General features: G+C 42.7%; 1 protein-coding gene across 1 annotated transcript; it reads left to right on the top strand.

Moving 5' to 3' along the window:
- Window positions 1-5,052: 5,052 nt before the first annotated feature.
- LOC311128311 (leucine-rich repeat-containing protein 75B-like) lies at window positions 5,053-59,660 on the top strand (the record flags this gene model as incomplete). The annotated part of the gene is made up of 4 exons (XM_084160401.1): window positions 5,053-5,391; window positions 34,485-34,613; window positions 43,656-43,768; window positions 59,045-59,660. The coding sequence occupies exons 1-4, from the start codon at window positions 5,098-5,100 to the stop codon at window positions 59,658-59,660; spliced, it is 1,152 nt and encodes a 383-aa protein (XP_084016527.1). The 5' UTR covers window positions 5,053-5,097.
- Between the last annotated feature and the right edge of the window lie 3,067 nt (window positions 59,661-62,727).

The following is a 62,727-nucleotide window of genomic DNA, read 5'->3' as shown; positions in this document are numbered from 1 at the left end:
TAACGTGACAGTTCACGGTCTAACACAAACCAACTCGAAACAAGATCCCACAAACTCTGTGGGGAAACAGGCTGCTAAAGTATGGTTCTCAATCAGAGACAACAAGCAACAGCTGAATCACGTTGCCTCTGATTGAGAACCACACTGGCCAACATAGACAAACAATACTAGAATGTGAAACCTAGAACAAAACACATATACTTTACACACCCTGGCTCAACATATTAGAGTCCCCAGAGCCAGGGCGTGACAACAATCACCCGACCTCAACCCAATTGAGATGGTTTGGGATGAGATGGACCGCAGAGTGAAGGAAAAGTAGCTAACAAGTGCTCAGCATATGTGGGAACTCCTTCAAGACTGTTTGGAAAAGCATTCCAGGTGAAGCTGGTTGAGAGAATACCAAGAGTGTGCAGAGCTGTCATCAAGGCAAAGGGTGGCTACTTTGAAGAATATAAAATGTAATATATGATTTGTTTAACAATTTTTTGGTTAGTAGATGATTCCATATGTGTTATTTCATAGTTTTGATGTCTTCACTATTGTTCTACAATGTAGAAAATAAAGTAAAACCCTTGAATGTGTCCAAACTTTTGACTGGTACTGTAATACTCGAAATACTCAGATAGCTAAAGAAAAAGGTTGGTGAGAAAGAGAGAAAGAGAGAGAGAGAGAGAGAGAGAGAGAGAGAGAGAGAGAGAGAGAGAGAGAGAGAGAGAGAGAGAGAGAGAGAGAGAGAGAGAGAGAGAGAGAGAGAGAGAGAGAGAGAGAGAGAGAGAGAAAGAGAGAGAGAGAGAGAGAGAGAGAGAGAGAGAGAGAGAGAGAGAGAGAGAGAGAGAGAGAGAGAGAGAGAGAGAATCTGAAAAATATCTGCATTGTAGGTCTGTAAGACAATGTATAAAAAACGGAGAACAAATTTATGTTGTTCGCTGTAACATATGTACAATAAAGTGGTATTGTATGTTTTGTATGTATTGTTGTGCTGTATAAACAAATCAAAATGTTCTACATTGATTAGCCTATGTGATAATATGGATTATGATAATTAATATCACAATTTACATTCCTGCAAATTGGGTTATTTGGTAACCCAGCGCTGGGTAAATATTGGACAGAACACACACTGGGTTATTTTTGCGTGTTGGTTTGCTTGGATTACCCAAACAGGTTAATTTAACCATCAGTTAATTTTTTTTAACAATCAGTTGGGTTGACCCAGCAGCTAGGTCTTTTTTAATGAAATCAATAGGTTTTCTTCAGGAGGCGTGGCCTATTAGGGGCGTGGCTTTAACCTAATTATTTCTGGCCACCCGTAAGAGTAAATGTCATTCCTGTTCATCATGTTAAAGGTGCTACACCTAGAATTTCTCAGAATTTCTCCCCTATGTGGAAGCCAGGTGAATTGCAACAGCACTAGGCTACTTTCAAAACAAATCTCCTCCTCATCCGATTTCTCCATAACATGGCGGAAACACCAGCTTCAAACAGCTGTTTAAATGATATTTGTTGTTATGGAAAATATATTTCACAGCGATTTAGATGATACAATGATTCCCTACACTATTCAGTGCTCAACTGGAAATGGAAATGACAGAGCGATTTCTACATTGGCCGCTCGACCTGATTTCCACTGGATAACACAGCCACAAAGTCAAAACAGCTTTCCCATTTTGACAACAGATGCCACTCCGGTGGGAGAAATCAATAGGCAAATATTACACCCAATCACAACACTAGCAGGTAAGTAATACTGTGAAACACTATCATTCCACTGTTACTGCAGATATATTATGGACATTTTCTTAAATTACAATGCGACATTTCATATGTGTAGCACCTTTAAGTTACACTGCAAATTTCAATTTCCTTGAATATTTTTGCACATTACATATTCTAATATACCATTCATAACATTATTATTTACATATCCCAACATTGGGATATGCATAGGCTCTTGGGGCCCGATTCAGACTAAAGAAATGTATGTATTTCCTATGCACGCCTTTCCTTTGCACTTCTCAGTAGTTGGTATTCAGACTTACCTTATGCAGGTGCGTAATGGGCTTTGCAGACATGGTTCCCTTGCGTGCGATGAATAAACCCTCCCACTTGCTGGCCAACAGATTTTTTTGTGGAGTTTTCATTCAATAGGGTTTTCACTACATTTATCTAAAGCCATCCCTTTAAAGTTGGTGTACCTTTAATTAGAATTTTCTCGACAGACTAACTAGAATATATGGAGAGAACGGTTCAGAATACAAGGATCAATTAAAGCAAGCCATCTAAATATACGCATATTCTTCTCCGTTTCAGCACCAACTAGTAGATTTAGAAATACTCTGATCTTGTAGATTATATGGGCAAATTTTAGGGTTAGGAAAGTATGAATCATAAAAAACTGGTTTGGAGAGCCTTCACGCATGAAATATATTGATGAATCAAATATACAGTGTTTTGATTAATCTTGAAAGTTGCCATATTCAAGTTCAATCCATGAAATATTGTAAGGTGGAAAAAAAGTGTACAATAGGGGTTTAACCATAGTCCTATAAATCTGGTGTCCTGTGTGATCTTAGGTATGCTCCCTCTAATTTTCCCATCTCTCTCTCGCTCTCTCTCTCTCTCTCGCTCCCCTCCCGGAGGACCTGAGCCCTAGGACCATGCCTCAGGACTACCTGGCCTGACGACTCTTGGCTGTCCCCGTCCCCAGTCCACCTGGTCGTGCTGCTTTCTGCTTTTAGAAACCTGCTCTTTCGACCCTCTCTCTCTCTCTCTCTCTCTCTCTCTCTCTCTACTCCCCCGCACCTGCTGTCTCGACCTATGAATGCTCAGCTATGAAAAGCCAACTGACATTTATTCCTGAGGTGCTGCCCTGTTGCACCTTCTATAAGCACTGTGATTATTATTTGACCCTGCTGGTCATCTATGAACGTTTGAGCATCTTGAAGAACAGTCTGGCCTTAATGGCCATGTACTCTTATAATCTCCATCCGGCACAGCCAGAAGAGGACTGACAAGTACCTAAACCCCAGAAAGCATGAGAGCAAGCAATGCAGATGTAGAAGCACGGTGGCTAGGAAAAAGTCCCTAGAAAGGCAGGAACCGAGGAAGAAACGTAAAGAGGAATCAGGCTCTGAAGTCACCCCTCAGGGCCTGGTTCCGCTCTAGGTTTCTCCCTAAGTTCCTGCCTTTCTAGGGAGTTTTTCCTAGCCACCGTGCTTCTACATCTGCATTGCTTGCTCTCTGGGGTTTTAGGCTTGGTTTCTGTTTAAGCACTTTGTAACAACTGCTGATGTAAAAAGAGCTTTATAAATAAATTGGATTGATTGATTGAGGACCCCCTACCCGCGAAATAGTCATGATTCTACAAGCCTCTCGTTCACATGTCATTCACCATAAAGGGCTTATTGGATCTGTCATTTGTGATTGAGACTTGTAAAACGTGCTTTAAACAATGTACATTTGTTGATTGTTAGGCAAATATGATTATGTATCTGACTAGATTGTGAATGACTCTTGGCGGAATGCATTGCTTAACTGCTGTGAGGGTGATAAGCACAATATTGTTCGTGAACTGCAGCACCCCAAACGATTTGTTCTCGAGTTCAAGTTTGTTGAGCAAAGGCTGTGTAGGTTTTGGTTCTACAAGGTTGTGTCCATCATAACATTCAATAATCAATTAATTGCATTCATTCTTGCACCATGCAAACAATTATCAGTTCTAAACAGTCCCCTGTAGCTCAGTTGGTAGAGCATGGTGCTTGCAACGCCAGGGTTGTGGGTTTATTTCCCACGGGGGGCCAGTATGACAATGTATGCACTAACTGTAAGTCGCTCTGGATAAGAGCGTCTGCTAAATGACTAAAATAAAAGGTATTGAACAATCCAGGTGTGAAGTTAGAGATTTACCCAGAAAGACTCACAGCTGTAATCGCTGCCAAAGGTGATTCTAACATGTATTGACTCAGGGGTGTGAATACTTATGCAAATTAGATATTTCTGTATTTCATTTTCAATACATTTGCAAAAATGTCTAAAAACATGTTTTCACTTTGTGATTTTGGGGTATTGTGTGTAGATGGGTGAGAAAAAAATATGTAATCCATTTTTAAATCAGGCTGTAACACAACAAAATATGGAATAAGTCAAGGGGTATGAATACGTTCTGAAGGCACTGTATATGACAAGACAGTTGTTGGTCGGAGTACGTCTCCGGACAGAGGAGCGTGTATAGACATAGACGGGTTAGCTGACAACATCACGAAAATGATGAGTGCGCTTCAATGGGTGTTGTTGTCATTCTGGATGGCCAGATAGCTAGCAACAATGACAACAATCTGCCATGCGGGGAATCGTAGGAGGCTCGTTTCAGCAAGTTTTATCTTGTCTTGATACCATGTCTTATTTTGATGTGTTTTGACTGATGTCATGTATATGCTATCGTTCACGACCTACACATCACTACTCAATAACCCAGCATCAATAACCCAGCACCCAGCATCAATAACCCAGCAGTTTTTAAAGAAAACAGCCCAACTATGTGACCCATAGCCTGCAACCCAGCAGTTGGGTCAACCAAACAACCAAGTGTGTGTACAAAATGTAAAAGCATTGAGTCAGCTCTCTCAAATCGAGTTAGTCCATCTTGAGCTAAACAACAAAATTAGCCTTGGACCAGTATGAAGAGAGAGTAATAGCACGACTCTGATCTGGGCAGCGCGGGTTCTGATTGGACGCAAGGACCACGAGCTCGGTGTGATGTTGTATTACAGGGACTGCACGAGCGCTGCTGTGGCAGTGCGTGGTTATTACGGCCAGACGGTGAAAACTATTTGAAGACGAATTACGAAAAGAAAGCTATGCAATACTGACGGTGTGATGCTCTATATTTAATATAATAGAGAAATAGTAATTTATCAACCTCTGCTCATATCTTCTCCCTTTGTTTTCATACTGTAAAGATAAAAGTACATGCGTGCGTTGCTCAATTTACAAGTTTAGGCTACTATGTAACTGTTATGGCTACATTCTGCCAAACGTTAATGTTACATAGTGTCAAGGAGCTGTTGTTCAAGTGAAACATTATTCTGTGAAGTAATGGGTTCTAAATTTACGAGGCAGAGTAGTCTGGACCAAATAGAAACCACATTTTCCAAGAAGAGACGCCAGCGGCATGGCAGCTCCAGAGAAGCCGGGAGGAGTGGAGGCAAGGGAGGCGGGGAGTTCTTGTTTACATCCCTGATGCTAAAGTCCGACAAGCTTCCAGGGATGCTGCGAAAAACCAACCACAGCCCCTACGTGAGACGGGTGGCATGGATCCGAGATATACAGAAGCTTCTCCGAGAACAGAAACAAGAACAAGCAGTCGAAGTGCTCAAATTGCTAAGAAAGGTAAGAGATAATGTTTAACATTGAATATTAACGTCTCCTCAACTTCATAAGACGTGCCCGTCCGTAAGTCACCTGCTACACCTACAGAATGTGATGCTGTTTGTTCAGCAGTATCCACAGGTTGTCACTCAAGTCATTGCCTGATCAATAATTACAAATGTACTGGTAAAAATGCTGCATCTATTATTAGTATTAGATTATACTGTAGGTTTGTTTTTACATTAGGCTGGGTTCCTAATAATTTTGGGGTTTCCCGTTTAAAATTATTTACTGTATGTCTTGAAATGTTTTGGGTTTTTTCATTGTCAACCTTTAAGTGTCTTAGCTTTATAGTTAACTTTGCTCCAGGATACAATTATTCAGTGGCTTGGCCCTTATATCATCTCTCAGCAAAGGTGTAACTGCGGTGTTGGATTGCCATTTAGCAGATGCTCTTATTCACACCCCTTGACTTTTTCCACATTTTAGATTTTTGGTCACTGGCCTAAACACAATACCACATAATGTCAAAGTGGAATTATGTTTTTCGGAATGTTTACTAATTAATAAAAAATGAAAAGCTGAAATGTCTTGAGTCAATGAGTATTCAACCCCTTTGTTATGGCAAGCCTAAATACGTTCAGGAGAAGAAATGTGCTTAACAAGTCACATAATAAGTTGCATGGACTCACTCTGTGTGCAATAGTGTTTAACATGATTTCTGAATGACTACTTAATCTCTGTACCCCACCCATACACATCTGTAAGGTCCTTCAGTCGAGCAGTGAATTTCAAACACAGATTCAACCACAAAGACCAAGGAGGTTGCAAGAAGGGCACCTTTTGGTAGATGGGTAAAAAATAAAAAATAGACGTTGAATATCACTTTGAGCATGGTCAAGCTATTAATTACACTTTGGATGGTGTATCAATACACCCACTCACTACAAAGATACAGGCGTCCTTCCTAACTCAGTTGCCGGAGTGGAAGGAAACTGCTCAGGGATTTCACCATGAGGTCAATGGTGACTTTAAAAACAGTTACAGAATTTAATGGCTGTGATAGGAGAAAACTGAGGATGGATCAAGAACATTGTAGTTCCTCCACAATACTAACCTAATCGACAGAGTGAAAAGGAGGAAGCGCGTACAGAATACTTTTTTTTCTCCAAAACATGCATCCTGTTTGCAACAAGGCACTAAAGTAATACTGCAAAAAATGTGGCAAAGCAATTCACTTTTTGTCCTGAATACAAAGTGTTATGTTTGTGGCAAATCCAATACAACACATTACTGAGTACGACTCTCCATACAGTGGGGAAAAAAAGTATTTAGTCAGCCACCAATTGTGCAAGTTCTCCCACTTAAAAAGATGAAAGAGGCCTGTAATTTTCATCATAGGTACACGTCAACTATGACAGACAAAATTAGAAGAAAAAAATCCAGAAAATCACATTGTAGGATTTTTAATGAATTTATTTGCAAATTATGGTGGAAAATAAGTATTTGGTCAATAACAAAAGTTTCTCAATACTTTGTTATATACCCTTTGTTGGCAATGACACAGGTCAAACGTTTTCTGTAAGTCTTCACAAGGTTTTCACACACTGTTGCTGGTATTTTGGCCCATTCCTCCATGCAGATCTCCTCTAGAGCAGTGATGTTTTGGGGCTGTCGCTGGGCAACACGGACTTTCAACTCCCTCCAAAGATTTTCTATGGGGTTGAGATCTGGAGACTGGCTAGGCCACTCCAGGACCTTGAAATGCTTCTTACGAAGCCACTCCTTCGTTGCCCGGGCGGTGTGTTTGGGATCATTGTCATGCTGAAAGACCCAGCCACGTTTCATCTTCAATGCCCTTGCTGATTGAAGGAGGTTTTCACTCAAAATCTCACGATACATGGCCCCATTCATTCTTTCCTTTACACGGATCAGTCGTCCTGGTCCCTTTGCAGAAAAACAGCCCCAAAGCATGATGTTTCCACCCCCATGCTTCACAGTAGGTATGGTGTTCTTTGGATGCAACTCAGCATTCTTTGTCCTCCAAACACGACGAGTTGAGTTTTTACCAAAAAGTTATATTTTGGTTTCATCTGACCATATGACATTCTCCCAATCCTCTTCTGGATCATCCAAATGCACTCTAGCAAACTTCAGACGGGCCTGGACATGTACTGGCTTAAGCAGGGGGACACATCTGGCACTGCAGGATTTGAGTCCCTGGCGGCGTAGTGTGTTACTGATGGTAGGCTTTGTTACTTTGGTCCCAGCTCTCTGCAGGTCATTCACTAGGTCCCCCCGTGTGGTTCTGGGATTTTTGCTCACCGTTCTTGTGATCATTTTGACCCCACGGGGTGAGATCTTGCGTGGAGCCCCAGATAGAGGGAGATTATCAGTGGTCTTGTATGTCTTCCATTTCCTAATAATTGCTCCCACAGTTGATTTCTTCAAACCAAGCTGCTTACCTATTGCAGATTCAGTCTTCCCAGCCTGGTGCAGGTCTACAATTTTGTTTCTGGTGTCCTTTGACAGCTCTTTGGTCTTGGCCATAGTGGAGTTTGGAGTGTGACTGTTTGAGGTTGTGGACAGGTGTCTTTTATACTGATAACAAGTTCAAACAGGTGCCATTAATACAGGTAACGAGTGGAGGACACTGGCTATAAGGTGAATGCACCTATTTGTAAGTCGCTCTGGATAAGAGCGTCTGCTAAATGACGTAAATGTAAATGTAAATGTGAGGACAGAGGAGCCTCTTAAAGAAGAAGTTACAGGTCTGTGAGAGCCAGAAATCTTGCTTGTTTGTAGGTGACCAAATACTTATTTTCCACCATAATTTGCAAATAAATTCATAAAAAATCCTACAATGTGATTTTCTGGATTTTCTTTTCTCATTTTGTCTGTCATAGTTGACGTGTACCTATGATGAAAATTACAGGCCTCTCTCAGCTTTTTAAGTGGGAGAACTTGCACAATTGGTGGCTGACTAAATACTTTTTTCCCCCACTGTATTTTCAAGCATACTGGTGGCTGCATCATGTTATCCGTATACTTGTAATAGTTAACTTAGGCGAGTTTCAGGATTATAAAGAAATGTAATGGAGCTAAGCACAGGCAAAAACCTAGAGGAAAACCTGGTTCAGTGTAACGTCGACGCAGGGATTCAGGAAGCAGGTGCAGTTAGTGAGTTTAATATGAACGAACTTAGAACAATACAAAACAAGCGACACGTCTGACAAGGAAACATAACCAATAACGCCTGATGGGAAATAACAATGCAGTGCTATATATAGGGGGAGTAATTACGGGAAGTGATAAGGTCCAGTTGTGCCTGATGATGAGGCACAGGTGTGCGTAATGAAGGGTTGCCAGGACCGGTGGTTAGTAAACCGGTGACGTCGAACGCCGGAGGGGAGGAGCAGGAGTAGACTTGACATTCAGTCTGCTTTCCACCAGACACTCGGAGATGAATTCACCTTTCAGCAGGACAATAACCTAAAACACAAGGCCAAATCTACACTGGAGTTGCTTACCAAGAAGACAGTGAATGTTCCTGAGTGGCCGAGTTACAGCTTTGATTTAAATCTGCTTGAAAATATATGGCAAGACCTGAAAATGGTTGTCTAGCAATGATCAACAACCAATTTGACAGAGCTTGAAGAATTTTGAAAATAATAATAGGCAAATGTTGCACAATCCAGGTGTGGAAAGCTCTTAGAGACTTACCAAGAAAGCACAAGAGGTTGGTGGCATCTTAATTGGGGAGGACAGGCTTGTGGTAATGGCTGGTGCGGAATGAGTGGAATGGTATCAAATACATCAAACACATGTAAACCATGTGTTTGATGCCATTCCATTTTCATTCGCTCTGTTCCAGCCACTATTATGAGCCGTCCTCCCCTCAGCATTCTCCTGTGCCAGAAGACTCACAGCTGTTATTGCTGCCAAAGGTGCTTCTACAAAGGATTGACTCATGGGTGTGAATGCTTATGTAAATGAGATATTTCTGTATTTCATTTTCTTAACATTTGAAAAAAAAATCTAAAAACACAGTCAATGGACCTAGATTCATACAGTTTCTGGACTGTCCAGCTTGCTAATAATCATTGACTAGACAGTCAGGGCGCATCGAAAATGTAAAAAATGATGGATAGAACCCTATATTTTGCCAATTCTGAAGAGATGGAAATATAACCAATATTCAGTGCGGCCCTCCGGACCTTGTTGGAGACCGAATGCGGCCCTAGGACAAAATGAGTTTGACACCCCTGGACCACTTCACTGCAGGCAACCACTGCATATGTTAAACCAGTGGTCACCAGCCTTTTCTGAGTCAAGATCAGTTTTGCACTCAAAAAGCAAGCCGATCTACCTCTTAAAACATTTAAACATTAACCTAATAAAAACAGTTCTGTAGGAATGAGGTTTGTACAGTAGGCCTAATACATTATCACAGCATATTTACTATATTCCTGGCCTGCCAAAATTGTTATTCTCAGACCATAATATATTTCAAAACTCCAGCTTTGATAACAAATGAGATCAGTTGGTGTAGCACTTGCAAGGCACAGCTGAGCATAAATTGAAATAATTTGCAAATAATTTGCTTTTTTATTTTACTGGACTGATGGTACCTGCATCTGATGGTCATTGTGCTTTCAAGACATCTGGGAATTCTGAAAAAAAACTAGGTCAAATCATGACGTCAGTGATCTTCAGGTCGGAAAGTCGGAGCTCTAGAAAGATGCCAGAGTTTCCGACTTGGAATTGGATGACTGTTCTATTTTTCCCAGCCGGATCTAGTTTTTTTCCCAGTTGTCTTGAACGCACTGAAGTCGGAAGTCTGAGATTTCCGAGTTCCCAGATGTTTTGAACATTAGCATTAGACTCATCTGAGGGAGGGAGAGAGCAGCAGAGGGTCCGTCTCATGGTCCCTGCTCTCTCCTTCCTTTCCTCCTGTGAGACTGACCAGAGAGAGGGGACACCGTCTTCCACCTGATGGCGAAACTCAAGTCACACCGCATGTGCCTCATGCACAAATTCATGTTATTCCTATGACCAGAGAAAGTGAAATATTCCTTGATATTAAATAGAAAATACAATCTGCTAATAATAATACAAATGTAGGCAGACTTTGTCTTTTCAGACAAATTAAATGGTTCAAAATGGGAACACTTTGCCTACCCGGTGCGCAGGGCTTCTGAATCAAGTGCACTTAAAAAATGGAGCACAAGCCTTTATAATTGGCATTTCTACAGAAATGTTTGCTGATCGACTAGGAATGCCTTGAAGATCGACCAGTCAATCGCCATCGACCGGTTGGTGACCACTGTGTTAAACCAAAGGCCAATTTTCTATTACTTAGATATCATTCTCGGGGACAAAAAATGCTGTTTTTCTACATTCTACAGTTCTTCTCAGTGTTCTTTACAGATGCACTATGCAGATATCACTCCGCCATTTCCTGGTTGCTAAAATTCTAATAGTTCGCCTAATTTCAGTTTATGTGACATAACAAGCAAGTATAGTGTAGAGAATCATTGTACCATCTAATCCGTGTGAAATACATTTTCCATAACCAAAAATATTGTATTTTCAGCTGTTTGAAGCTGGTGTACAAAACCAAAAGTAAAAGACGCAAAAACTAAGAACGGGAAGCATAGAAATAGAGCACATAGAATATATCTACCGCTTCTTATACTTGCTTTCAATGAGAATGACAGATCTATAACACACATTTCAATGTGAATTTGGTCGGGTCACCCAAAAAGTTACATATTGTAACTAAGTTATCTACAGGGTACACAGAAATGTGTCCATCTATGATTGTGTTCAGGGGTTGTAACCGGTTCAGGGAACAGAACAGAAAACCAGATTTTTTATTTGAGGAACAGAAACAGAACCAGTAATGAAAGTGATCTATACTGTTCCGGAACAGAACAGTTATTTTAAAAGCAGGGGAACCGGATAATAACGTTATTTTACATTGCTGGCATTTTTTTACAGTCCCACAAAAAATGCAACAAAGTGCCTATGCAAAGCCCTCACTCTCACTCCAACCTGGTCTCAGAGCATTTTGTATTATTCTGTATGTAAATCCGAGAAATACATTTAGTATGATATGTTACATTTGGTATGGTTACAGAAGACAGATAGTTACTAAAGGCAAAAACAAAAAGAGGGTGGTTGGTCGGTTGGGTGTATAACGCGAATGTCTAGCAACCCAAAGGTTGCGAGTTCAAATCTCATCACGGACAACTTTAGCTAATTAGCAACTTTTCAACTACTTACAACTTTTTAGCTACTTTGCAGCTACTTACCATGTTAGCTAACCCTTCCCCTAACCCTTAACCCTTTTAGCTAAGCTTTCTAGGCTTGGGCGGTATACCGTATACCGGGGTATTTGGAAATAGCCACAGGATGGTTTTTAAATACCGTCAATACCGTTGAAACAATTTATTTAACGTTTTTTTGTCCATTTTAATATTTGTAGCAATTTTTTTAGGAAATACCTGCAGTTAACTTGTGCAATGCGTTAGGAGATAAAGCAGATTGCGTTCTTATTTCACCTGTCACATTATTTTACATTATGAAGCTTACTTAGTTCCCCAGCACAGTTGAGCGAGTCACGTGTTTGTTTGTAAATAGCACAACAGGAGAAAGTGGGAGCATTTGAGTCCAGCAGTGTATTGACAGGGGTTGCGTTTTATATTGAAAGTCAACAATGTTTTCTTTTGCTTTAATAGAGTGATCAGAGATGTGCAACTATAGTTTTCCTTAACAGAAAATACATTAGTGCGACACATTCTGCATAAAATAGCTTAATTTTCATCAGATGACAACAGAAGTGCAATGCTATTTGGTTGGCAGCCACACAAGTAAATGAGCTTACAATGAAAAAGCAAAAACGATGCATGGCCCTCATATTTCTAATGTTTAGGCCTATCATAGAAAGAATGTAGCCAGCTACATTTCCTAATGTTTTGCTTAAAGTTAATCTTGCATTTTACCAGAGAAATACAGGCTGGCTACACCGAGAAAATGTTTGAAGAAAAGTAGCTACACAATAGTCAGAGCGCTGTCTGCTGATAAAATGACCTTTCATGAATTCTCATCCGAGTTTAGAAGTGCAAATGAAACACAACATTTGTCTGACGCTGAGCAGAAATTACAATAAGAAGCATTTTAGGTCTGTGTTTACAAATGCAGCAAGATATTTTGTATGCGTTTTATCTTTTTTTCCTGCGTGAAAAACGCAGAATTATGTGTTAACACGACCCCTAGTTTAACTTGCTATCTAAGCAAGTGGCTGAATAAATAAGGTAACGGGTTATCATATTGTGTTAGTTTTCTGCCGTGCTTGAGAAGGCAAAAGCCCTTCGGATGAGTTATTTGACCAGCTGCCACTGTTATCTTGATTTCCTTGCGTTTTTTTCTCCTCTCTGTTCTCGGCCCGTCTGCTCCTCCCCCTTCTTCTCCAAGCAGAGCAGGCAGGCCCATTGCCCTAGCGACTCAGACTGCACACAGACACAGCATGTAGACATGCTGCTGGAGAGCCAGTACTGCATGCGTCAAAACTTTGTTCATTTGCAAAATGTCTCTCGTTCACATTCGCTTGTAAATGTCCAAACTGACCAAAAATGACATTTGGTAGCTCCTACCTATATATGTATAACTTTAGGAGCTGGATTGCCTGTCTTCGCAATTCATCGATTTTCTTTTGCGCTGGTTAGCATATTTAGCTACCAGCCTCTATGTAAATGTGCTATTACTTGTGCTAATTTTGTTAGCATTCTAGTAATAGACGCCCAATGGCGTCACTTCCTGTTGAACGCGGAATGAGGAAGAGCTCGGATTTGTTGTTTTGAAAAGTTTGTTGTTTTGAAAGTGTATTGGGAAGTTTTTAGTAGCTAGCTAACTTTTTAGTTTGGATCCCGCGACACAGTTGGCATCAGTTGCTGGGATTGCTAGTCTCTGTCCAGTGATCCTGCCGACCAAGGACGGGTCTGAGGAGCTATTTGGCGTTGCAGCTAGCCTAGCTGCTAGCTAGCAGCATATCAAGCTGGCAGGGTTTTCTTGAGGGCTTGAACGTAGCCCGTGACGGGGTTAGCCATTGTGGCTGGGACCGCGGATTGTCCCGGGTTTGTGGCTGTCTAGATCCCTGCTGTTTGTTGTTTTCAATCTTCCCTGTGACTTGCCCTGTCTGGAACTGCGAGGAGTCACAGCGTAACCTACGTTGCTAGCTACCATGACAAAGACCAAAGCCGGCGGGAGTACCGTTGTCAAGGACAGTGGTGTCTCTCTATCACACGTGAAGGATCTTTTAAACGAACAAAAAGAGTTCTACAAGCAGTTGTTACAACAAGAAAATTGCTTCAAGTGCTTTGTCCAAATACTGGTGGATTCAACTAATAAAAGAATGGACGACCTGACCAGAGAGGTCCAGGACCTAAAGAACAGTTTGCAGTTCTCCCAGGGTCAGCTCGATGAGTTGAAACAGGAGAACGGCAAGATGACAGCAATCTGTAAGTCATTGAGGGAGGACATCAGTTCTGTGTGTGAATCCATGATAACAATGACGGATAAATCAGACTATCTCGAGTCTGAGGACAAAGTGAGGGAAATGATCTCTGAGAAATTGAAGATGGACCACAGGAAGATTGAGGTGGAGCGCACCCACAGGACTGGAAAACCCACCACCAGCCCAGGTAACAGGCCCAGGCCGATAGTGGTCAAGATCCTGAGGTTCAAGGACAAGGTAGCTGTTCTGGAAAGAGCCAAGAACTTGAGAATAACGTATATCTTTCTCAACGAGGACTATCCTGAAGCTGTGCGCAAGAAGAGGAAAGAACTTATCCCAGCCATGAAAGCTGCCAGAGCGCATGGGGACATTGCTTACATCCGCTATGACAGGCTCATTGTCCACCCTCCCTCCCAGAAGCCTGGAAGGGATGAGAGAGCCAAGCCTATGGGTTCGTAGCTTCAACCCTGCAGCACACATACACACACCAATTGATTAATGGACTGCTGAATGTATTTTTTTTTCTCTTGCTTTGTTTGCTCTTTTCAGTATTATGTCTATCTCTGATAAGCTACCCAGGAAAGGGCTGAAAATAGCCCATATTAATATATGTAGCCTTAGAAATAAGGTTCATGAAATCAATAACTTGCTAACATCAGAAAACATTAATATATTAGCCATTTCTGAGACTCACTTAGATAATTCATTTGATGATACAGCAGTAGCAATACAAGAATATAACATAAATAGAAGAGACAGAAATGCTTATGGGGAGGTGTTGCTGTATATATTCAGAGCCATATCCCTGTAATGCTTAGAGAAGATCTTATGTCAAGTGTTATTGAAGTGTTGTGGTTGCAGGTTCACTTGCCACATCTAAAGCCTTTTCTTTTGGGGTGTTGCTATAGGCCACCAAGTGCGAACAGTCAGTATCTAAATAATATGTGTGAAATGCTTGATAGTGTAAGTGATGTAAATAGAGAGGTCTACTTTCTTGGGGCCCTGAATATTGACTGGTTTTCATAAGCTGTCCGCTTAAGAGGAAGCTTCTTACTGTAACCAGTGCCTGTAATCTGGTTCAGGTTATTAATCAACCTACCAGGGTGTTTACAAACACTACAGGAACAAGATCATCCACATGTATCGATCACAGTTTTACTAATACTGTAGAACTTTGTTCTAAAGCTGTATCCATACCCATTGGATGCAGTGATCACAATATAGTGGCTATATCCAGGAAAGCCAAAGTTCCAACATATGGGCCTAAAATAGTGTATAAGAGATCATACAAAAGATTTTGCTGTGACTCATATGTGGAACAAAAAATATTTGTTGGTCTGATGTGATTAATAAGGAGCATCCAGACGCTGCACTTGATGCATTTATGAAATTGCTTCTTCCAATTATTGATAAACATGCACCTGTTAGGAAACTGACTGTTAGAACTGTAAAGGCTCCATGGATTGATGAGGAATTTAAAAACTGTATGGTTGAAAGAGATGGGGCAAAAGGAGTGGCTAATAAGTCTGGCTGCACATCTGACTGGTTGACTTACTGCAAGTTGATGTGAGGAGGTGATTTTGAAGGAGTCAGGCGCAGGAGGGTAAATCACATAATAACAGGATTTATTCTGAACCACAGAGTTACGCAGAAATGCGTAAAAACACTCCAGCATGCAAAACAGGCGCACTAGAAAATACAAGGCACACAGGGAATATTCCCGGCGATACAAAATACATGGAGCTCCACCGAGCTTTTCTCTCCTCCACAATAAATAATCACACACAAAGACAAGTGGGCAGAGGGAACACTTATACAGGTACTGATGAGGGGATATGAACCAGGTGTGTGTAATAAACAAGACAAAACAAATGGAATGATGAGATGAGCGGCAGTGGCTAGAAGGCCGGTGACGACGAACTCCGGAGAAAGAGGAGGCAGCCTCGGAGAAAGTCGTGACAATTGAGAAATTATGTGACTAAACTCAACAACAAAAAATAAGAAACTGTATTATGAAGCCAAGATCAATGATATAAAGAATGATGGAAAAAAACTTTGGAGAACTTTAAATGAAATTATGGGCAGAAAGACAAATTCAACTCCATCTTTCATCGAATCAGATGGCTTATTCATTACAAAACCATTTGATGTTTGCCAATTAATTTAATGATTACTTCATTGGCAAAGTGGGCAAATTTAGGCAGGAAATGCCAACAATGAACAGTGAGCCATCGTATTCATGCATAAAAAAATAAAATAATGAAAGAAAAGCATTGCAAGTTAGAATTTTGTAATGTTAGTGTGGGAATTTTGTAATGTTAGTGTGTTATCGATCAATAATGACAAACCTCCTGGCATTGACAACTTAGATGAAAAGCTACTGAGGATGGTAGCTGACTCTATAGCCACTCCTATCTGTCATATCTTTAATCTGAGCCTAGAGGAAAGTCTTTGTCCTCAGGCCTGGAGGGAAGCCAAAGTAATTCCGCTACCCAAGAATGTTAAAGCGGCCTTTACTGGTTCTAACAGCAGACCTATAAGTTTGCTGCCAGCTCTTAGCAAGCTGTTGGAAAAAATTGTTTGACCAAATACAATGCTATTTCTCTGTAAACAAATTAACAACATACTTTCAGCATGCTTATAGGGAAGGGCACTCAACATGTACTGCACTGACACAAATGACTGATGATTGGTTGAAAGAAATTGATAATAAGAAGATTGTGGGAGCTGTGCTGTTAGACTTCAGTACAGCCTTTGATATTATTGAACATAACCTGTTGTTGAAAAAACGTATGTGTTATGGCTTTTCAACCTCTGCCATATCGTGGATTCAGAGCTATCTATTTAATAGAACTCAAAGGGTTTTCTTTAATGGAAGCTTCTCTAATGTCAAACATGGAATGTGTGGTGTACCACAGGGCAGCTCTCTAGGCCCTAGTTTTACCAATGACCTGCCACTGGCATTAAACAAAGCATGTGTGTCCATGTATGCTGATGATTCAACCATATACGCATCAGCAACCACAGCTAATGAAGTCACTGAAACCCTTAACAAAGAGTTGCAGTCTGTTTAGGAAAGGGTGGCCACTAATAAACTGGTCCTGAACATCTCTAAAACTAAGAGCGTTGTATTTGGTACAAATCATTCCCTATGTTCTAGACCTCAGCTGAATCTGGTAATGAATGGTGTGGCTGTTGAACATGTTGAGGATACTAAATTACTTGCTGTTACCTTAGATTGTAAACTATCATGGTCAAAACATATATATTCAGTGGTTGTAAAGATGGGGAGAGGTCTGTCCGTAGTAAAGTTATGCTCTGCTCTTTTGACACCACACTCCAAAAAGCAAGTTCTGCAGGCTCTAGTTTAGTCTAATCTTGATTATTGTCCAGTCGTGGTGTCCAGTGCTGCAAGGAAAGACGTAGTTAAGCTGCAGCTGGCCCAAAACATAGCGGCACGTCTTGCTCTTTATTGTAATCAGAGGGCTGATATAAATACTATGCATGCCAGTCTGTCTTGGCTAAGAGTTGAGGAGAGACTGACTGCATCACTTCTTCTTTTTATAAGAAACATTAATGTGTTGAAAATCCCAAATTGTTTGCATAGTAGGCATACACACAGCTCTGACACACACACTTACCCCCCCAACAGACATGCCACCAGGGGTCTTTTCACAGTCCCCAAATCCAGAACAAATTCAAGAAAGCGTACAGTATTATATAGAGCCATTATTGCATGGAACTCTGTTCCATCTCATATTGCTCAAATTAACAGCAAACCTGGTTTAAAAAAAACAGATAAAGCAACACCTCACAGCACAACGCCTCTCCCCTATTTAACCTAGATAGTTTGTGTGTATGTATTGATATGTAGGCTACATGTGCCTTTAAAATTTTTTTATGTAGTTCTGTCCTTGAGCTGTTCTTGTCTATTAATGTTCCGTATTATGTCATGTTTCATGTTTTGTGTGTACCCCAGGAAGAGTAGCTGCTGCTTTTGCAACAGCTAATGGGGATCCTAATAAAATACCAAATACCAAATACCAAATGGGCTTTTTTGTGGGTTTTTTGGAGCCCCCTTGTGTACTAAACTGGTAATACCATATATCCCAGGTTGAGAGAAGGACGGTATGATGATATGAAATAGTGGATACTGCCCAACCCTAAACCCTTCCCCTAACCTTTACCCTTTAACCAAACTCCTACACTTAACCCAAGCTAACGTTAGCCACCTAGCAACCTATCTAGAATTCGTAACATATCATACGTTTTGCAAATTTGTAACATAATATACTTTTGCATATTCGTAATATATTGTACATTTTGTAAATTCGTAACATATACTGTAATACGAATTGTAATTCGGGACATATCATACGAAATGGGTGATGAACATCCAGAAATTCATACCATACTAAATGGAGAGGTGTGTGTTTACGTACAGAATAATACGAAATGCTCTGAGACCATGTTGGTCACTCAGAAACTTCTTCCAGTGTCTGCCATCCAGCTGAAAATATTTGCCAGTGTGTGTGCATGTGTAGGCTACCTGCCCCTCGTACTCTCTCCACCCGCTAAATTTAAGTAGCATCTCACGCCCTACACTTGTTTGACCATCACGTATTTAAACAACTAGCTTGCATGCTCCATACAAGCTGCTCTATCTGCACTGATTGGTGAAGTAATTTAATGAGCTCAATGTAAAAAAACTGTTGATTTCACAGGTTTAAAAGGAACAGAAAGGAACGATATAAACCAGTCCTTTATTGGGGTTCAAACCAGTTCAGAACTTTATTTTGCTGGTCGTAACAGTGGAACGGAACGGAATAATTGTGGTTCTGTTCAGAACGAAACGATTGGAAAATCATTTAGGTTCCAACCACTGATTGTGTTGCCATGCAGGATGGGGCATGTTAATTGCACAAGTTAGTTAACTATATCTGAGCCACGTGCCATACATCAAACCTTAGCAGCAGCAAAAAGCATAACCTTGTCTAAAGGACGTCACGCTATTCGCTGACACTTAAAGCTGAGTAATTTTCACACACCCCCTGTGCTACATTCACCCCTCAAACTTAACAGTGACCCCAGTGGCACCAGTGTAAAGGATGTCACGCTGCTTGCTCAGCGAGTACCACTTCCTCCTAATTCGGCTCACACTGAGGCTCAAACCTTGGACCTCTGCCTTGCTAGCACACGAGACCGCCCTCCTAAAGCATCTTACCAGTCAGCGAGACACTTCAAGCTGAGTTTCACACAACTTGCGAAGATCTGCTTCATGGTTGGAAGAAGTTGCTCTCGGAGGATGTGTTGGTACCATTCTTTATTCATGGCTGTGTTGTTAGGCAAAATTGTGAGTGAGCCCACTCCCTTGGCTGAGAAGCAACCCCACACATGAATGGTCTCAGGATGCTTTACTGTTGGCATGACACAGGACTGATGGCAGCGCTCACCTTATCTACTCCAGACAAGGTGATTTCCGGATGCCCCAAACGATTGGAAAGGGGATTCATCAGAGAAAATGACTTTACCCTAGTCCTCAGCAGTCCAATCCCTGTACCTTTTGCAGAATATCAGTCTGTCCCTGATGTTTTTCCTGGAGAGAAGTGGCTTCTTTGCTGCCCTTCTTGACACAAGGCCATCCTCCAAAAGTCTTCGCCTCACTGTGCGTGCAGATGTACTCACACCTGCCTGCTGCCATTCCTGAGCAAGCTCTGCACTGGTGGTGCCCCGATCCCGCAGCTGAATCAACTTTAGGAGACGGTCCTGGCGCTTGCTGGACTTTCTTGGGTGCCCTGACACCTTCTTCACAACAATTGAACCTCCCTCCTTGAAGTTCTTGATGATCCGATAAATGGTTGATTTAGGTGCAATCTTACTAGCAGCAATATCCTTGCCTGTGAAGCCCGACGGCACGTGTTTCCTTGCAGGTAACCATGGTTAACAGAGGAAGAGCAATGATTTCAAGCACCACCCTCCTTTTAAAGGGTAAAGTCATCATCCAGGCTCTGTCGTAGCCGGCCGCAACCGGGAGACCCACGGGGCGGCGCACAATTGGCCCAGCGTCGTCCGGGGTAGGGGAGGGAATGGCTGGCAGGGATGTAGCTCAGTTGGTAGAGCATGGCGTTTGCAACGCCAGGGTTGTGGGTTCGAAACCCACGGGGGGCCAGCATAAAAAAAAGTTATATTAAAAAATAATCATAATAATATTACGGTCAAAAATATTAAATAAAAAAATACATGTATGCACTCACTAACTGTAAGTCGCTCTGGATAAGAGCGTCTGCTAAATGACGTAAATGTAAAGCTTCCAGTCTGTTATTCTAACTCAATCAGCATGACAGAGTGATCTCCAGCCTTGACAACACTCTCACCTGTGTTAACGAGAGAGTCACTGACATGATGGCAGCTGGTCCTTTTGTGGCAGGGCTGAAATGCAGTGGAAATGTTTTTGGGGGATTAAGTTCATTTTCATGGCAAAGAGGGACTTTGCAATTAATTGCAATTCATCTGATCACTCTTCCTGACATTCTGGAGTATATGCAAATTGCCATCATCAAAACTGAGGCAGCAGACTTTGTGAAAATTAGTATTTGTGTCATTCTCAAAACTTTTGACCACGACTGTATATCATGAAAATCAATACATTATAGCATGTTTTTTGGCTCATTCAGTAGTTTATACCTAAGTAGGTGGATTCATGTTGAAAGATTATCTTAAAATAATAATTTATATTCCTAAAACTGAAGTTGAAAATGATACTGTTGCTGCTTCCTGTTTTCATGAATTTGAGATTTATTGCCCTGTGTCAAAACACCGGTTTTAGATGTCCAAATTCATAATCGATATGCTGAAATAAGCTGTGATATATTGAAGACAAGAAAAATTACTCCCTACACACACGTCACACTTGTAAATTTGTACCTTATAAACTGCTCTCGCACCAATATTTACCAGGCAGTCACTCTAGATTGGAATTGATTAGCTTGTTCTACTGTAATCAATAGCGTGCACATATTAATCAGTAACATCAATATTTGTATTAAAGTCAATGAAACTGGTACAAAAACTGCGTTGACATGTACCGCTTGCGCTCTTCTAACAGACAAAACTCAATGAACTTGGGTATACTACATATATTAACTCATATCTCTGTGAGAAAATGTTTACGGCAGACAGCCAATACGAAGAAGGGATCACAACACTCACTTTTTGACTGAACAATTTCAACGGATCACCACCTCACATCGGTTTCTAAATAGCAACAGAGGTTGGCTTTCATTTGAATGATAGCCCTCAAATCCACAAATTCATGTGAGGCCAGAGATGTTTATATATAATTTTTTCTTGCTGCTATGGTCTGAAAGTCCCACTACAGACAGAAACACTGGTACTAAACCAAATATATTGATTTGTTTCAAGCAATCGAATTTGTAAGATTGTGATCACTTATTTTTTACTTTTATTTAACTAGGCAAGTCAGTTAAGAACAAATTGTTATTTACAATGACAGCCTACCCCGGCCAAACTCTCCTCTAACCCGGACGACGCTGGGCCAATTGTGCGCCACCCTACGGGACTCCTGATCATGGCCGGTTGTGATACAGCCTGGGATTTTTTATTTTTTTTTATTTTTTTAATGCCATTTAGCAGACACTTTTATCCAAAGCGACTTACAGTCATGTGTGCATACATTTTTACGTATGGGTGGTCCCGGGGATCGAACCCACTACCCTGGCGTTACAAGCGCCATGCTCTACCAATTGAGCTACAGAGGACCACAACTTCCTGACTGATGTCTTGAGATGTTGCTTCAATATATCCACATAATTTTCCTTCCTCATGATGCCATCTATTTTGTGAAGTGCACCAGTCCCTCCTGCAGCAAAGCACCCCCACAACATGATGCTGCCACCCCCGTGCTTCACGGTTGGGATGGTGTTCTTCGGCTTGCAAGTCACCCCCTTTTTCCTCCAAACATAACGATGGTCATTATGGCCAAACAGTTCTATTTTTGTTTCATCAGACCAGAGGACATTTCTCCAAAAGGTACGATCTTTGTCCCCATGTGCAGTTGCAAACCGTAGTCTGGCTTTTTTATGGCGGTTTTGGAGCAGTGGCTTCTTCCTTGCTGAGCGGCCTTTCAGGTTATGTCGATATAGGACTCGTTTTACTGTGGATATAGATACTTTTGTACCTGTTTCCTCCAGCATCTTCACAAGGTAATTTGCTGTTGTTCTGGGATTGATTTGCACTTTTCGCACCAAAGTACGTTCATCTCTAGGAGACAGAACGCGTCTCCTTCCTGAGCGGTATGACGGCTGCGTTGTCCCATGGTGTTTATACTTGCATACTATTGTTTGTACAGATGAACGTGGTAACTTCAGGCATTTGGAAATTGCTCCCAAGGATGAATCAGACTTGTGGAGGCCTACAATTATTTTTCTGAGGTCTTGGCTGATTTCTTTAGATTTTCCAATGATGTCAAGCAAAGATGCACTGAATTTGAAGGTAGGCCTTGCAATATATCCACAGGTACACATCCAATTGACTCAAATGATGTCAATTAGCCTATCAGAAGCTTCTAAAGCCATGACATCATTTTCTGGAATTTTCCAAGCTGTTTAAAGGCACCGTCAACTTAGTGTATGCAAACTTCTGACCCACTGGAATTGTGATACAGTGAATTATAAGTGAAATAATCTGTCGGTAAACAATTGTTGGAAAATTTACTTGTGTCATGCACGAAGTAGATGTACTAACCGACTTGCCAAAACAATAGTTTGTTAACAAGAAATTTGTGGAGTGGTTGAAAAACAAGTTTTAATGACTCCAACCTAAGTGTATTTAAACTTCTGACTTCAATTGTATATATATATATATATATACATACATACAGTGGGGGAAAAAAGTATTTAGTCAGCCACCAATTGTGCAAGTTCTCCCACTTAAAAAGATAAGAGATGCCTGTATTTTTCATCATAGGTACACGTCAACTATGACAGACAAATTGAGAATTTTTTTCCCAGAAAATCACATTGTAGGATTTTTAATGAATTTATTTGCAAATTATGGTGGAAAATAAGTATTTGGTCACCTACAAACAAGCAAGATTTCTGGCTCTCACAGACCTGTAACTTCTTCTTTAAGAGGCTCCTCTGTCCTCCACTCGTTACCTGTATTAATGGCACCTGTTTGAACTTGTTATCAGTATAAAAGACACCTGTCCACAACCTCAAACAGTCACACTCCAAACTCCACTATGGCCAAGACCAAAGAGATGTCAAAGGACACCAGAAACAAAATTGTAGACCTGCACCAGGCTGGGAAGACTGAATCTGCAATAGGTAAGCAGCTTGGTTTGAAGAAATCAACTGTGGGAGCAATTATTAGGAAATGGAAGACATACAAGACCACTGATAATCTCCCTCGATCTGGGGCTCCACGCAAGATCTCACCCCGTGGGGTCAAAATGATCACAAGAACGGTGAGCAAAAATCCGTGTTGCCCAGCGACAGCCCCAAAACATCACTGCTCTAGAGGAGATCTGCATGGAGGAATGGGCCAAAATACCAGGAACAGTGTGTGAAAACCTTGTGAAGACTTACAGAAAACGTTTGACCTGTGTCATTACCAACAAAGGGTATATAACAAAGTATTGAGAAACTTTTGTTATTGACCAAATACTTATTTTCCACCATAATTTGCAAATAAATTCATTAAAAATCCTACAATGTGATTTTATGGATTTTTTTTCCTCAATTTGTCTGTCATAGTTGACGTGTACCTATGATGAAAATTACAGGCCTCTCATCTTTTTAAGTGGGAGAACTTGCACAATTGGTGGCTGACTAAATACTTTTTTTCCCCCACTGTATACATATATATCTATATATATATATATATACATACATACATACATACATATACATACATATCCTTTTTTAAAATATATTTCCCTTTATTACATTTCAACCCCACCACCCCTTCCCTAATTGGAGTAAACTAGTGAACAACAATGCTTAGGCCTCTACTTCCAGCTTATACATACTATATACATTTTATGGACACAGTCAATTTTACAATAATTATATTTTGTTTGTTTTTACTCCTGAACTTCCTCTACCCTCAACCGCTCTGATCATTTTCATAATGTCCATCCGGTTTGCTTCTATATGCCATATCTTTCTAACTGTGCTCTTTCACAAAAGCTCTCAACCTATATACTTATTATGCTTACATTTTTTGTTATCTTGTTGTTATTAGTTGTTGTTAGTTGTTATTAGTCCCATCATTCAACTCCGTTCAACACCACCCGTCTATATCTTAACACCATCCATATTGGATTTCTATTTGCCATATATTTTTCAACTGTACTGTGATGTTTTAGAAAAGTTCTGAACCTTTCTATTCTCATTGTTTCTACAGATATTAAATTGAAAATAAATATTTTTGCTAAAAGTATTATTATATTATTGATCGATTGACTATGACTTTTCAGTTCACCCAGTAATGCTATCTGCAGGGTTAGCTCCAGGTAAATATTGCAATCCTTTAGCCATTCCTAGACCTGTGTCCAAAAACAAGCTACAAATGGACAGTACCAAAACAAATGATCTAATGATTCTGTCTCTTCGCAGCAAAATCTGCAGAGCTGGGAAGATTGTATCCCCCATATAAATAACATTCTATTGGTAGCAAGAATTTTATATAATAATTTAAATTGAAAAATTCTAAGTTTTGAATCCGGCGTCGTTTTGCGTATCAGTTCATAAACACTATGCCATGGGATCGGTACGTCAAAAATCTCTTCCCAACTATTTTGCAATCTATATGGGACGGCTGTCAATCCTTTGGTTCTTAAATTAAACTGGTATACTTTTTTATTTATAACAGTTTTCTTTAACCAATTATGTTCTTTAATGCAAGGCCGACAGAAAAGTTCCTTACCTTTTCCTCCTTCCACTTTCCTCTTCCATTTTTGCGGTAAGGCTGCAATTATTTGGTTGTAATTTTGGGTAGAGGAGACATTTCCATATGTTTTTGTTAGCTACATGTGCGATATAACTCCACCAGTCCTATCGATGATATCATTTACGAAGATTATACCTTTTTTAAACATTTTGTCAAAAAAAAGGTTTTTTATCAATTAGAATATTTGAGTTTAACCACAATATTTGTTGCATTATTTGTTCTGTCATTTCTGGAGGATTCAATTGAAATTGCAAGCAACTTTCTATGGCTTGTTTTAGAAATAGTGATATTTGGGAAATTATTTCCTTTTCAAATAACTGAAAGTGAGAGGTTGTAATCTGAATAAAGGGAAAAAGGCCATTCTTGAACATTGGATGAAACAATCTTACTAATTTGCTAGAGAACCAGTTCGGATTTAAGTATAATTTTTTTATGACTGAAGCTTTTAGTGATAGGTCTAATGCTTTAATATTTAATAATTTATGTCCTGCAAATTCATATTCAATATATAAATAGGCCCGTTTAATTTTGTCTGGCTTGCCGTTCTAAATAAAATTGAATATTTTTTTCTCATATAATTTTAAAAACTGTTTGATAGGCGTAGGCAAGATCATAACCAAATAGGTAAACTGGGATAATACTAAAGAGTTAATCAGGGTGATTTTTCCACAAATTGACAGGTATTTACCTTTCCATGGTAGCAAGATCTTATCTATTTTTGCAAACTTTCTATTAAAATGTATTGGAGTGAGATCATTTATGTCATTTGGAATATGTATTCCGAGTATATCCACATCACCATCAGACCATTGTATTGGTAAACTACATGGTAATGTAAAAATTGTATTTTTTAGTGATCCAATACGTAATATAGTACATTTGTCATAATTTGGTTGTAATCCAGAGAGGTTAGAACATTTATCTAGATCCTCTATGAGGCTGTGGAGGGATTCAAGTTGTGGATTTAAAAGAAACATGAATCATCAGCGTACAATACCACCTTTGTTTTTAAGCCCTGGATTTCTAATCCCTTGATATTATTGTTGGATCTGATTTTAATAGCAATAATAAATAGATATACCGATAGTGGACAACTTTGTTTCACTCCTCTTGACAGTTAAACATTTTCTGAGAAATAGCCATTATTTACTATTTTACACCTAGGGTTACTATACACGATTTTAACCCATTTTATAAGAGATTCTCCAAAATTGAAATGCTCCAGGCATTTATATATAAACCCCAGTCGTACTTTATCAAATGCCTTTTCGAAGTCTGCTATGAATAGCAGGCCTGATTACCCAGATTTTTCATAGTGTTCTATTGTTTCCAGTACTTGCCTTATATTATCTCCAATGTATCGTCCATGTACAAAACCTGTCTGATTCGAATGAATAATGTCCGACAATACCTTTTTAATTCTATGCACTATACATTTTGCTAGAATTTTTTCATCACAACACTGAAGTGTATGGGGCCTCCAATTTTTTAAATGGACTGGATCTTTATATTTCCCACTTGTATCCTGTTTCAGTAATAATGAAATCAGACCTTCTTCTTGAGTGTCTGATAATCTAACATTTACATAGGAGTGGTTAAACATGCTAATAACGGTCCTCTGAGTATATCAAAAAAGGTTTGGTATACCTCGACTGGTATGCCATCCAACCCTGGAGTTTTCCCAGACTTAAAGTCTTTAATTGCATCCAGATGTTCCTCCTCTGTAATTTCACCTTCACATGAGTCTTTCTGTATGGCTGTTAATTTTACATTGTCAATAGAAAAAAATCTCTACAATTAGCTTCAGTTAGAGAAGATGGAGGCGACTGAAACGAAAACATATGCTTAAAGTACTTTGTTTCCTCCTTCAAAATATCATTTGGTGAGTCATGGGTGACTCCGTCATTTGTAACCAGATTCAGTAAATTATCTTTGGTAGCATTCCTATGTTGAAAATGTAAAAATAATTTTGTGCATTTTTCCCCACATTCCATCGAGTTTCTTTATTTTTATAATATATTACACTTGATCTTTCTTGAATAAGTTTCTCCATTTATTTTAGTTTTTCCTCTAATTTATTCTGAGCCTCTATGTTACAATTTTTATTGCTATCTATCTGTTCTGTTAGACCTTCTATTTCCTTTGTTAGTATGGACTCTTTTGACCTAAATTGCTTTTGTTTTCGAGATGAGTACTGAATTGCATGGCCTCTAAAGGCACAATTAAAGGTGTCCCATACAATAAGGGGATTGGCTGTACCTATGTTATGTCGGAAAAAAACAGTTATAAATTCCTCTCTCCTAGTTAAAAACAAGTTATCATCCAATAGGCTTAGATTAAATTTCCAATATCCTCGCCCACGTGGAATTTCAGTAATAGTAATGTATATGGTCCGACCGCATTCTGTCCCCTATCAACACTTTTAAAACTTTTGGTGCCAACGAGAATGACATAGGAAAGAAGTCAAGACGACTAGCTTGATTGAGTCTCCGCCATGTATATCTCACTAGAGCAGGATATTTAAGCCTCCATATAGAGTGGGGAGAACAAGTATTTGATACACTGCCGATTTTGCAGGTTTTCCTACTTACAAAGCATGTGGAGGTCTGTAATTTTTATCATACGTACACTTCAACTGTGAGAGACGGAATCTAAAACAAAAATCCAGAAAATCACATTGTATGATTTTTAAGTAATGAATTTGCATTTTATTGCATGACATAAGTATTTGATCACCTACCAACCAGTAAGAATTCCGGCTCTCACAGACCTGTTAGTTTTTGTTTAAGAAGCCCTCCTGTTCTCCACTCATTACCTGTATTAACTGACCTGTTTGAATTCATTACCTGTATAAAAGACACCTGTCCACACACTCAATCAAACAGACTCCAACCTCTCCACAATGGCCAAGACCAGAGAGCTGTGTAAGGACATCAGGGATAAAATTGTAGACCTGCACAAGGCTGGGATGGGCTACAGGACAATAGGCAAGCAGCTTGGCGCAATTATTAGAAAATGGAAGAAGATGACGGTCAATCAACCTCGGTCTGGGGCTCCATGCAAGTTCTCACCTCGTGGGGCATCAATGATCATGAGGAAGGTGAGGGATCAGCCCAGAACTACACGGCAGGACCTGGTCACAGTCTCAAAGAATACCATTAGTAACACACTACGCCGTCATGGATTAAAATCCTGCAGCGCACGCAAGGTCCCTCTGCTCAAGCCAGCGCATGTCCAGTCCCATCTGAAGTTTGCCAATGACTATCTGGATGATCCAGAGGAGGAATGGGAAAAGGTAATGTGGTCTGATGAGACAAAAATAGAGCTTTTTGGTCTAAACTCCATGCCGTGTTTGGAGGAAGAAGAAGGATGAGTACAACCCCAAGAACACCATCCCAACCATGAAGCATGGAGGTGGAAACATCATTCCTTGGGGATGCTTTTCTGCAAAGGGGACAGGACGACTGCACCGTATTGAGGGGAGGATGGATGGGGCCATGTATCGCGAGATCTTGGCCAACAACCTCCTTCCCTCAGTAAGAGCATTGAAGATGGGTTGTGGCTGGGTCTTCCAGCATGACAACGACCCGAAACACACAGCCAGGGCAACTAAGGAGTGGCTCCGTAAGAAGCATCTCAATGTCCTGGAGTGGCCTAGCCAGTCTCCAGACCTGAACCCAATAGAAAATCTTTGGAGGGAGCTGAAAGTCAGTTTTTCCTAGCGACAGCCCCGAAACCTGAAGGATCTGGAGAAGGTCTGTATGGAGGAGTGGGCCAAAATCCCTGCTGCAGTGTGTGCAAACCTGGTCAAGACCTACAGGAAACGTATTATCTCTGTAATTGCAAACAAAGGTTTCTGTACCAAATATTAAGTTCTGCTTTTCTGATGTCATGCAAGAAAATGCAAATTATTACTTAAAAATCATACAATGTGATGTTTTGGATTTTTGTCTCTCACAGTTGAAGTGTACCTATGATAAAAATTACAGACCTCTACATGCTTTGTAATTAGGAAAACCTGCAAAATCGGCAGTGTATCAAATACTTGTTCTCCCCACTGTACCTACTAGTTCTAATGTATCCATGACATTCACGATTTCCTTAAGAGCATGAGGGTGATAGTTTGTAGTGTGATTTCCTTTACGGTCCATTGAGCTATTTAAAACGGTATTATAATCTCCCTCCATAATAATAGAGTCTTGACTTGCTTGCAGGGTTGAGAATGTATTATATATATTGTCAAAGAAGTGTTGATCATCATTATTTGGTCCGTAAAGGTTAATGAGCCATATCTGTTTATGGTCCAATAACATATTTAAAATAATCCATCTACCTTGTGTATCTGTTTGGACAATTTGCACATTCGGATCGAAATTACTGTTAATTAATATCATCACCCCTTTTGAGTTACTTTGCCCATGGGAGAAGTATATTTGCCCCCCCCCCCCCCCCCCCATTCCCTTTTCCACTTAACTTCATCTAGAATTGTTGAATGAGTTTCCTGTAAACAATAGATATTATATTCCTACTTTTGGAGCCATGTAAATATTGTTCTTCTTTTGTTATTATCTGCTAAGCCATTACAATTATAACTGGCTATACTTATTTCACCATATACCACTATGGTTTCAAATCTATTTGTCATTATATATGTTTGTAAATTTACCAATAAAAAATACCATAGTGATATCTATTTCTTACTACTTTAACATGAGAGTTTAAAAATGCTCCTAACCACAATTTAACAGGGCACACTAGACTAGAGCTTCCAAAGTGATTGTGCAGCAGGCTGAACATTTGACATCTCTATATCTATTCTGTACATTTTACATTTACGTCATTTAGCAGACGCTCTTATCCAGAGCGACTTACAAATTGGTGCATTCAACTTATGATAGCCAGTGGGACAAGCACTTTTTTTATGTGGGGGTGGGGGAGGGTAGGGGGGGGGGGGTAGAAGGATTACTTTTATACTATTCCAGGTATTCCTTAAAGAGGTAGGGTTTCAAGTGTCTCCGGAAGGTGGTCAGTGACTCCGCTGTCCTGGCATCGTGGGGGAGCTTGTTCCACCATTGGGGTGCCAGAGCAGCGAATAGCTTTGACATAGATAGACAGTCTCTTCCCACCTGCTGTGTCGACCCATTACACTTTTGATCTGATAATATACCATTTTAATGAACACATCAATGCAACTTGATAAAAAAAACACCCACTAGATAAAAACACTGTAAAATAGGCTGCACTGCTGCTTCTCGATTTCATAAGGGTTGAATGGATGGTACATTCTTGGAAGAGATGTGAGATATCAACAGGAATGATGGTGACCAGAGTTGGCGTTCCGTTGCATACATACATTATCCAGCCACTTGGAAAGATTTCCAAACACAGATCAGTCAGTCTTCCAATAGCTTGCAGTTTAGGAAGCGCACAGAGCATTACCATTGGTCCGGTAAGGTGGGAATGAAGCCTATATCAACTCACACTGTTCCACTGAGCCACTTTAACAACACGGTAGTTCTTGTAGCTCTGCTGTTTTTCCTCAATGAGTGGAAAAGCTGCTTTTTCTTTCAGGGAAGGCTGGATTTGGAGTTAACGCTTTGAGTCCCATGCCTGCGTGTTTTAGTGATTCTAACCCCTTTTAAACATTTTGTGTTTGAGCTACAGACTGCTGCTTTTTTGCATTGGATTTGTCTATTTCTATTGCTTCCGTGGATACCAACCATTAGCATGTGCGATTAACAGGGACTGAAGTAGAGTGTTGTTTGTGAGACAAGGCAGGATATCGAATACGGTTCTTCTCACAAAAACGTCTGTAAAGTCTGAACGGTTTGAGCTACAAATTATTATGACCCCACCATGAAAACCTGAGATTCTCACAAAACACGCACATGTCTGTTTTGCTCTATGACGCTCACAAGCCACACAAGAGTCATTCGAAGGTAAGGGTTATTTTACATAGAAGATCATTGGACATCCCAGGACATAGTGTCTATCATACTGTCGTGCTTTATGTAGATGTTATTTATCTCTCTGCTATTGCTCGTATGGAATGCTAGCCTAGCCGTAGCAAGTTAGCTAGGTGGCTAGCGGGGTCCCGTTAGAGAAGGTAGGTAGAAATACTCACTCAGGACAGGAGGCGTAGAGTGACACAACAATAGATATAAGGTTCTCGAATAATGTCGGTTTACTGACAGATGCGGTGGTACAGAACAGTGGTGGTGCTCTTGCTCTAGTATCACGGGTTATCACAGATTGACCATGATCAGAGCTAATGCGAGCACACACCATATTGTTTCATCAACCAGATTAAGGGAGGCCTAAATCACACCCGGAAGGGGAGTAATCAAACACACAACATACAGTCCCACTGAAACAATACTGTAATAAGTTCACATAGTTGCTATCACAAACTCCAAACTCCACACAGTTGTCACTGACTAGTTGGATATTCATTTCCAACTTATCCAACAAATTCTATACTTAAAGCATTCTTATACATTTATTTTCTATCAGGTTTTTGCTTGGCAGACCTTATTTTTTGATTGACATTTGTCAATGCAACTGTTAATGTCAAATTGGTTTGTGTTCTACTTGTAGCCCTGGTTGTCCTGAAAATAAAATGTTAAAACACTTCAATGTGAGGATAAATATGAGGGCAGAGCAAGCAGATAAATAAAAGTAATGAATTTCAGGTTTTTACTTAGGGATTGCCTGGGTCTGATAAGGTTTTAATCTACTTGAGATGGTGGATGATATTGGAGCATGCCTGATGCCTCCTTCAGAGCACAGCGCAGCACACAGGAAGTCATTACACAGAGGAGATACACAGAGGAATCAATGAGACCGGACTCTTATCTCCATCTCCAATCTCTCGTCTGGGCTATTAATGTTAATTACTTTGGAGTCTTCTCTATGTTTGTCAGTAAACAAGGAATCAGCAAGCAGGCATTAAGATTAAAAGCATTAACACAGAATATGTTTAGTGATGCGGGAAGCAAATACTAAAGTGCCCCTGAGTTTATAATAGACTAGATAAAATTACCTTTGGAATGAGACTTAACTGTGCATCATTTTTCTACCTCAGTTGTGTTTGAGAGGATTAGTGAGTCACCGTTGTTTGAAACGTAATGTGAGGTGCCACTTCTCCTGATAGTTGGATGTTAAGGAATAGGCTACCTACCAATCATGTACTATACATATGTATATTACATGTCTATATTATACATCTCTCATATGGAGGCCAAATTGGACTGTTGAGGAGATTACGCCTCTTGCCCTCTTCTATGTTGCACCACAATCAGTTACATTTAATTCCTTGCTCTAATGATATGTCAGTGCTTGTCTTGTTTATTTGGTAGCCTTCTGCCATGAATCCATAACTAAAGACTTGTATGTATGGTGTATGAACATTCACTCATTCAGAACATAGAAAGTGTCACAGTGTTTTATGTTGTTATTCCATTTTATTCATCGTTTTTCAAAGGCAAGTGTTAGATGTGAGCAATTTTAGAGGATTATTATGTCTAATAATCCCACTTGTCAAATTGTCAAAGCAAACTCAAAGTAGGCAACAGACTCCAGGACTGGTTGTGGGGCTCTATGCAATACGTTTTAATAGGTTCCTAATGAGCTGTGGATGTGGGATGGGTGTTCTCAAATTCCAAACTTTCAGCACTCAATTCTCAGTTGAAAAGACAGATATGCAGGCAGCCTACGGAGCAGGCTTTGTGGATTGATCTGAAGACAACTTTCATGCAGAGACGGCGACGCAGACACACTGTCAGTGACAAAATGAAACAGCCTTCACACAGAGATGGTGGAATATGAGAGACGCAGTGGCACGTCAATTATTCTGTCAGATTAACCCATGCAATGTTGAGACGCCACACCAATGTAGACATCGCACAATGCTGTTTTGTTGTTTACTGTGAATCCAGAGAAAAAACATACCTACTGTAATAGATTTAGAACCGTGGCATTTCTTCCAATATTATACAAAATTGGTCATAGTTGACCTATTTGGTGATTTAACACATTTTCAACATACTAATCAGAAAATGATCTACAATATAGGCCTATCTCTATGCTGTTGTTGTTTGAGACTTGTTTACTGTATTCTGTTGGGGTATGTTTCCCTGACATAAAGGGAGCTCTGGAGAAGGGCCCGGAGTCAGGGAAGCCCAGAGAGCTGAAGTTTAATAAATCAGCCAGAAAGCTGGAGGAGGAGGAGAAAGTGCTGATGGGAGTTTGCCTCAGAGCTTTCACTGTAGCCATCAGTGTTCGACCTGTCAGACTGTAGGGTCTGCTTAATATAGCAGGAGTCCTCAGCCTCTTCCTATACAGCCTCTTTACAGCAGCTTACATGTATATCCCTAAGCCCTCACCTGCTACTATCTTCACATTGCATGTCCAGCAAGTAAACAGTCCAGCAAGTAAACAGACTTACAGCAGCGGAGAAAATCATATTTTGTATCATTTTCCTTGAAATTATATAGCCCCCATATTTGACGCAGAACACATTTGTAAACCAAGTTATAAACAAGAGGAGGATAAATGTTTTCCTGAATTTAGTTTTTGTCCTCCTCTGCTCTTATCCGCCATAACCTTTCATTGTGGTGGATGTTTTGTTTTTGAGCCTCTCCTTCACATATTGCCTGCGGTTTCAGCTCATTTGTTTCAGGACTTGCTGTGTCTGTTTGGTTGATGTCATCCTCCTTGGTAGAGCAGGTGGGTGAGGGCTGCGTCGAAGACCCTTTGATGTGTCTCAAAGCGTTACATCTCAAACTCGGGCTCACGATGACATCCCTCACCAGCAGCAGCCCTCAGAGCATTACCTGAAGTTGCAGATTCCTTTGCCTCAATATATTTACACTGTCACTGCAAATAGCAGCCACCCTGCAGATGATACTAGTAAGAACAACCTCTGGGGATGTTTTCTCATTCCTCATTTTTATTAAACCCGTCTGCACATCACACCCGCCTGCCATTTGAATTCCAGAGAAGACGGTGAGTAACTGGAGTTCTGTAGACTTGAACCGTTTCTCTCTAAGTGCCTGTGTGGTGTTTCTAGAGGTTGTTCTTGGATAACTGGAGTGTGTTCAGTGTGGTGTGTGTAAAGACCCAGGGCTTTTATGGATGGAACTTTCCTAAGGCATATTGCTGTTATTTTGCAGGGAGTCTTCTCAATTTCACTGTCCGTAGAATGCATGTAATGCAGTAGAAAGTCATTTTACCGTTAGGGGTGAATGACGGTACAGCACATCACTTTAGTTGTTATGTGTCTGTTGAAATTTCATTTTGGGAGAAACTGTCCTGCTTTAACCCCCCCATACCCCTCATGCCACATCCCAGCCCTCCCCGTGCCTTGTCCCATGTGACACTCTTATTATAAAATCCTCTCAGCTTGATAAGTGAACATCATGAGGCAAGTGGATGATGAAATTATTATGTAAATACATTGACAAGCTGTTACCATTAAGCAGTCCACATCATGTCAGTTGAATGCCTAATAATGCATGACTTTCACTTTTAAAATATTGAAATTCACATCCTGTTGGACCTTGGAAAAATTGAAAAGAAACACCAATGATTGATTATTTTCTCCTCCGCTGTGTTCCCACAGGACTTGGGACTCCAGGGAACATCCCTTAATGATATCCTCTATAAGAATGCAGCCTTTCTCAACCTGGTGGATCCAATCTCCCATGAGCTCCTGCTCAGCCTGGCCAAAGACATGCAGTGTCCAAAGACGGTAAGCCAATCGTACTGTCTGGCTGTTGATCTCTCTGTTTGTCTGTCTGTCTGTCTATTTGTCTCAACCTCCTCAGCCGTGCTGTTGTCAGGGAACATCAAATGAGATCAGGCACAGAAAATAGAAAGTTTAGGAATCCATAGCTGCAAGGGTCAATTCAAGAGCAAATACATGACGTTCAGTCTCTTAGAAATATGAGTGCTAGGCCACTTGGTTTGGTTCCAGCATTCCAACTGCTGCCAGCATCCATACAATCGTTATGATTAGGCTCTAAACGATGCCTGTGTGTTGTATGTGTTCACTCTTGGGGTGCCGGAGACATTGACACCTATTTATAACTAGTGATCAGAAGTAGGTCAGTCACAGTGTGGTGTCATTTCTACAACATACACAACTTACAACACAGTGTGGTGTCATTTCTACAACGTACACAACTTACAACACAGTGTGGTGTCATTTCTACAACGTACACAACTTACAACACAGTGTGTTGTCATTTCTACAACGTACACAACTTACAACACAGTGTGGTGTCATTTCTACAACGTACACAACTTACAACACAGTGTGTTGTCATTTCTACAACGTACACAACTTACAACACAGTATCTCTGTTTCTCGTTACTTTTCATTCAGGATTCACTTGCATGAAAATAGGTAATAGTGGACAACTGATCTAAAATAATGAATTTACTGCCAAGAAAAAATGAAGCAGACAATAGCTCATATAGAGTAAAAAAGTGTTTGCTCCTTCCTAAAAGCCTTATACCGTATATTATATATCTCAGCCTTATACCGTATATTATATATCTCAGCCTTATACCAGTGCTTCTCAGCCTTATACCAGTGCTTCTCAGCCTTATACCAGTGCTTCTCAGCCCTTTGTTTTCTAAATGAATTTTCTGGGAGCTTGAATCTCTCAGATTGATGTGGTTGACCTTTCCCTTGCTTTAAAGATGCACCAGACATCTTTTGATAAGCTCTTTTCCCAATAAATGGCTTCCCAGAAGGGGTACACTTTCCTGTAATAACAAAGGCAGACAGCTGTGCCCAGCTAACAGGCTCATCTTGTATAAACCGGCGCCCAGAGAGATCTAACTACACATTATGTGAAATACAGTAGTTAGAAAAGTTGAACTATGAAGCACTTCTTCTCTTTAACAGATGATGAAAAACACCTTTGAAAAAAGGCTACTTTGAAATAAGATCTTCCAATAAGAGCAGCATACCCAGGGTGGTGTGTATTGGAGGTTTTTTAAAAGTTTTGGGGTGAGTGGGTCGTGAGGTGGCAGGGGTGTTCTCTACTGTGACCGCCTGGCTTCCCACTGGGAACAAATTGGTTGAATCAACATTGTTTCAACGTAATTTGTCAACGTATTATGACATGGAATCAATGAGGAAAATGCATTAGATTTGAAAAAAGTAATCAATGTAAACTGTTGTTTTGAGTGTGAAATTTCAACCACAGGATTATGTCATCATGGTAACCAAATTTCAGCATAGACAACCTTGTATAAAATATGTTGAATTTGTACCTTTAAAACAATGTCAGATCTTCAACATTAAATCCACTATCAGAAGGAAAACAAACTATAAGCTCAGCAGCACCTCCTACTGTAGAATTGATATATCTACAGCTACAGGCACTCCCGAGTGGCGCAGTGGTCTAGCTGTGCCACTAGAGATCCTGGTTCGAATCCAGGCTCTGTCGTAGCCGGCCGTGACCGGGAGACCCATGGGGCGGCGCAAAATTGGCCCAGCGTCGTCCAGGGTAGGGGAGGGAATGGCCGGCAGGGATGTAGCTCAGTTGGTAGAGCATGGCGTTTGCAACGCCAGGGTTGTGGGTTCGATTCCCATGGGGGGCCAGTATGATTTTTTTTTTTTATGACATTTTTTCACATATGACATTTGGTACCCTGGTTTGGTTTCCTGGAGCGTTTGTGAGAATTTTACAGTATACGTTTTGCTTTCACAAGACCTGAAAATAACAATTTCAGGGTGCGATTAGCAAGACGTAAATTCTACATGAAGTTAGCGAGCTAGCTTGTTCACAACGTGCAAAAAAGTTCCACGCAACACGCGCTGCCGTGTCACAGTACCTGGTACTTTGGTCCTGGATCTTGGACCCGCTATTCACGCAGGTCCAGGATTTGTTTGGGTTTCACACATGCTTTATAGCGTGGATCAGGGTACCAAACGCTCCAGGAAACGGATCATAAGGGGATATGTGAAAGCGCCCTTTATCACTCATATAACATCAATGATGCTATTTAGGCCAATATAGCATTTGCAAAGTCATCAACAGCTATTGTTTCAATTCAACCCAGAATTCAACTAAAAATCAACAATACAATAGGCCTAGGCTAGGGTTTCAACCCCTGATTTCAAATGTTATGATATTCAGTGATATTGAATTGTGTTTGGTTGTCAACGCAATCAAATATAAACAGTTGAAGGAGATATCTTCTGCTTGTGTCACGTAACTGATGTGGATGCAGTGGTGGAGTCAAGCGCAGGACAAGGAGGCTAAGTCCAAAATGACTTTACTGATAATGCACAAAGACAAAACAAACGGCCTCAAAAACAAAGGAGGCGAACGATTACGCACACACGCGTAAAACACTAAACATCAATCGAGACACCAATCGGACAGGCGTACAATTACACACAACTGCAAACAAACCAAAAGGGAAACTTATAGGTGACATAATCAATACTCAATATACGAAACAGGTGCACACACAAGACCAGACCAAACAAACATCGAGAACATCCAGCGGTAGTAGCTAGTACTCCGGTGACGACGAACGCCGAAGCCTGCCCGAGCAAGGAGGAGGAGCAGTCTCGGCAGAATCCGTGACAGTACCCCCCCCCTTGACGCGCGGCTCCAGCCGTGCGCCGACCCCGGCCTCGGGGACGACCAGGAGGACGCGGAGCAGGGCGCGTGGGATGACTACGGTGGAACTCAGTCAGGAGGGATGGATCTAAAATGTCCCTCCTAGGCACCCAGCACCGTTCCTCCGGGCCGTACCCCTCCCACTCCACGAGATATTGTAGACCCCCCCATCCGACGTCTCGAATCGACCGGACTGAGTACGCCGGAGCCCCCTCGATGTCCAGAGGGGTGGAGGAGTCTCTCTTATCTCACTGTCCTGGAGTGGACCAGCTACCACCGGCCTGAGGAGAGACACATGGAACGAGGGGTTAATGTGGTAATCAATAGGCAGTTGTAACTTGTAACAAACCTCGTTCAATCTCCTCAGGACTTTAAATGGCCCCATAAACCGCCGACCCAGCTTCCGGCAGGGCAGGCAAAGAGGCAGGTTTCGAGTCGAGAGCCAGACTCGATCTCCAGGTGCGTACACCGGACCCTCACTGCGGTGGAGATCGGCGCTCGCCTTCTGTCTACGGATGGCCCGCTGCAGATGGACGTGTGCAGCGTTCCACGTCTCCTCCGAGCGCCGAAACCACTCATCCACCGCAGGAGCCTCGATCTGGCTCTGATGCCATGGTGCCAGAACCGGCTGATACCCTAACACACACTGGAAAGGGGTTAGGTTAGTAGAGGAGTGGCGAAGAGAGTTCTGGGCCATCTCTGCCCAGGGGATATACCCCGACCACTCCTCCTGCCGGCCCTGGCAATAGGATCTCAGAAACCTACCCACATCCTGGTTCACGCTTTCCACCTGCCCATTACTCTCCGGGTGGTAACCCGAGGTAAGGCTCACCAAGACCCCCAAGCGTTCCATGAACGCCCTCCAGACTCTAGAGGTGAACTGGGGACCCCGATCAGACACTATATCCTCGGGCACCCCGTAGTGCCGGAAGACGTGGGTAAACAAAGCCTCAGCGGTCTGTAGGGCAGTGGGGAGACCCGGCATTGGGATGAGACGACAGGCCTTAGAGAACCGATCCACAACGACCAGAATAGTGGTATTCCCCTGAGAGGGGGGAAGGTCCGTGACAAAGTCCACCGAGAGGTGGGACCACGGCCGTTGTGGAACGGGCAGGGGTTGTAACTTCCCCCTGGGCAGGTGTCTAGGCGCCTTACACTGAGCGCACACCGAGCAGGAGGAGACATAAACCCTCACATCCTTAGCTAAAGTTGGCCACCAGTACTTAGCGCTAAGGCAGTGCACTGTCCGGCCGATACCTGGATGTCCAGAGGAGGGTGACGTATGAGCCCAATAAATGAGACGATCACGGACCTCGAGCGGCACGTACGTCCGACCCACTGGATACTCTGGGGGAGTAGGGTCGGTACGTAACGCCCGCTCGATTTCCGTATCGACCTCCCACACCACCGGTGCCACCAGACAAGACTCCGGCAGTATGGGAGTGGGCTCAATGGACCTCTCCTCTGTGTCATACCGCCGGGACAGGGCGTCTGCCTTACCGTTCTGGGACCCTGGGATGTACGTTATCTTAAACACGAACCGGGTCAGAAACATGTTCCACCTAGCCTGACGAGGGTTCAATCTCCTAGCTGCCCGGATGTACTCCAGGTTACGGTGGTCAGTCAGAATGAGAAAAGGGTGTTGAGCCCCCTCAAGCCAATGCCTCCACACCTTTAGGGCTTGAACTACGGCTAACAGCTCCCTGTCCCCTACGTCATAATTCCGCTCCGCCGGGCTGAGCTTCTTAGAATAGAAAGCACAGGGGCAGAGTTTAGGTGGCGTGCCTGACCGTTGCGACAGCACTGCCCCAATACCGGCCTCTGACGCGTCCACCTCTACCTGGAACGGTAAAGCGGGGTCCGGGTGCGCCAGCACCGGAGCCGAAGTGAACAGGTCCTTCAGTTTACCAAACGCCCTGTCCGCCTCAGCTGACCACTGCAAACGCACCGGACCCCCCTTCAGCAGGGAAGTAATGGGAGCTGCCACCTGTCCAAAACCCCGGATAAACCTCCGGTAGTAATTGGCAAAACCCAAAAACTGCTGCACCTCTTTAACAGTGGTTGGGGTTTGCCAATTACGCACGGCTGACACACGGTCAACCTCCATCTTCACCCCTGACGCGGACAACCGATGACCCAAGAAGGAGATGGACTCCTGGAAAAACAGACATTTCTCTGCCTTGACATACAAGTCATGCTCCAACAGCCTACCCAACACTCGGCGCACCAGTGCTACATGCTCGGCCCATGTAGCAGAGTACACTAGGATGTCGTCAATGTACACTACTACACCCTGCCCATGCATGTCCCGGAAGATCTCGTCCACAAAGGATTGGAAGACCGAAGGAGCATTCATTAACCTGTATGGCATGACGAGATACTCATAATGACCCGAGGTGGTACTAAATGCTGTCTTCCATTCATCTCCCTCCCTAATGCGCACCAAGTTGTAGGCGCTCCTGAGATCCAGTTTTGTGAAGAAACGCGCTCCGCATAATGATTCAGTCATACTCGCAATCAGAGGAAGAGGATAACTGTATTTAACAGTGATCTGATTGAGACTACGGTAATCAATACACGGTCGCATGTTGAAATGAACATCTCAACCAAATATTACCCAATTATCCATGTTGAAATGACGTGGTGTGCCTAGTGGGTGGGGACTTGGCAGGGTTTGTGAAATGTGACAGGGATTTAGTGAGTTGGTCTGCTGTGCCTCAGGGCCTCAGCTGCAGGTCCAGTCACGGTTCTTCCTCCTGTACCTCTTTGCTTCAAGGGACTGACAATCGAATGCCAACAACAACTCATCAAAACGTTTCACTGCTTCAAAATGCATCACAACACATTACTATTATTGTGCATTCAACCATAGAACTGTATATCTAACTCAAGAGCCCTGTGGTCGTTTGTCTATGAATATTCTGAATCGTGTTTGAATTTGAGTGGAAAACATGTTTTGAACAATGTTGAACAGATTCCATGTTGACAATGCCCCAATCTACATCAAAGAGAAAAACATGTTATTTCCAGATTATATTCAATACCTTTTCTAAGAATACTTCCATTCAGTGGACCCTTTTCCCACCAAGACTTAACATAACATAGACTGTAATGGTGTTCTCACTGTTATTTCATTGCCTGAAACGAAACGCTGGAAGGTTTGAAGTGTATGAGGTATGTTTGTGCCACACAAAGTGGGAGGAGTGGGAATGGTTAATCGCCTGAGGTAAATTGCCCCTGTCTTTTTTCTCTTTTGCTGCATTGCCTCTTTCTTGTTGTTGTGTTGTACCATTAATTAGATTTACCCTGCTCTGCTCAACCCAATCCGTTTAAAGTCTTTGACAGAGGAAGGGAGAGAGAGCGCAAGTGAGAGAGTGGGGGGGGGGGGGGGGGGGGGGGGGGGGGTTGGGGGGGGGGGGGGCAAGGGAGCAAGAGCTGGAGCAAGACCAAGGAGGAGGAGAGAGGGAGACTGACAGAGATGCTACAGCTTATATTTGGATGTATAAAATGCTCCAGGCAACCATGTTGGATGGACAAAGAAGAAGAGCCTTGAGATAATTTGGTGAAAGCAGTCAAACGGTTGGATTGTTTGTAGAGTGATACAGTGGGGGAAAAAAGTATTTAGTCAGCCACCAATTGTGCAAGTTCTCCCACTTAAAAAGATGAGAGAGGCCTGTAATTTTCATCATAGGTACACGTCAACTATGACAGACAAATTGAGGGGAAAAAATCCAGAAAATCACATTGTAGGATTTTTAATGAATTTATTTGCAAATTATGGTGGAAAATAAGTATTTGGTCACCTACAAACAAGCAAGATTTCTGGCTCTCACAGACCTGTAACTTCTTCTTTAAGAGGCTCCTCTGTCCTCCACTCGTTACCTGTATTAATGGCACCTGTTTGAACTTGTTATCAGTATAAAAGACACCTGTCCACAACCTCAAACAGTCACACTCCAAACTCCACAATGGCCAAGACCAAAGAGCTGTCAAAGGACACCATAAACAAAATTGTAGACCTGCACCAGGCTGGGAAGACTGAATCTGCAATAGGTAAGCAGCTTGGTTTGAAGAAATCAACTGTGGGAGCAATTATTAGGAAATGGAAGACATACAAGACCACTGATAATCTCCCTCGATCTGGGGCTCCACGCAAGATCTCACCCCGTGGGGTCAAAATGATCACAAGAACGGTGAGCAAAAATCCCAAAACCACACGGGGGGACCTAGTGAATGACCTGCAGAGAGCTGGGACCAAAGTAACAAAGCCTACCATCAGTAACACACTACGCCGCCAGGGACTCAAATCCTGCAGTGCCAGACGTGTCCCCCTGCTTAAGCCAGTACATGTCCAGGCCCGTCTGAAGTTTGCTAGAGTACATTTGGATGATCCAGAAGAGGATTGGGAGAATGTCATATGGTCAGATGAAACCAAAATATAACTTTTTGGTAAAATCTCAACTCGTCGTGTTTGGAGGACAAAGAATGCTGAGTTGCATCCAAAGAACACCATACCTACTGTGAAGCATGGGGGTGGAAACATCATGCTTTGGGGCTGTTTTTCTGCGAAGGGACCAGGACGACTGATCCGTGTAAAGGAAAGAATGAATGGGGCCATGTATCGTGAGACTTTGAGTGAAAACCTCCTTCCAGCAGCAAGGGCATTGAAGATGAAACGTCGCTGTGTCTTTCAACATGACAATGATCCCAAACACACCGCCCGGGCAACGAAGGAGTGGCTTCGTAAGAAGCATTTCAAGGTCCTGGAGTGGCCTAGCCAGTCTCCAGATCTCAACCCCATAGAAAATCTTTGGAGGGAGTTGAAAGTCCGTGTTGCCCAGCGACAGCCCCAAAACATCACTGCTCTAGAGGAGATCTGCATGGAGGAATGGGCCAAAATACCAGCAACAGTGTGTGAAAACCTTGTGAAGACTTACAGAAAACGTTTGACCTGTGTCATTGCCAACAAAGTGTATATAACAAAGTATTGAGAAACTTTTGTTATTGACCAAATACTTATTTTCCACCATAATTTGCAAATAAATTCATTAAAAATCCTACAATGTGATTTTCTGGAAAAAAATATTCTCATTTTGTCTGTCATAGTTGACGTGTACCTATGATGAAAATTACAGGCCTCTCTCATCTTTTTAAGTGGGAGAACTTGCACAATTGGTGGCTGACTAAATACTTTTTTCCCCCACTGTAAGTGAAGGGGATCAGACAATTATAAATAACCACCTTTTAAACCAACATTCTAGGAACAAAGGAAAAAGCCCCCTCTCCACAGCTCAGTGTGGCTAATAGGGGTTGCAAGGCCAGAAGTGATACAATGGTCCATTGAAAAATATGTGTATCCAAGATGTTCTGCCTTGGGCTTCTAAAAGTAACAATTCATTCTTTGGCGTCACAAGGTTACCTGTTGTGCTAAATGTGGTTAAGACTACCTTGAAAAGAACAACAGGTGCATTTGTTGTAAACACATTCCTAAGAGTTTTCAATCTCTTGCAAGATACTCAGCACTGCATAATATGGATATGGTCATTCGATTGGATACGATTTACTCAAGTTATTTTACACATGTACTTTATACATATACAATGTACATCACCTGGGACATTGATCCAATTCTCAACAAAGGGGTCAAATTCAGTTGTTAATGATGTCGGAAATGAAAATAAACCTGTTTTCATTACATTCATTCACTTCTGTCCCTGCCGTGTCCCCTTCTTCCAGCCAATTGTGGTTGTGAAGGGAAGAGGAAGGGTGTGATGGTTCAGCCCAACCAGGGACCAACACTTTTGACATCCAGTGTAGTTCAGCTTCTGGCCACCTGTGAAATGCTTTCAAATCAAGCAGTGTTTTGTTTTTGTTTTACTTGTTCAATTGTTTTGTATAAGTTCAATTCTTGGAATGCACAAGTTTGTTTTGATATGCATTTTTTTTAAATAACTAAAAAATTAAAAAATTATAATAATTCACTTCAGAAAGTCAAATAGAGCAGTCATTTGATTATTCCTCTATATGAAAGCCAGACACTTTTTAAGCCCTTTGAAACCTTTTGAGACCTTTTTTCAGCAGTAGTCGCAAGCAAAAGAGATTAAAGTGTGTGCTTTTGTGTGTTTTTGTGTATGTGTGTATTACAGGAGAAGGACACCCTGAAGTCGTCCGACAAGATCTGCAGACAGCTGATATTCCACCTGACCCCTCACTCCAAGTGGATGAGACAGAGCGTGCCCAGGAGGAAGTCGCAGGCCTGGTGAGTCCGTCTGTATACCCGTTTGTCCATTTTTTGCTCGCACATCCACTCACCGGGACAGCTACTGCCATAACACCAACGCAAACAAATAAACAGCTAACAGCAAACTGACATCAGAGCCGTGATACATGCCCTAAAACCTTCTAAACCCACTAGCATCTCTAAAACAAGACAGTCTCATGTTCAGTGTGTGTGTCAGTGGTAAGTCACTCCTGACATTGGGCTAAGGCGCTTTACTGTGCAATACCTGCAAGGATTTAATGTGTTAGATCAGGGCTCTCCAAACCTGTTCCTGGAGAGCTACCCTCCTATAGGTTTTCATTCCAACCCCACTTGTAACTAACCAGATTCAGCTTATCAACCAGCTAATTTGTAGAATCAGGTGCCCTAAATTAGGGTTGGAGTGAAAACCTAGAGAATGGTAGCTCTCCAGAATCAGGAACAGGGTTGGAGTGAAAACCTAGAGGATGGTAGCTCTCCAGGAATCAGAGGATGGTAGCTCTGCAGAATCAGGAACAGGGTTGGAGAGCCCTGTGTTAGATAATTATACAGCATCACCAGCTGCCACCAAGTCTACTAAGTTATTGTCTTGGGGTCCTATAATATAGGCCTGTGTTGTAGCCTATTGTTTGGGGCAGGATATCATGTTCACTTGGTGCAGAATCAGTTTCTTGGGGTGTGTACTGTAGCCTCACTGCACAGCTTGACAACTGTCGTGGTGCTGTAGACTTATCTCACCCAGAAATAAACGAACGGATCAATCCTAATGAATAACAGAAAGGTTTTAATGAAAAAAAAACATCAGACAGATCCAGCTCGAGAAACGCTGTGTAAAGAATAGACAGAACTGCAAACGCTCTCCAGCTCTAATTGGCAAGCAGGTTCATTTGAGGGGAAGAAGGGAGGAAACAATCTAATGATCTTCATGTGTTTCCCTCTCCCTGAGCAATTAAACTAGTTTGTGAGATGTTTGATAGCCTCAGTCGAACCTGTCTCCTTGTTGCAACGTTTCAAAAGAAGTGTCAACAATAGCAAGGCTGGCTCTCCCACTGTGTTCATTAGCAGACTCTGCTCTGGCAGCAGGCTCCTCGCTGTAAACCATCCTTCTTCTCATAGCCTCAACCCTTTAGCAGACAGCCTCTCTTCTCACTGCCTCAACCCTAACTAACTACCCAGCCAGGCAGCCTCAGCCATACTGCGCTGGAACCCCGTCAACCAGGGTTTCCGTTAGCCGGTAATAGCTACCAGTCAAAGTACTGTAAATACATTTGACTGGTCATGCTTATTTGTGTATAGGTTCATTTGCATAATTTAGTGGAATTAAATTGGCACGTGTACAGTGTATTCGTTATGTATCTTATTTATCACATGCGTACAGCATACAGATACAGAGCCTTTGAGTGTAAAATCTCAAACAGCAAATGCATAGGCAACGGAAGGCAGGCTTCATCAGCAAGTCACACACCACTTTACAATGAACTGGAGGCAGTATGCATTTTGAAAACATATACTTAATAGTTTGAAACCTGATTGTTTTAATACATGTCTTACCTTGCTTCTAAGTAGCCTAGCCAAAATCAGACCATATCCGTGGAGGCAATTATTTAATATCAACTTTCTTTCATTGTCCAGTAGCCAAAGGCACAATATTAGTCCTATTAGCAATCCATGCTAGTTGTTGCATATAAGATCTCCCCTCTTTCTCTGTCACATGAAACTACTCGAATCTGCAGTGCCCTTTTTACAACGGGGTTTTCCTGCTAATTGCATTATAGAACAAACATTGCTGTGCGCATTGCTGCGCTTAGCTATAATGTGAAGAAATAATAGTTTATCAACATTTTAAGCTAAACGTTCTGATCTGTTGCATCAGATTCATTGGTTTTTTATGTTTTTTTTATGTAACCTAGGCCTACTAGTCGTATGAATTTGGGCTCTATCGTCCCCCAACTGTTCCAGAGTCTGTTTGGAATAGGCTATTTATTTCTCGACAAGCTGAATAGGTATATTTTGTTCTATGGTAGATTGACATAGGCTAGTGATTTTGCTGTTCGTTACTCATCTTGTTGGCTGAGGAAAAGTAAATGTGTACAGTTATTCTAACATCTTCAAAGTGCACATCAGAATTCGGTAAGAAGGATCGCACATCGTTGCATCCTTAACTTGCATGTTCTGTTCATATGAATTGCCATAATCTAAATGTGATTTCTGGCATTTTAAGCACTGTGGATGGACGCCCTAATCAGGTTACGCACCCAATGCATATGGGTCTGGTAAATTTCTCAAATGTCTGGTAAATGAAAATGCTGCCGGTCAAATATCCGGTGCCACATTTTCCTAACGGAAACCCTGCCGTCAACCCATTTCTATTCAAGTACATTTCCAGGCTTAATGAAAAATATCAGAAGACTTTGGAAGAGTTTGTGCTGTGAATATACTAGCAGCATTTAGATTTCATAATGGTTTCACTGTTTCACTGATAATGGGTATTTAATAGTGTTTGATAATTGGTTACGTTTGATAATGGGTATACTTTACATAAAGTGATGCTTTTCCTCAATTTATGTCTTTATGATATAGAATAATCTTCCCCTTCTATCCTCTCTATCTCTCTCTCTCTCTCTCTCGCTCACTCTCTCTCTCTCTCTCTCTCTCGCTCTCACGCTCCCTCTCTCTCGCTCCCTCTCAGGTTGGTCCTATTTTTAAATATTTTTTCTCACTTCGATTTTTTTCTATTTTTTCTTTCTTTCTTTTAAGAGTCCATTTTGTTCAACAGTTGCCTCACAGAGAGAACAGAGCAGTTCTGTGGTCTGAGCTGGGGCTCTAGGGAAAACCTTCTGTCATAGAGAGAGAGAGAAGGAGAGAGAGGAGGGAGGGAGAGAGCGAAGAGAAAGGAAGAAAAGAAAGAGAGAGGCGACACTGCAAGGTTACCCATTAGAACCCCTGTGTTTCTTTCATTCCTCCCACCTCGTCTTACAGTAAATAGGTTACAGCTATAGATCTGTTCTCTCATGTATAGGAAAGAAAATACTTATTACATGTGCAATAGCATGATTTCCAGCAACAGAAAATGTAATTATTTTCACAGAAGAGATGGAATAGAATCCATTCTATTAGTTTCAGAGCTCATGCATAAAAATGAAATCCAGACCTTGCTTTTTTACTTCAGTCAGCTCAGTCTTAGAACACTGTGTAAGGTGTAGAGCCATTTTGTCCTTTATTGTTTGGAATCGTGTCCCAGGAGAGTTGAAAGTCTATTCGATTCTTGTCCGCAATAGCAGGTTATAGGGTCCTCCTTACAATTAATTTGCTGAGTCCCCCTGAACATGTTTATAATGTTTTTTAAATCTGCATTGGATTTCAAATTAATCATCTCCACATTCTTTATTACACTGAAATTGCTCTTCCAGCACAATCGGAGAGGATTGCGCTCAAATAGCAGATGTTATTTCATTACTTGTCTTTACTGCCAGGCAACCATTGACAACATCCAATGATGAATCTAGCTCAATATAAATAGGAAGAAGCACTGCCTGCAGCCAATTTAGTGCATACCGTAAGACAACATTTCCCATGTAGTAATAAATGCATTGCACAGTACTAGCTGATGAGAGTTTGAAAGTTATAAATGAAGTCAATGGATATGAGTTACATTCTCTATACTGTGTTTGCATGCACAGTAAATATATACATGGTTCTACTTCTAACCCAATTGTTCACATAAAGTTATATAACTTTGGGGCTATTCTTTTTAGGACTTTATATGGTACTACATTCATACTAAACTCAGAATTAAGAAGCTTTATCAGCTGCATGGGTCAATGGTTGTCCAAGTATCCCAATAGAAAGCATTATCAGCTTTAGGTGAATGGTGAAAAAAGTAAGATACCTGCTTTGAATGCTTTATGGCTGTCGGCTGTTAGCACAGGTCTTATTTTACATTTACATTTTAGTCATTTAGCAGACGCTCTTATCCAGAGCGACTTACAGTTAGTGAGTGCATACATTTTCATACTGGCCCCCCGTGGGAATCGAACCAACAACCCTGGCGTTATCAGCTGTGGATGTGGGTGAATATAATATACCCACTCTGACTCCATCTGTCTGCTACACGTGAGGCTGTCCGCCAGCGGCTCTGATATCTGACCCAGACACAGGCTACAGGGTCAGACGATTAGGTTACATATAGTACTAAGCACGCATTTGACAGCCTGTTCCTCACTGCTATCCCTAGCACACTGCTGGCACACTTACAGTACACACAAACCTTTGCACACACACACCCAGACATCTACACACATCCACATACACTCTGGCGGTGACATGAGGTAACAGGTTTATCCAAGGCAGGTGGTGTAGGTAGGGTTTGAGTCAACTCAGCACGTGTCAAGCCCCGTTTGATTGACTGGCAATTTTACAGAGTAAAAAAAGATACTGCCAAGGTTACTTTTGCACATCCCATGCAATGTAACTTAATTGGTCTTTCTTGCCTATTTTTGTCCCTCGAATTCACTCATACACTCACAAGGACATTGTAGTATGCTTTTCATTGGCTTGCCTGTTCAGCTAAGCATGCAGTATTATATACAAATTGACATTGATTTACTCAGGCAGTTCAGGTTAATTAGCTACCATGCTCAGGAGCACAACAGCGTTCTGTCATGCTATTGCTACCACTACCTGTTGTATCACTACCATGGTTCAGTGACTCCAGCAGACTTAAGAGTCTAGGCCAAAGTTGTTCATGATACTGAAGCACTTCTCCTTCATTTATTTATTTACATCACTCATCTGCCTGTTGCCCCAGTGTCAACTGTCTCGGCAGGCATCCCCTGAGGTCTATCTACATAAAGGTCACGACAACTCTGACTCATCTCTCCTGATCCTTTAATAACCTGAGAGACATGCTCAAGGTGAGAAAAGGAGGTGAAATGAGTAAACAATATGTGGGAGGAAAACAGAAATCTAAATATAGAGTTCCTTTTAGAGTAGAGTGAAATGCTTACTTAGAATGAAATACATGAAATGGAGAATAAACAAGGGAAATGTCTTAGTAGGTCACAGACTGGTATGTCATTGCCTCAAGTTGTCTATCCCCTACCCATTTGATTTAGTATAATTGTCTCCTCCTCTTATAGATTAAGTAGTTGTTCTAGTTTCTTGTATACTCTAGATAATCCAATCAATCTCAATTTCTAACCTCCACCTTGTAGAGAGACTTAAGGACTCAGCCATGGTCCTTATCCATAATTCATGACACATTTCCCAATGAGCCCACTGTATATCTGTGAAAACGTATTGATCTGATATTAGAGCTTTTGATTTGGGTCTTGCATAGGAAAAAACTTGTTACATGTTGAAAATATTGAAAACCTGAAAGATGAATCAAAGAGCATTTCTGTTGCTGCCTGGTCTGACTTTTACATAGAGCAAATCCCCATTGCCTCCCAACTACCATCAAGCACCACTGTCTCCCTTTGGAATGCTGCACTTTAATGTTGGTTTCATAACCGTGCCTTGACATTGCAGACAGGGGCGCAGTCTTCCATGATTTAGTATTTAGTAGTTTATTAGGATCCCCAATAGCTACTGCTAAAGCAGCAGCAACTCTTCCTGGGGTCCAGTTACAGTTATGTAATGCAAACCCTTTTCCATGCAGCTTTAGTTGGAAACTGAAAACATGGCAAATAATGTACCTCTACAATTGTTTTTTTCGTACACTCTTAGAAAAAAGGGTTCCAAAGTGGCTCTTTGGCTGTCCCCATAGGAGAACCCTTTTTGGTTCCAGGTAGAACTCTTTTGGGTTCCATGTAGAACCCTCTGTGGAAAGGGTTCTACATGGAATCCAAATGGGTTCTACCTGGAACCGAAAAGGGTTCTTCAAAGGGTTCTCCTATGGGGACAGCCAAATAACCCTTTTATGTTCTAGATAGCACAAGATTTGTCTAAGAGTGTAGAGTACATGCTCACAGACAGGTATAGAGATATGTCTTAACATCTGTAGCTCTAGATACTGAGTAAGCCACTGTCAATGATTAACTTTATTAATTTGATTTTTTAAAATCCCTTTGTGAACTTAGTACAGATACAGTAGATCCTATTAGACATTAGAGAGAGGGAAACAGTGAGTGTGGGAGAAAGGTTATTACGGTTTATAGTTCATGGCTTTGCTTTACCTTGCATTGTGTTACTGTACGTGTGTTCCTTCATGTTGTGTTGTGTTCCCTCACGTTGTTGTGTTGTGGTGCATGTCGTTGCACGCTGCGCTGAGCTGCCACTCCAGCCTGTGCTAGGGGAACCCGGTGGCGTGCTGGTGTCAGGAGGGCCCATGAGAGTGGCTGATTGGCGGATTAGTGGAGGGAAGGAGGCGTTGGTTGGCACTGAGACACTCTGCCCCTCCCTTCCCTCTGAGACCACAGTGCCCTTCTCTGGGCTAATTCAAGCACCCTGGCAACACCTGTGGAAAAGCCTGGGGGGTCCCATAGAGCTGGATCATGAAGGGTTGGTGGAAGGAGAGGACTCCTTCAGAGACTGTTGGATGAGGCTTACTTAGTAGTGGGTGGGTGGGTTTAGGGGTGAAAGCCTGTGTGTGTATGATCGTATGCGTGCCCAATCGGAATGATAGCTTGGCTCGAACCAAACTTGTTGTTCGATATTAGCTTCCAAGGCCCTGTGGCAAAGTTCTGAATCATTGCATGCACATCCATTTGTGCAACGGGCCCAGCAGCAGTACTAAAATGTTGTAAAATATTTTCACTCTGAAAAGCTTCTCTGTGGTGTCCTCTTTTAAAACCACCCAGGCCAATGAATCTGTGCCCTATCTCGCCAGTGCCCCCCTGGCTAGCCAACAGACTGAAAGAAAGGATAAAAAACAGCACAATGAGAGAATTCCACTCCTGGTTTGGTGTTGAAAGAATAGATTAGTTAGGCTCAGCCAACCCAGACCATCCACCATTTATAATACAGATACCCAGAGGCAAAACAACCTGGATCGATATCGTGAATAAACAACTCAGGAACTCAGGACCAAAGCGTTGATGAAGCAGACATTGATCCAGCCAGATCCACCGGGCCTCTGGGATCGCATTCCACATCCAATGTTTCTCAAGTGCCTTTATTTCATTCGGCATGAAATGAGTCAAGTGTGTCTTTGCATGCTCAGCTGAAGTGTAGCCGACCGGAGGACATTTTAATTTGTATTACCTAGCTAGGCCCTCTTCCCAGTTCCCTGAGAGACTCACATAGTGCATATTATTTATGCCTGAGCAGCTTTTCTAGCATATTGCTGGAGTGTCCTGCTACGGTGGCAGGTAGCCTAACGGTTAAGAGCATTGGACCAGTAAACAGAAGGCACGTAACCCTAATTTCTCCTGTAAGTCGCTCTGGAGTGTCTGCTAAATGATGTAAATGTACTGTATAGTAAATGTCTAAGCATGAGTTTCTGTAAGTCCACATCCCTCACTGCAACTCCTTACATTTATCAAATGAGACTGAGTCATCCCACCGTTTGGATATTTAAGTGCACAAAAACCGTTCAGTAGGAATTAGTCTATATCCACTCTCTATGCATTACTGATTTATGGGGGTAAATGAAGGGGAATGTGTATTCTATGTGGGTGGACAGATTTCAAGATTCCCCATACATTTGCATTTATCACTCACCACCCACCCCCAGATGCTTTAGGTGTTGTGTGAAAAGTGTCTGCTAAAAGTTTACCACATTTCTTTCCAAAACAAGTTTTCGTGGTGACAGAAATGTTCATCCCCCACTTTCCCATTTACAGATATATTGCGTACCTTTGAGAGAGTTAAGTCATGCCAGGGTTTTCCTGAGGATAAATAATTGGGCGGGACAAAGAAGGCCAATGCTGATGACCACTTACCTTCTGTCCACCTGGAGAGAGGCTACACTGAACATAGCCATTAGCCTCAGTGGGTCTAAAATTACCCTGGCAGACAGTAGTAGAGTGGTAGAGATTAAAGGAGAGGATGAGAAAGGGTGAAGGTGAAGAAAGAAATCAATGGGTCCGCTAAGGTCTTTACTGGAATTGCTATCAGTACAGCCAAGAAGACAGAAAGGAGTTTAAGTGACCAGAATTAACTTAACTACCAGAGTTTAAAAGCAACACTTACACAGTACACCAACATCCTGAATACAAATTCACATTTTAGCAGACACTCTTACCCAGAGCGACTTACAGTTAGTGAGTGCATACATTTTTCATACTGGCCCCCCGTGGGAATCGAACCCACAACCCTGGCATTGCAAGCGCCATGCTCTACCAACTGAGCTACACGGGGCCCACATGAACGTTGATGTGTGCTGAAACAGGGAATAGGGGTTGCATGAAGAGAGCTCCTCTGGCTGACACATGACTGTTGTGACTGTAGAGGCAGAGGCTGTCTCACCCTGTAAATCTCTGGATTTGTGGCGGCAGGTCTTGAAATGGATGTTACCATAACTTAGCCTGTATGATCTCAACCCAGAGCTGTTTAAACTGACACTAAATCACAGGTGATGGCCTCACCCTATTTCACTGAATGGATTGTTTATTGAGAGCGTTAGAAGCTGATAAAGATATAGTTCTGGCTTTAGATCTCAGCTTTATGCCCCCGTGTTTGATTTTGAGGATATCTTACCATAGACTTTACAGCCCTTTCCTCAATAGATAACATAGATGGTCATATAATGAGAATGAGGGTCCATAGTCATCCTTATTAAAAATAGGACTATTTCCTATAGGAAAGAACAACTATGAAAAGCAATCAGCCAGAGCAGCTAACCCTACATTATCCTGTCAAATGTAATATCAAAATGTAGATTTCCACATAAATAGACATAACCAAAAGTAATTATTTATCATGAGAGGGCCGTAAACAATACCTAGTAATGCTTATACTGCCAGAAAGATTAAAAATCTCACCTTTCTGGTCAAAATAGTTATAAATTGCTGAGGTGTAGTCACTTTTGAAGACACAAGCTCAAGTACAAATATGAAAATATGAAAAACCTTATGATTTCTTTCCTATTCAACAAAAGTGGGGGAATAGGGCTTGAAATTATTGAAATGCTTTCTAGTTATATTTGTTTATACTAATACCTCAGAGAAATAAATGTGTTTAACAAGTAATAAAAACAAATTTGGTCCCATATTCCCAGCACGCAATGACTACATCAAGCTTGTGACTCTACAAACTTGTTGGATATATTTTCAGTTAGCTTTGGTTGTGTTTCAGATTATTTTGTGCCCAATAGAAATTAATGGTAAATCATGTATTGTGTCATTTTGTAGTCACTTTTATTTTAAATAAGAATATAATATGTTTCTAAAGATTAATGTGAATGCTACCATGATTACAGATAATCCTGATTGAATCGTGAATAATGTTGAGTGAGAAAGTTACAAAGATCATAACCCCAAGACATGCTAACATCTCACCATTACCAATAACAGAGACGCCATTGAAATGGCTTGTCACGGTCGTCGTTAATAGAGGAAGCGGACCAAAGCGCAGCGTGTCCAAGAAACATGACTTTATTGAAATAACGTAACCAAACAAAAGACGACTCAATGAAGTCCAACAGTAACACTGACTGAAAAGGAACAAAAACCCACAAACCAAGGAGAAACCACACAGTTTAAATATGGCTCCCAATCAGAGATAACGAGCCGACAGCTGACACTCGTTACCTCCGATTGGGAGTCATATGACTAATCAAGAACAATCACCCAACATAGAAATGAACAACTAGAATCCCCAACATAGAAATACACCCAAACAATGAAATTGAACAACCCTGGCTCAATAATCAAAGTCCATGGAGCCAGAGTGTCACAGTACCCCCCCCTAAAGGTGCGCACTCCGGGCGCACCAGCATACAGTCTAGGGGAGGGTCTGGGTGGGCGTCTGTCCATGGTGGCGGCTCTGGCCCAGGTCGTGGTCCCCACCCCACCTTAGTCACTATCCGCTTCCGTAGCCCCCTCCACCTGACCACCCCCCAATTAAACCCCACTGGATTAAGGGGCGGCACCGGACTAAGGGGCAGCACCGGACTAAGGGGCAGCACCGAACTAAGGGACAGTACCTGACTAAGGGGCAGCACCGGACTGAATGGCGGATCCTGGCTGGCTGGCTCTGGCGGATCCTGGCTGGACGGCTCTGGCGGATCCTGGCTGGACGGCTCTGGCGGATCCTGGCTGGCGGAAGGCTCTGGCTGATCCTGTCTGGCGGAAGGCTCTGGCTGATCCTGTCTGGCGGAAGGCTCTGGCTGATCCTGTCTGGCGGAAGGCTCTGGCTGATCCTGTCTGGTGGAAGGCTCTGGCTGATCCTGTCTGGCGGAAGGCTCTGGCTGCTCCTGTCTGGCGGAAGGCTCTGGCTGATCCTGTCTGGCGGAAGGCTCTGGCTGCTCCTGTCTGGCGGAGAGCTCTAGCGGCTCCGGTCTGGCGGACGGCTCTGAAAGCTCATGGCAGACGGGCGGCTTTGCAGGCTCAGTACAGACGGGCAGTTCCTGCGGCGCTTGGCAGACGGACAGTTCAGACGGCGTTGGGCAGACGGGCAGTTCAGACGGCGTTGGGCAGACGGACAGTTCAGGCCCCGTTGGGCAGACGGGCAGTTCAGACGGCGTTGGGCAGACGGACAGTTCAGACCCCGTTGGGCAGACGGCAGACTCTGGCCGTCTGAGGCGCATCGTAGGCCTGGTGCGTGGTGCCGGAACTGGAGGTACCGGGCTGAGAACACGCATCTCAGGGCTAGTGCGGGGAGAAGCAACAGGGCATACTGGACCCTGGGGACGCACCGTAGGCCTGATGCGTGGTGCCGGAACTGGAGGTACCGGGCTGAGGACACGCATCTCAGGGCTAGTGCGGGGAGAAGCAACAGGGCATGCTGGACCCTGGGAACGCACATAAGGGCTAGTGCGGAGAGCCGGAACAGGGCATGCTGGACCCTGGGGACTCACATTAAGCCTAGTGCGGAGAGCAGCAACAGGACGCACAGGACTCGGGAGACACACAGGAGGCTTGGGGCGTGGTGTAGGCACTGGTGGGAAAGGGCTGGCGATGCGCACCGTATCCCTGGTGCGAGTGGCCGGAACAGGCCGGGCCGGGCTGGCGAAGCGCACCGTATCCCTGGTGCGAGTGGCCGGAACAGGCCGGGCTGGGCTGGCGAAGCGCACCGTATCCCTGGTGCGAGTGGCCGGAACAGGCCGGGCTGGGCTGGCGAAGCGCACCGTATCCCTGGTGCGAGTGGCCGGAACAGGCCGGGCTGGGCTGGCGAAGCGCACCGTATCCCTGGTGCGAGTGGCCGGAACAGGCCGGGCCGGGCTGGCGAAGCGCACCGTATCCTTGGTGCGAGGGGTCGTAACAGGCCGGACCGTACTGGAGGCACACACCACTGGCTCTACCCCGGGAACTGGAACGGGCCGGACCGGACTGGATACACACCTCAGTCTCTCACGCCGTGCCTCTACATCTCCTTTCCCTACTTTGGCCAGTGACCCCCGTAACCTGGTTGCCTCTTGAATTCGCCCCTTCTCTGCCTCCGTTAGCCCCTTCGTCCAAGCCATGTGCCCCCCCCAAAAAACTTTTTGGGGTTGCCTCTCGTCCTTCCAACGATGATGGCCCTGCTGACGCCGTTGCTCCTCTCGCCGTCGTCTCTCCACCGTTTCGCTCCATGGACGGCGATCCATCCCATCCAGGATCTCCTCCCAAGTCCAGGACCCCTTTCCATCCAAAATCTCCTCCCATGTCCAGGAAGCCTTTGGAGCTGGGTCCTGTTGCCGCTTGACACGCTGCTTGGTCCTTTGAAGGTGGGTTTTTCTGTCACGGTCGTCGTTAATAGAGGAAGCGGACCAAAGCGCAGCGTGTCCAAGAAACATGACTTTATTGAAATAACGTAACCAAACAAAAGACGACTCAATGAAGTCCAACAGTAACACTGACTGAAAAGGAACAAAAACCCACAAACCAAGGAGAAACCACACAGTTTAAATATGGCTCCCAATCAGAGATAACGAGCCGACAGCTGACACTCGTTACCTCCGATTGGGAGTCATATGACTAATCAAGAACAATCACCCAACATAGAAATGAACAACTAGAATCCCCAACATAGAAATACACCCAAACAATGAAATTGAACAACCCTGGCTCAATAATCAAAGTCCATGGAGCCAGAGTGTCACATGGCTGATGACTCGATATAATTTCAGCTTTACGCACGAAGTGATTTCGTCCCTCTGTGACCAAGAGAAAGTGGTCTTGTTTCAATTCAACTAAATTATTTTGTATTTTTTCATGTTGTGAGCTCTAAATCCATCTGAGAACATTACAGTGAGATGAGACTGCTTTATCTGCAATCGCTAGGCTCTCCGTTTCATGTGCAGGATTGCAAGCAGAGCTGTAAGGTTCACAGCCAGAGGAAATCGATCCTTTGTCTGGCTATGCCAGAAAATGTGTTGTTCCCTATGCAAATGAGGTGTCAGATTTCACATACTGCATCTCAGCTGAGAGCGGAGAGCGGCATGTGGAGAGGGACAACCAGAGTGTTCACGGAGTGCACAGCAATTGATGTTGCGCCGTTTACAGAGTCCTCTGTACACATAAATGTTGTCCAGAACCGGTCCAGAACCGCTCAAAGTCCCCTAAATAAGGGACTTAACGTATATTAAACCAGCTAATATCTTTACAAAGGAGGGTCCATTCTCATTTAGGTTCCTGTGCTGCAGTATCAATTCCCTCTTGATGGAATGGATAGATGGATATCCCTCGCTCATTTGCTGTTAAATGAGACCTAATACAGGAAAAGCTCAGTGTTCTTGAGATGCATCTTACTTATTATGCAGACAAAAGCTGCTTTGAAGTTCTTTGTTTTGTTTATGTTGTAGAAACTGCCGGTCCAAGTAGAATGATACTGCTGGCCACAAGCAAAGTGGGTACATTAAATTAGAACAAGAGAGAATACTTTTTGTTGTTTATGTTATTTTATCTTTTCATGGTAACGGGCAGTGAGAAAGGTTGGCTGTGCCCATGAGTCCGAACCAAGCGGAGCCCTAGGCCTGTGGGTGGCTTTCTGCCCACCTTGCTGGGAGGCATTGGATTTGGATGGCGGTCTGAGACCGACTCTGCTGCTCAGCCTCATTAAAACAATAGTACAGAGAATATTCCCCTACGCCACCCACACGCCCCGTCGCAGTCGAACTTCAACAGGCTCTTTCCTTCTTTATTTCTCTCTCTCTCTCTCTCTCGCTCTTTCTCTGTACTCTCTTTTTCTCTCTTCCTACCCCCCCCCCCCCCCATTTGCTCTACTCCCCCCTCTATCTCTCCTCTCTCTCTCTCCGCCCACACAGTGAGCTGAGAAAGCAGGATGCTCCAGCAGGAACTGGGAAATACCCACATCCTCTGAGCCCTCAAGCTGCCAAAATACAGCACAACACAAAACGAAAGTTGATGCATGGCTCTGTTGGCTCAGGAGGTGTAGCCTACATCTTGCAGATCTTGCACAAAGCAAAAGCCCCAGAGCCACTCTGCTGAGGAGAACTAGGGAGAGACAGATGGGGCTCCCTGGCATTTAGAGGGGAGAGTGAAGGAGCAACCAGTCAATGCCAATGAGGTTTATTACCATATAGAGGAGTGGCAGAGTACACCTTATATTCCTATGGGGAAATCAGCTTGCCATTCTAATCCTTAGGGGTTATTAGAGAGAAAAGGATAGCAAAATAAAAACAGATCTTACAACATACAGAGCAAAATAACAAGAGAGCAGCCCAGACTGGGAATGCAGAGGAAGGGAGAGTGGAATGGATGGTGATCGAGGGAAGGAGGGAAAGCGAGAGTAGGAAGTAGAGAGAGGGAGTTGAATTATAGCCCACTCGAGGAATCAATAACCTCTCAAATCTGAGCTCCAGTTAGCTGCTGCGGGCCTTTCCCTGGCTGCTCCAGAGCAGATAGGCTGACAGATGTGAGGACCACAGGCAGCCCATTTATGAAGCTCCTGCTCCCACACAACCTAGGAGCAGGAGGGGAGAGGAGAGGGGGTTCAAACCCCAGGAAAACAGGACTGTGACTAAGAGGAGAGGGAGGGACCTCAGGCTAAAGTGTACACGTCTGGAGTGTAACCTAGTACATCCTCCCAGCGAACTACAGAAATGCTGTATTTATATGGAAATCTCTCTCCATGCCCACTTTGTCATTGTCAATTGTTTTAAAGACTTCCTCCCCCTGACTTCCTCCTACTGTAATGTCCTGCTGGAGACTAGAGCAGGGAGCTCAACCCTCGCCCCAAATCCATAACATATTCTTCCATGACACATCTAGAGTCCTGCACTTCAGTGCCACCTCCGCACGGTACAGCTGCCTCAGAGCTTTCAAATGAATATTTAATCAGACTATGGCAGGGAGCAGGTTTTTGTTTAGTGCCTCTATTCTGTATAGTCTCAGAGCTAGTGAGGGATGTGATGATGCACCATGACAGAGACAGAGGTCCAGTAGCACCACTCTTTGAACTCTCCATACACTTTGAACTCTCCATACACTTTGAACTCTCCATACACTTTGAACTCTCCATTTACTTTGAACTCTCCATACAGTTTTATTTTTTATTTCACTAGTCCAGTCATTTGAAGATTGGTATGATCATTAAATGCCATATCCTTAATTTGCCATCACCACAGATTCCATCTTCTTTTAAAACAGATTGCTCTTCTACTATATGCTGAGATAGGGTTGAGTAAATCACATTGTCAGCAGTGCCAGTTTGATGCCTCTTTGCCCACTGACAGCTCTGTGGAAAAGGGACAGTATAGCCAATGTCAGCCGTGCCCTGTGGAAAGTGACTTTTTGAATTTTTTGGGCTGTTCTGAGGGAAGAAGGGAGGGTGGGAGAGAGGGAGAGAGAGAAACACACACTAATACATGACATTCACCAAAAACACTTCTCAAAACAATTCTCCCAATTCTCTTACATTCTGTTTTTATTGCCTGGTTGCAGTGGGACCTCTGTTCCCGTGTCATGTTAAACAACATCCATAGTCCCCCATAACAGGGCTCTCTGTACATCGATAAAGACAGGCTCATTAAGTTAAGATCATTTGTTTTCACACGCTAGAGGATACCTATCTGCCAATATAGGATGCTTGGTCTCAGCTTCGTTATCATGTATACTAAATGGCTATTCTGTGCTCTAGAGTCTGAGAACCAAAACAACTTGCATACAAGATTGGCTTTTCAATTATATTCTTTGTGTAGTTTCTAACCGTCTCTGGTCTTTCCTTTCACAGTCTTAAAACCACACTGAAGAAGAAGCTGACCAACGACATGGTCAACCTGTCTGGCATCCCTCTGTCTGGCCGAGACGTCCACCGGGTGGCCTACTACCTCCAAAGTAACGGCGACTTTGTGTCGGCCGTGGACCTCAGCTTCACCGAGCTGCAGGACGAGAGCCTGCGTCTGCTGCTACCCCACCTGGGCTCCATGCCCAAACTTACCACCCTGGCAATCAACGGCAACCGTCTGACGGTGGGCGTGCTGAAGGACCTGATGGAGATGGTGAAGAACCCCCTGCAGTTCCCCAGCCTGGCCTGGGTGGACCTGGGCAACAACGTGGACATCTTCACCGTGCCACAGCCTCTCCTAGTGGCCCTGCGCAGACGCTTCGGCCTCCGGAGCAGCCTGCCCACCATCTATGAGTACAGCGAGGTGCAGGTCTATAGTAGTTATACCCTGGAGACCTCTATTGAAGAACCCAGCCTGTATGAAGAGGAAGAGGGGGGAAAGAGGGAGGAGGAGGAGGAGGGGGAGGGGGAAGAGGATGAGGATAAACTGGAGCTGGAGGCGTGGGGTGTTGGGGGGAAGGTTATATCTACGAATGTGGCTCTGCACTACTGTGAGAGGTGATGGGTCAGAGCCAGCGCAACCATTGAGCATTGTGTATTGACAAACCTTTGTACCCTACTGTACCCTCACCTTGCCCTGAGTCCTGTCTCCCGTGTCAGCATGCGTCATCATGACAGGAGAAGCTTGGGGTCAGCATTTTCATAAAACACCCACTAGGAGAAAACACTGTGTTGTGTTGTCCCTTTGTATGTTCCGATTGCAGAGACCTCAAGCCAGTTTCAGGAAAACGTACAGTTATTTTGTTGGTACAGACATTGGTATCCTAGGCACTGCAGTGACGTTGTTACTGTGTCGTCCTGCGAATGTCATTCTTTATGAGCAAAGGAATCTTAAACAACAAGAACAAGACAGATTAGATTTCACCTGATTGTTTTGGCTTTCTAATGTCACATATTTTTTTTCTAATGTACTTTCATGTAGCACATGCAGACTGGATGACACAGTGGGAGGTTTTGTTTGCATAAATATGCTGCTGTGTTTTATTGCACAACACACAACATTGACTAAACGCTGATTTCAGAACAGATGGTTTTAATTCACCAGATTCCCATTCATCAAAGAATAGTTTTTATTTTCCAAGTAGAGCAGCCCCGATGAGGCTGTGAACCTCTGAGTGAGCCTCAGCTGGCAGGTTCTGGGTCGGGCTGCCCTGGGCTGGGATCTGGGGAGAGGACATCCAGTCTGTCTGTCTGGGAGGGAGTGTGTTTGGGCAGCTGATGAACTGATTGCTGCCTCTGTCAGGTCATGTTAGAGATGACCAGAGACAAATGCTGGGGAGATTAACCATGTTTCTCATAGCAAAACGGAATGATCTTTCGAGTGCATCTTCCACCATGGGTTATATGAAAGATTATATTTGTAAATCGTACCATAAAGAAATAAAATGTGCCCCACTTGTTCAAATGAAAGGCAAAAATATTGAGATGATGAATGATAATTAATTTTTCTTTCCTCTGTACTGCTGTTTGCACATAATATGAAACTGAATTGTGAATGAGGATCAGAAGGAGCATGTTACAGGTGTCCATCACCTGTTCTCTTTAGATGTTCTGTTCAGTGTTTATCTTGAGCATTATTTTGTATGGTTTTTTTTAAAACTGACATGACTGTTTACTGCAGCTCAACAATAGTCTGCAGAGATAAAGTTCATAAGAAATTATTTATAGTGTGTGTGTACTTGTTTGTGCACTCTTGTGGTTGTCTATGTGTGTCTGTCTGCACAGGTGTGTCGTATGTGTGGGTGTGGATGTATGTGTTTGTGAGTGCTCTGGACATACCTGGTGTCCTCTAGAAACGAATTGTTTACTCATTACTCATTCATAAATGCAAGTACAAGTCAATGCCTGTTTAGGCTGGCTCTATCCAGTCACAACTCTCTAACTGAATGTCCACTAGAATGGATCAATCTTCATCCAAACCACTATAGTCATTATGACTTCCAACACACTGCATTTGTCAATGCTTCTCACCTCAGTCTACTTTACAGTAAAAACTATGGTTTTCTCTGAAAATTATAGAATACATGTTATGACTGTTCTTGCTTACTGTAACAAAATAAATACATGTCACAATTCCATGGATGTGGTCATTGTTGTTGTTTGCTGTTGAACAGTATAAACTGACGTCATCTCCCCAAAGGCAAGCACATAAACCAAGGAGCTGCACACTCATATTCTGTGCATAGGATGACCACATTTAAAATACCCAAATGCGGGACAAAGGGATGATTTTGCGGGACAGTGTCGCCTACATTAATACTTTTTTGGGGCAGCACCCCCCTCCCTCCCTGCCCCAAAATCCCCCTTCCGCTGCACCGAAAGGAATTGACATGGGCCTATAGGCTAATCCTTTGCCTCACACAAAATTTGGTCATACAGAAACGAGAGATCAAATGTGTGGCTGTTTTATGAAAATCTGGGAATACTTGGCCAGGGTAACATTTCTGGTTGGTTTCAGCCAATGTAAAACAGTTAGGAAGGGAGACTTGAAAACCAGATTGAGTGAGCAGCAAATATGTTGAAGCAACTAATGAGCATGGAGAGTCTCACAAGCAGTGGGCGATTTTAGCATGTACAGTGGGGGAAAAAAGTATTTAGTCAATCACCAATTGTGCAAGTTCTCCCACTTAAAAAGATGAGAGAGGCCTGTAATTTTCATCATAGGTACACGTCAACTATGACAGACAAATTGAGGGAAAAAAATCCAGAAAATCACATTGTAGGATTTTTAATGAATTCATTTGCAAATTATGGTGGAAAATAAGTATTTGGTCACCTACAAACAAGCAAGATTTCTGGCTCTCATAGACCTGTAACTTCTTCTTTAAGAGGCTCCTCTGTCCTCCACTCGTTACCTGTATTAATGGCACCTGTTTGAACTTGTTATCAGTATAAAAGACACCTGTCCACAACCTCAAACAGTCACACTCCAAACTCCACTATGGCCAAGACCAAAGAGCTGTCAAAGGACACCAGAAACAAAATTGTAGACCTGCACCAGGCTGGGAAGACTGAATCTGCAATAGGTATGCAGCTTGGTTTGAAGAAATCAACTGTGGGAGCAATTATTAGGAAATGGAAGACATACAAGACCACTGATAATCTCCCTCGATCTGGGGCTCCACGCAAGATCTCACCCCGTGGGGTCAAAATGATCACAAGAACGGTGAGCAAAAATCCCAAAACCACACGGGGGGACCTAGTGAATGACCTGCAGAGAGCTGGGACCAAAGTAACAAAGCCTACCATCAGTAACACACTACGCCGCCAGGGACTCAAATCCTGCAGTGCCAGACGTGTCCCCCTGCTTAAGCCAGTACATGTCCAGGCCCGTCTGAAGTTTGCTAGAGTGCATTTGGATGATCCAGAAGAGGATTGGGAGAATGTCATATGGTCAGATGAAACCAAAATATAACTTTTTGGTAAAAACTCAACTCGTCGTGTTTGGAGGACAAAGAATGCTGAGTTGCATCCAAAGAACACCATACCTACTGTGAAGCATGGGGGTGGAAACATCATGCTTTGGGGCTGTTTTTCTGCAAAGGGACCAGGACGACTGATCCGTGTAA

This window comes from Coregonus lavaretus (assembly GCF_964263955.1).
Source record: "Coregonus lavaretus genome assembly, chromosome: 4".
In the NCBI taxonomy this organism is placed as follows: Eukaryota; Metazoa; Chordata; class Actinopteri; order Salmoniformes; family Salmonidae; genus Coregonus; species Coregonus lavaretus.
This window is presented reverse-complemented; position numbering and strand designations above follow the sequence as displayed.